Source organism: Leguminivora glycinivorella, chromosome 2 (assembly GCF_023078275.1).
Source record: "Leguminivora glycinivorella isolate SPB_JAAS2020 chromosome 2, LegGlyc_1.1, whole genome shotgun sequence".
NCBI lineage: Eukaryota > Metazoa > Arthropoda > Insecta > Lepidoptera > Tortricidae > Leguminivora > Leguminivora glycinivorella.
In genome coordinates, this window is record NC_062972.1 from 34,311,498 (window position 1) to 34,383,586 (window position 72,089).

Genomic DNA, 72,089 nt, shown 5'->3' on the forward strand with positions numbered 1-72,089 from the left:
TAGTAAGGTCACGTGTCTAACCTTGAATACAGGTGAGTGCATTTCATAATGTTATTTGGTGAATTGTGGATCCTATTTGTGGAAAGTTTGAGAATACCTACACTTGACGAGAATTATTTGAAACGTAGTGATTATAAAATTCCGAAAATCGTAATTATTGTTTGTGCTAAAATTATTTAGTGTCTTTTAATCTTAAAACAGAGATTCTTATTTTGATTTTGTTAGTTTCCAAGAACCGTATTCAGTAATGTTTCGTAGTTTATGAAATTCAACAAGTTATTGCCAGTAATACCCCTAATTGTTCATTGTGTGAAAACAGAAGCTACGCATATGAAATTGTATGTTGCAGTGTGCTACATTCACGTCTACACAACGTGTGGTATCTAAAAGTCGCGTGTACCATCACGCGAGTACCACAGACAATGCACAGCACTGCATTTCCTGATCTGGAGAATGAAAAAGGACAGGTTTCGTTCCAATTGTTTATTATTGAATTTTATTCAGTGTCATGGTTAAGCAGTTTAAAAAAGCCGTTTTATTTAGTAAAGGTTTAAAGACAAACAAACACGTGCTCACACTTGTTTGTCCATTTCAAGTTTTATTTTAATATCAGAGAAAGTTCATAAAATAATAATTGTTAAATCTCATATCTAAGACAATGCCAGTCGTTGTTTATTTGTGAATTTGTTTCCCTTTGAGTTTTTACTTCGGTAAACAATGAAACTGATACCGTGCAAATTATTATTTCAGTAATGGCCAGCTATGAAACGACGTCGCGTCGTGATTTCATCTGATGCTGCAGCAGCGATAGCAGTGGCAACTGAAGCCTTGAGTTTTCGTGCGTGAATTGGTCATCGTGAGGTCTACGAATAAGAACACACCTTTGGACTCTGATACTTTATCTGGTGAGCAGTTCTCATTTTATTGGGATATTGTTGAGATATTTGTTCTGTTTAGATTGTGAATTCTAAACAGAATGAAACTCATCTGTTGCTAATGCTAAAGTAAATTCATTTTTTTTGGTAAACATTAGTTTGCAATCGAAGAATGAAACTCGTTGTTTTCATGGTTAACGTAATTTTTATTTTGTACCATATTGCTATGTGTTGCTTTGGCTCAGACTGCGTACACCATTACAATCATTCGTAAACGTAGGAGTAAAATTCGGATCTATTTTTCCGTTTCTGTGCGGCCACGTGTGGGTGGCGTGCGTTTGGTTTGGTGGTGTAATCGGTCGATGTTGGATGCCGTATGGAGGTAGTCCATATTCATGTGATGAACACCGGGTAGAGGTGGTTCATATGTCGCCGTGTGTCAGCTGTATGACGTGTGTCAAGTTGCCGAATGGATGCAACTGTTAGAGCACTGTAACTCATTACCTTAATTCTGATTTAGTGACATTTTGATCAGTGAGATCAACACGTTGAGTTTCGTTCTACTATTGTTGACTTATTTTGGTACCTACATACAATTTTGAAAAGGTTTTTTTGTCCTTAACTAAAATGATAGGACAAAATATAAAACTGGTAAAGTTGACTTTTTGGTCATGTTTTTAGTTAGTTTCATAATAAAGAAAAAGTGAAAGGCTTTTTTTGATCTTACAATTTTAGTTGCGGATTAGAGTCGTTGTTTTGCGAACCGTGAATTTTAGGTAGTTCTGTGACAGCAAACCAATAGGTTAACATTTAATGGGCTCACGATAGATTGAGGAAAATGCCAGATAGCCACGTACCATTTGATGATTTAGATGTAAAGATAGCGAGTGTAATATTGAGAATGAGGATCTCAGTTCGGCTGGTCAGACCGTACCAGAGGCTTCACCGTAGTCGTAGCCCGTTAGAAGTCGGTATCTGCTGTGTGCAGTCCGTGGGTGCGCGATGCGCGGGGAGCTCTGGCGGAGGTCGGGTCTTGCAGAGACCGTAGAGTCACAGGGTTGACTCGGCGATCCCGTGGGGATGCGCGTAGTGTGTGGTTATGGTATAACCAATAGGCCACGAATGAGATACTTGTTTGGATTTTATGAAATTAAATGTGTTGAAGATTTTATTGTGAAAAAAAGACAACATTTGGTACTCGGTTGTTTTGGCATTGCGTGTAGTATGATTAGTGTGTAATAGATGCTATCCATTTTCTGAAATTTAATGTTTTGAAGATTTTATTGCGAAGAATAACTAAATTGCCACTTAGTTGTATTGGCATCGCGTAGTATGGAATTGCTATTCTAAAGTTTGATTAAGTTGTTAACGTCGATAAAATCATTACTTTGAGTTACTGAGTTTTTTTTACATGTCGTCAGGAGTGACCGAACGGTGTACTTTGCGTGTCTATTATTGTTGCAGAGTAAAACACACGAGGACGTGTGTAAGCGCAGGAAGGCCGTGTCGGAGACAGACCGGATATTGGCACGGATAGTCAATTATAGCGCAGCGCGCGAAGAGTTGCAGCTGGACAGCTGACGTCACAACCAACCAGTTGTCCACCCAACCAGTTGTTGTCCCCACTTCGTGCGCTAGGACGGAGCCGGGATACCTGAGACCCAACACTCTCTGGCGGACCACGCTAGAGACAAGAAGTCTTAGAGCCTCCTCGGAACTGTCCACGCTATAATTGTTCTAAACCAAGTTGTTTACCTATCAGTTATTGTAAAATTGAAAGTGTGTAAAATAAATCGTTGATTACTATCGTCTTCGTCTCAATCCTCGATGACCCAGCAACGCCCCGATGTCTGAAAATGGTGCCAATCCTGACCTGTCCCCGACATATATGTAATGAACTATTCATAAGAGCTTGTAACTAGGCCTACATGAATAAAGATATTTTGAATTTGAATTTGAATTTGTTCCCACCAGAGGGCGTGACTTCGTGAATGAAACTATCTGTAACTGTAAAATGATAATTCGTAGACTTTACTGTTATGGTCTTAAGGTCCATTTATGGTTGGTTGTATGTTGCTATGTCAATCGGGGCACCTAATGAGTTCGTTGGCTCTTGGACCGTTTGTTCGCGGTACAGACTAGTCTAAAGATCTAGATTTGTTGGATACATACAGGGTGGTAAGCTAATACAGGCGAATCTCTTAACGATGGTGAGTATAGGACATAAGAAATGTAATTAGATAACTTTTACTTAAAATTGAAACAACATTTTTATATATTATCTATACAAAATAAGGCTGCCCGCAATGTATGCAAAGACTTTCGCGTTAAATGCTCGTTGACAGTTTTCATTGACTTTCATCGCAACCATGTTTACAGTACATTGCTGCTGGGAAATTTTCAAAAATTCATTATGGGGTGAAAATTAAGAGTAACTCAAAAACACCTCTCAATTAATGATAACACTAAAGAACTCTATGCCTGTTACACGCTGTATAAGTGTTCTCCATGTCTAAGACGTTTGTGTACCGTTGGGTATTTAAACATGATATTTGTGTATCAGACGCTCCAGCGTCACTCGCGTTTTCCCGCCCGCGTCCACACTTGAATATATACATATATTATGTACTTAAAAAAAACTTAACATGCTACCTACATAAAAAAAATCGTCGTTTATCGTCGTTTGAAAGTCAGTTTTGGCCCAACTCACCCCAAATTACGGTAGATATGGAATGTTATTTGCGCGATGATAACCGACAAGTACTTATTAATAAATCTTTAGATACGAGTAAGACTCATCTAAAGATGATAATCAATAAGTTATGATTAATTTTATTTTGATAAGACTTCCGTAAATATGATAACGAATAAGTAATCATTATCATTAATGGGGGAAATCGCATTGAAATATCCGTATTTTGTACGTAGGAAGCCTTTTATGTAACGGTTTTTTCAATACACATATTGAGTTAATGATTATTACAACATGTAGATATGGAACCTCTCCATGTGGTGACTGGTTTAGAATCTCACCAGCTCACCACCTCCTTTCCTCCCGTGGGTGTCGTAGAAATCGACAGTGGGTTATGGGTTTCTCATATACTCCATATTCATAGCTGGGCATTAACTCGTTAATCCGTTAATCGTTAATTAACGAAGTTAACATTTCGATTAACGGATTAACTTTTAAGTAAACTTGAAAAAATGTTAACGGACTCGTTAACTTCCGTTAAATTTCTCCGAGTCCGTTAATCGTTAATCTAGTAGGGCACAGGCGCCATCTGCGCTGCGAAAAACACGTTCTGAACGCTACTATAAAAGCCCGAAGTACGGCAAATCCTATGATTTGCCGGTAAATCCTAGGTTTTACCGATGTCGATTGCTAAAAGTCCGAAATATTACCTAAAAAGTATTCTTCACGTGGATTTGCTTTTACTAACTTTGATTCGGTGAATCCTAAGCTTTACCATGGCGACTGTTGTAGTGATAGGGCAGCAAATTCGAGCCCTATTTACGACCACATTCGCTTCCCTAGCCTCTACCGCCCAAAGTGCCACAACAGTCCCGTCACCGCCAGCATCTCTCCTGACACAGCTCTTGGCAGTAGCTCAGGGATCACTGCCTTCCACGTGCAGCCTAGAGTTCAATAGGTTAGCTGTACTTCGGCCTTTTACAGAAATATAATACGTTATACCTAGTGGATACTGATGCAACTAAATATTTAAAGAAAAGTTCATTTTTTTTCACGTGTTAACGGATTAAAGATTAACTTTAACTTACGTTAAATTTGTCGAAATGTATCGCTTTAACGATTAACGAAGTTAACTTTTTTAGTAACGGATTAGCGATTAACGAAGTTAACTATTTGATTAACGGTGCCCAGCTATGTCCATATTATACAGAGGCCCGACAAAGGTCAAGAATCCCATTAATGCCTAATGACCGTCTCAAGTGTTACCAGACCTTGGTACTGTTAAAAGGCATGCATGTCATCATTATTATTACATAAAATTATGAATTATTATTGTAAAGAGTTTTATTTTTCTGTCTCTTTTCGTCCTTTTTTTTTTATTGTTGTGTGTATGTTATCTGTCGTGGGATCACCCAATGGGCCCTACGGAAGACCAGCGCTGGCTTCCAGCTAGCGTTATGCTGAGTTGGGTCCATTTCGTGATGCGCACTTAATGTTCTGTTCTCTGTTTTTTTGTTTTTTCTTGTGTGTTCTCAAGTGTTACCAGACCTTGGTACTGTTAAAAGGCATGCATGTCATCATTATCATTACATAAAATTATGAATTATTATTGTAAAGAGTTTTATTTTTCTGTCTCTTTTCGTCCTTTTTTTTTATTGTTGTGTGTATGTTATCTGTCGTGGGATCACCCAATGGGCCCTACGGAAGACCAGCGCTGGCTTCCAGCTAGCGTTATGCTGAGTTGAGTCCATTTCGTGATGCGCACTTAATGTTCTGTTCTCTGTTTTTTTGTTTTTTCTTGTGTGTACATGTACGTACGTGTTTGTGAGCGTCATGAATATAATTATGTCTTTTATCTATTATCTAATTATGGTATTAAATGTCAAAGGATATAAATTACAAATGTTATTACTAAAATCCGGAACACTACGCTGCGCTCAAAAACTCAGATAATTGATGTAGCTCGGAAAGCGGCCAAGTTAAAGTGGGACTGGGCTGGCCACGTGTGTCGCATGCCGAATGACTTATGGGCCAAGACTACCACGCAGTGGGAGCCCCTCGAGTCAAATCGAGGATCCGGCAGACCTCGTCGGCGATGGCGGGGCAACTTAGACTCCTTTTTGAGAGACTGGTCAGTTGTCGCACAAAACCGAGAGGAATGGAAAAAGAGGGGGGAGGCCTTTGCCCAGCAGTGGGACACAATAGGCTCATAATAAAATTACTAAAACTTATAATTAAAATATTCGTTATCGTGTAGAAGCATGCATTACATAATATGTCTTAAACTTATTTTTAAACTCGGCATCTGGTACTATACCTAATATTTATAATACTTATGCTCATCACATTGCTAACGAATAGCTAAGTATACATAATGTTACTATTGTAAGCATCACAATTGTTAACATTCTGCAGGTATTAATGCTAAGATTTGGCGGCAAGGAGCTAATGATCCTCGGATTGATTTCACACTATCTAGTCTTATCTCTGAAAATTTTCCTAAACCGTCATAACTATTAACCAATAAAAAGTAATATTACTCAATACAACTATCTAGTTTCCCCATCTTAATCCTCGTGGTCTTGATTCCCCAGATAACGTGTTTCATATATAAATGTCGCCTCGCCTATTTTAATTCTAATTAGTAGGTAGGCATTAGTTCATCATTAGGCCCATCTGTAATATTAGCACTTTGAAAATGTCTTTGTTTTTTAAATGTATACTTGGAGTTGCTTTGCTGGCCGTTTTTGTGGAGGGGCACGATAGTAAGTAATTCAGTTTTATAAAATAGGTACTTATATAGTCGAGAAACGGGATTATTTGCGGAGATTCTTACTTTCAAGTAGAAATATTAAATGAACATAAGGTACCTACGTAACATTGCAAATGCCTACGTGCAATTCGTTTTTATATTTGTTATTGGAATTTGCCTAGGTTCAAGAAAAATAATAAAACCTTGGCAACATTTTGTTACAATAAAAACTTAGACTTCAAAAAAAGGAGGAGGCTGAAAATAAATAATAATAATTTTCCGCCTCCTCTTTTTTTTGAAGTCGGTTAAAAATACTTTTTTTTATTTCTTTGTTCTCTGATTTTAGAGACATAGGGCCCTAAGACTTTCTTATAGCACTTGGATGTCATATCCCCTCCCTCTGGGCGATATATCTTCTGGGCGAGCTCACTCTATCGTACGTACAGTCGAGTTCATAAATATGTGTACATTTTTTCACCTTATTGCATACAGTTAAGGTGAAGAAATGTACACATATTTATGAACTCGACTGTACGTACCGTATCGTATCGTACGTAGCGCGTCTTTGCCTTTGGCTAGTCTGTGGCCAAGAGTAAGCCCATCTATAGAAGCAAATGAATAAGAAATAATGTTGTTTGTTTCCAGAAGTGGTAGTGTGCTACTACGGCACGTGGGCCACCTACCGCTCCGGCGACGGCAAATTCTCCGTCTCCGACATCAACGCCTCGCTCTGCACCCATCTCATTTACACCTTCGTCGGGATCAAGGACGACGGGACTGTCGTCTCGCTCGACCCCTATCTTGATCTGCCCGATAACTATGGTCTTGGTAAGATGCTCATGATGTAACTGAAGGCATTAGTTAGATAATACCAAAGACATAATAGTATATTATGTAACTCCGTATCTATGTATATCTAGTCAGAGACACTGCGTATTTTTATCAGGACCATACAGAACAACACCGATTCTTGTATGTTTTTATAATAGTAATAATCATCCTCCTTGCGTTGTCCCAGCATTTGCCACGGCTCATGGGAGCCTGGGGTCCGCTTTGACAACTAATCCATAGTTTTTACGACTGCCATTTGACCTTCCAACCTGAAGGGTAACTTAGCCTTATTGGAATTTGGAATTAGTCCGGTTTCCTCACGATGTTTTCCTTCACCGAAGTTTTTATAATAGTTCTGAAACATTCTCTCCTACTATTAATATTTATTATTTGTATTTAATCTTGCCTAGATTTACAGAACCCACAACCCCTTATTTGCCAAGTATGGTGCTGAAACTATTGGTTTCATGTGCTCTTCCTACCCCTTTATGGGATACAGGCGTGATTGTATGTATGTAGATCAACAGAACTACTAATCGTAAATTGGCCCATTTATTTTACAGTTCTCTCGAGGTTGATCCAAGCATATAATTCAAACAAAGTACAGTGAATTCCCTGTTCTAGGCACTTTCAAGAAATTCAACGAGTTGAAGCAACAGAACGCCCGGCTGAAGACCATCCTGGCCGTCGGCGGATGGAACGAGGGCTCCGCTAAATACTCCACGGTAAGTATTCTGATGCTTCTCCCGGCTTCGTACTAAAAGTAATTTCGCCCTCCCCCTTCATTTCACCCCTTAGGATGTGAATTTTGAAAAATCATTTCTTAATTAACCTACGTGCACTTCATGATTACACATAGATTTATTATCTATGCATACGGATTAAAAAAAGAACTGATTAATTGAATTCAGCCGCCCGTATCATTCGCGGGGACTGAAATCAGAAGTTACAGACTTAAAAAAAGTGAACCTACGTGCCAAATTTGGAATCCGTATGACTAGCGGTTTCGGCTATGCGTTGTTATGTCAGTCAGGCAGTCAGTCAGTTTCTTCTTGTATGTTTCTCCATAGAAACGTAGTCCTCTTGTCTCCCTAGGTGTTGTCATATCAAAATGAGCACATTTGTACGGAAATTACGTTTCGAAGTGGTCATCCTCTTTCATCTAAAACACGAATACGTTTTTCGTCGATCTTTTTTCGCAATCTCGTAACTTTTATTTCAACAACCAGTTTTCTAAATTTGTCAACAGATGGCAGCCTCCGCTACCCTCCGCAAGACCTTCATCACCACCGCCAGAGACATGGTCTTGACCTACGGCTTCGACGGCTTAGACTTGGACTGGGAGTACCCCAACCAACGGGACAGCACCCACGGAGCTGATGATGTGAACAACTTCTCTTTGTTGCTGAAGGAATTGAGGGAAGAGTTCGATAAATACGGACTGTTGATAAGTGTTGCTGTTGCCGCCTTGGAGACGAGTGCTTCGCTGTCTTACGATATCCCGACTATGGCCAAGTAAGATTTTGTTCACACTGAAATAAAACACCATCGTAATTTTTCGCTTTCATCAGCGCAGCATATATTATGAAACATAATAATGATGTCAATTTTATTATGAGATGGCGAGGAAGTATGGAAGAAACATTATTATCATATTTTACAACACTCCTGATTGTGCCTAGAACAATTTATTATCACACTTATTACTTTAATATGAACACTTAAATAATATCCCTGGAGTTGGTAGTACCTAAACCAACGACATACCACTCAAGGTGCTGCCGATTTGTAAATAACTTATCTTTGCTACTGAAAGAATTAAAGGAAGAATTCGATAACCATGGACTGTTGATTATGATAACTGTAGCTATCCCTGGCAGGCAAGTATGGTCGCGCGATAAAATGATAAAACATCTATTACCTCTACATACTTACAATACTCTACTACAATCGCACTATTTGTAAGTGCGATAGGGACGGTCAGGATGTTTTATCATTTGTCGTGCGACCATACTTGCCTGCCTGCTGTAGCTAAGTAAGATTTACATAAAATCAGTCATTATGAACATTCACTTGCCCTTATCTCATTCACTTGGAGTCGGTGCAGCATGTGTCTTACATACTTCCTTGTCATTTCATCATTTACATAGGAGGAATCTCATTTTCTATCAAGCAGAATCATCTATCAGAGACACTACAAATTTTTTAATTACCCGTTAAATTCATAGTGATGTATATATAGTGAAACCTGGATAAGTGAGACTTCAAGGGACGACATTATCTCACTTAAAGAGGTATTCCCCTTATTCAGGGTCTCAGTTAGACAGGCATAATAAAATGTTTGTCTCATTTACAGAGGGTATCACTAATAGAGGTCAGAATAGAGGGTATGTCAGTTATAGAGGTGATAAATAAGGTGTTTTGCATATAGTTATTATTAGTTGCATACTACTTAAAAGAAAAGGTAAATAAGCCTTGTCTTTAAATAAAATATAAGACTCTAACGTCATTGTGTCTTAAAACTTTTATAGATATATTATGAAAGTATTTTTTTAAATATTTTATGTAATTTGTCGAGATTTTAGTTACTTAAAATAACCAAGAAAACCCTTACACTCATCTGAACACAAAAAGGATCAATCGCGTAATTTAATGATAGGCTAAGAATGATTAAAAATATGGGAGTAGATTTTCAATGAAGTCCAAGTTACAGAGGTTGGCTGAGGACAGAGGAGATTGACTGTATCTCAGATACAGAGGTAAATTCCTATAAAATTATTTACAAACAATTAAGTTCATAAAATATATGTCACCGTAAAATTGTAAAAACCGTTAGTTTATAATTTCACTAGCGAGATTATGAACTAACGAAATATTGTGAACCGTAACGTACAGTTCACAATTTAACGGATTATTTTTACGTTAGATTATAATCTAACGAAGCGAAACCGTCATATTGTAAACTGTCATAGCGTCGGAACGAAGCTAGCGCTCTGATTGGTCGGTTTTATAGTAGATCGTTCTGTGGCCATAGAGTGACTGACACAAATAGACACTGCAATCACAGACGTCAATCAAAAACCTCGTTAAACTTTTATCATCAAAATTCGATATATTGTTTAAGGAAACGGTCGAACTCGCCAAATAAACAAAATTGTCAGTTACTTTGCTTGTTATGTGGCGGCTTAATTGGTATATTTCTTGTGATTTAATATTCAGTTTCCAAAAAAAACACCGTTAGTTTATAATCTTACTAGTGAGATTATAAACTGACGAGTTATGGTGAACCGTGACGTTCACAATTTAACGGATTATTTTTCATTAGATTATAATGTAACGGAGAGAAATCGTCAAATTGTAAACTGTCATATGCGTCAGGAGCTAGCGCTCTGAATGCTCAGTTTTTTGTTAGATCGTTCTGTGCCCATAGAGTACCTAACATAGATCTTATAGACACTACAATCACAGATGTCTATTAATGTAATAAAATAGTATATTTCGTTATAAGTGCGAGAAGTATGTCATCACCTCATTATGTCATCCATTTTATAACTTATGTTTAGTATGACTAAAAGTAAACAATTACATTTATGAAATATCAATGTTTTGAACATTAATCACTTAATAGCAAGTTTATAGTTTTATGCCTTCTTAGTAAAATAGACTAATGTTAAAACAGCTCGGTATGTAGTCGTAAAATGGAACGCATACTTTTTACGCATGAGTGCGTAAAATACAACTTGTCGCAAGCTACACAGACAAAAAACGGGCACTTTTTGAGCAACTATATTAAAATAGTACATTACGATACAAATGCATAAAAAAGGAAGTTCGAAACGAGTGGCGATACTGGCGAAAAATTAAAACACGACCGAAGGGAGTGTTTTAAATCGACACGAGTTACGAATTTCCTTTTCGCACGTGTATCGTACGACGTTTTTCAGTACAGATGAGCCTCCGAAGTTTCGACCTGGCATATAATGAACCACTTCTCGCTCTAGTGCGTAAAAAAAACTCCATCTGTACTGAAAATGTGTATTTCAGTAGACATGATGCAGTTTTATGGCACTAGTGCGAAATGTGGTTAATTATGTGCCCATATCGAAACTTTAAAGGGCCATATGTATAGACTGAAAAACGTCGAACGATACAAGTGCAAAAAAGAGGAAGTTTGAAACGAGTGTCGATAAATCAAAACACGACTGATAGAAGAGTAATGTACTAATAATTGACATCTGTGATTGTAGTGTCCATTTATGTTAGGTACTCTATGTAGGGCCCAGAACGATCTAACAAAAACCAGACCATTCAGGGCACTAGCTCCTGACGCATATTATGACAGTTTACAATTTGACGGTTTCTCTCCGTTAGATTATAATCTAACGAAAAAAAATCCGTTTAATTGTGAACGTTACGGTTCATCATAACTCGTCAGTTTATAATCTCACTAGTAAGATTATAAATAACGGTTTTTTTTTTTTGAAAACTGAATATTAAATCACAAGAAATATACCAATTAAGCCACCACATAACAAGCAAAGTAACTGTAAATTTTGTTTATTTGGCGAGTTCTACCATTTCCTAAAACAATATATCGAATTTTGATGATAACAGTTTAATGAGGTGTTTGATTGACATCTGTGATAGCAGTGTCTATTGGTGTCAGTCACTCTATGGCCACAGAACGATCTACTATAAAACCGACCAATCAGAGCGCTAGCTTCGTTCCGACGCCATGACAGTTTACAATTTGACGGTTTCGCTTCGTTAGATTATAATCTAACGTAAAAATAATCCGTCAAATTGTGAACTGTACGTTACGGTTCACAATATTTCGTTAGTTCATAATCTCGCTAGTGAAATTATAAACTGACGGTTTTTACAATTTTACGGTGACATATACATTTCAAATATAGTCTCAGTAACAAAGGTAAAATACACACTCTGTCTCACTAATAGAGGGAAATGTGACTATAAAATCGAAAAGGCTAATCTCACTTATAGAGGTCTGTTTTGTCTCACTAATAGAGGTAAATCTGTGCGAAAGTGTCGGGACCACACCTTGGGTCTCAACTAAAGAGGTTTCTCACTTATCCAGGTTCCACTTAACCAGGTTTCACTGTACATCATATATATACAGATGCCAAGACTCTAATGATAGTTTACTCTTCTCTATGCCAGTCACTGGCAAAACAGCTATGCTAAAACTGGAGCGTGCCCAACGCGCTGTACTAAAGGTTGCAATGGCTAAACCCTTCAGATATCCGACAACTCAACTGTACGCCGAATGTAGTGTCCTATCAGTTAGGCAACTATACGTCCTCCGCACTATCCTACGTAGACACCGAGATCTTTCTATATCTGCGAAAGCATCCGGCAAGCGGAGTAAGCAAACTGTCTGTCCAGTGGTACTCCAGAGGGGGTGTGTAATGATTGGTATAACTTTTTTTGCTATAGTAACATTTGATATAACAACATTTGGTATATATTCAAAGGATATAATCACTCATTTGACATAATTAACATTTGGTATAACCACAAAATATCTACTTTTATTTTGTATAATCTTTATTTCGTATAACACTTATTTCTAATAACCGTTATATGGTATAACTATCTATTGATATACGACTAGTATAATATAACTAGCAAACAGTATAAAACATTTCATGAATTAATTTTATTCTTTTTTGAAGGGATCACAGCTGGTATAACCTAACCTAACCTACTTTTTAACCCCCGACGCAAAAACGAAGGGGTGTTATAAGTTTGACGTGTCTGTCTGTCTGTCTGTCTGTCTGTCTGTTTGTCTGTGTGTGTGTCTGTCTGTGGCATCGTAGCTCCCAAACGGATGAACCGATTTAGGTTTAGTTTTTTTTGTCTGAAAGCTGAGTTAGTCGGGAGTGTTCTTAGCCATGTTTCATGAAAATCGGTCCACTATGTCGCGGTCGGGGGTTTTTTCAAAATTTTAATTTTGTGGTTAGGTTATCTGATAGTAGTACATATGTTTAAGGGTCACAGTTCTAACCTAACCTAACCTATTTTTCTGGTAGCAGCGCGTTGTGTGTAGGGATCATAGTTCTAACAGACCTATCTAAATACGTTTTTTCCTCCCAAAATGTATTTTCTGTTTTTTCCTTTTTCTGTTCATACATATAGTATCACATATTTTTTTCATCATTCTTTATCCATACCTAATAAGATACTCTGTGTTTTTTTTTTTTTTTTTTTTCACTTTCCTCGGAGGATTCACTGCATCCTGAGTCACAGGCTTAGACCTAGTTCAGGAGACAGAGACTCCTAAGTATTAAAGCTGATACAAACCTAATAACAGTAATAACAAGTAATGTAACTTAGTATAAGTATAAGTTTAGTTTTCATTGTATTAGGTTTCAAGACAATAAATAATTAAAGGAAAAAGACGAAAATACTCCTCCTGAGACTTCAAAAAAGGAGGAGATTCTCAATTCGACTGAATTTTTATTATTATTATTTCAGGCTGTCCTCCAGAAAAACTTGTAATGGGCGTACCTTTCTACGGCAGAACTTTCACCTTGACCGATGCGAATGTCAACGGGGTCGCGGCTCCAGCTAGTGGGGTTGGCTTGGCTGGACAATACACTGCTACGAATGGCTTCATAGGATACAACGAGGTAAGTTTGCCAGACGCAATCAAATCAGATATACGGAGCGCTTAAGTGCGTTTTCACATTATCAGAAGACGTCAGAAGGATTTCAAAGACAAAAATCAAAGATGGCCGCTATCGAATCGGATAATGTGAAAACGCACTAAAGTGCTCAAAATGACCTTAACAATACGGAACTTGTCTGTAGTTAAAATAAAATATTTGATGTCTTGCACAAAAGAAAGCATCAGGTAATTAAATTTTGAACCCAATTTATATTTTATAAGTCGGAGAGAAAGATAAATCAGTTGACCGTGACGACACTCGGCACAATTTCATATTAGCAAATCGTTCTATTAATTCGTTTTCACAGTTCCTAAAAAAAAGCTGATTTTACTAAAAGGCAATAGCATATAGCAGCGTGTTCAGATACTTGGCGACTCTACCTTGATGTCCTATTTATCCTAAAGTAATTAATTATAAGATGCATACATACTTGGCGGGTAATATGCGGACTCCGCAAAACAAGAAACCGTTGCAAGGTTTTGGGTCAGGTACAGCGGGGCAATCACGACTGGGAGGCACATTTCAAGAACTCTATTGTTAACATGTCTTAATTTATGGATTATTAAATAGAGCATCCACTGGTTATATATGGCACGCGTTTTCAAGGGTAGTGAGCTACAAAATTGCACAGAGAAATTATAAATGAATTCATTGATAAATTTGCCATGCATTTTTGCAGCTGATCGTACATATTGAGCTCAAGTTCATAGTGTAAAACTTGGAAAAAATTAGATCTGATGAAAATTTAAACATTTTAAACCATACCTGCCGGCGTATCATGCTTCCAATTTTATCACTTATCCTCGTGGATAAAGCATCCGTCACGCTTTAGCAAGTATGTCAGTGTGAGAGTGACAGATGTCTTATCCTCGCGGATAAGTGATAAAATTAGAAGCATGATACGCCGGCTGGATACAAAAAATAATCATAGAGACAATAGTAGCAGTAGCACTAAGCTAACAGAAGTCCTTAACTCAGCTTCATTCTTTTCAGTTCTGCAATAAACTGAAGACGGAGACCTGGGACGTCCGTTACGATTCCGTAGCCCAAGTGCCATACGCAGTCCAAGGCAAGAACTGGGTCACCTACGATGACCCTAGTTCCTTGGTCAAGAAGGTGGAATATGCCGTGAACCTCGGCGTCGCCGGCGTCATGGTGTGGAGTATTGAAACTGATGACTTCCACGGGAGGTGTGGAGAGGACTTTGCTTTGTTGAGAGCTATTAATACAGCTTTGGCTTAATCAAGTGTAAGTCAATATTGGTATACTATAATATTTTATGTATTTTTATTTTTCTTTAACTGGTTCATTCATGGTATCTCCGCCGCTTGTAAGTGTGTATTGTATATATTACAAACATATTTTTTGATTGCAGCATTAGCGCCATCAGCATTATAAATTCAAGAAGATCCAATAGCCAACCCCGACGATTGCTCCACCTTCTTCACCTGCGGCCAAGGAGACCATGGCCTGGGATCCAGGCTCATGGAGTGTCCAGCAAATCTGGAGATAAGAAGTACATACATACATCCATACATACATATAATCACGTCTACGACACCCACGGGAAAAAAGGGGGTGCTGAAATTCTTAACCCGTCACCACACGGGGATAATAACTACTGCAATTTTAAGTACCTTGTCAAATATTAAGCTTGGAACACAAAAATGGGTCTTTGGAAGTTCCTTTATTTTAATTAAATTTGACCTACATATGAAAAATGTATCAATAAACCACAATTAATCAAAATTCAAGTTGTTTCATTTCAAAAACAATTTCATCTCCGACGTCTAACTTGTAGGTCAGCAATTCCCAGGCAGTTTGTATGAAACCTTCCTTTTTAGGGTTCCGTAGTCAACTAGGAACCCTTATAGTTTCGCCATGTCTGTCTGTCCGTCCGTCCGTCCGTCCGTCCGTCCGCGGATAATCTCAGTAACCGTTAGCACTAGAAAGCTGAAATTTGGTACCAATATGTATATGAATCACGCCGACAAAGTGCAAAAATAAAAAATGGAAAAAAATGTTTTATTAGGGTACCCCCTACATGTAAAGTGGGGGCTGATATTTTTTTTCATTCCAACCCCAACGTGTGATATGTTGTTGGATAGGTATTTAAAAATGAATAAGGGTTTACTAAGATCGTTTTTTGATAATATTTATATTTTCGGAAATAATCGCTCCTAAAGGAAAAAAAAGTGCGTCCCCCCCCTCTAACTTTTGAACCATATGTTTAAAAAATATGAAAAAAATCACAAAAGTAGAACTTTATAAAGACTTTCTAGGAAAATTGTTTTGAACTTGATAGGTTCAGTAGTTTTTGAGAAAAATACGGAAAACTACGGAACCCTACACTGAGCGTGGCCCGACACGCTCTTGGCCGGTTTTTGTTACCAGATTTTTGTACATATTCGGTAACGAAAAAGGAAAGTTTCATACAAACTACATGGAACATTTTGGGAAACCTGGTGGATCTTGCTCAGCATCATGGACACTATCAGCATGGATTTTTGTCAAAATCGGAGACGTGATCCAAATGTACAAACTTTTAGGGGATTACTCGGGCAATATCCTCTCAAAGACCAAAGTTAACAAGGCCACCTTAAAGTGATCAGTTCAGTTACTAATAAAATTAAGCATTTAGGTAGTTATATTTCATTAAATATAACTACCTAAATGCTTTCTGCTAAAAACTTGCTGAACACAAGGTTATAAGGCACTAGAGTTCGTTGAAGTTCATTGTTTAACCTACCTGCCTTGAAACCCTCGCAACGCTAAACAATAAGAAATTTCTATTGTACTCTTTTACTTAAATATGAAAATTGCATTGAGAGCTCAATGAACTAAACTAAGATTCCTGGCTACGCTCGGGGTTCTAAAATTGGAATCTTTCGCTTGCTCGGATGTCAATTTAGCACGTGCGGTTAAACAACTTTGCCCTTTGTAAAAAAATATCTATTAAAATAAAATACAATATGATAATAAACAGACACTACACCTACAGACCTCTATTTAAAGGTAGTCACAACTTTTGAATAATTAAATATTCCAAGTATTCCGACGTTGTGGCTACCTATACGTAATCATACACAGTAGGGTATGGGGTCGATTTAACTCTCAAGATTAAATATGTATCATAAAAGCATAGTATGGACGTTACAAAACGATCGTTTTCTTTTAAGGCGCCGACGGCTTCGTGAGTTCCGTGAGTGCGCTGCGTGCGCAACACCTTTATTCTACCAGTGGTACTACAATTAAATACTTCTGTGGTACACTGGTACCACATGAGTAGGTACAGTCGACTATAAAGAAATGTATCCAATTTTTCACCTTATTGCATTGTAATAAGATGAAAAAGTGGATACATCTCTTATCTTAGTCGACTGTACTACACTCACGCTGTAGGTTTATGACACTTTGTACTAAATCCGTTTGAAAAAAAAATTGATTTGTGACTTCAGGCTGGTATTTTGCTTTATTAAATTTCCTAAGATCTACATTTAAATCTATCCTACAAAAACCGCCTTCAAAAATAAGCGCGTTACAAAACACGGAGAAACTAAAAAGCCAAAAATAATAAACCTTTCAATTCAGATTTCTTATCGTATTGCAATAAGCTAAACATCCAAATTATAAACAAATCAATTATTTTTGTAGTCGGTACCAGACCTGTTCGTCGCCTTGCTATTGCCTGTTTGCCCCACCCAACCATACACAGGCTGGTACCGACTCCAAAAATAATTGATTTGTTTATAATTTGGATGTTTAGCTTATTGCAATACGATAAGAAATCTGAATTGAAAGGTTTATTATTTTTGGCTTTTTAATTTCTCCGTGTTTTGTAACGCGCTTATTTTTGAAGGCGGTTTTATTTTTTGTTAAAAAGTTTATTTATTTGTTGATTTTTAGTGGTTCCTAGTGATATTATATGTATCAGTCCGAATACATGTACAGTAGTGAAAGAATTATCCTTAAACTCCTAACCATTGAGGAGTTGACCTTCCATCATCAGCTCAGCCACATAAAATTATTACCATCAGACGTAAATACTGGTGTACCTTTGAAAAATAGACTAAAAACATTACATGTGCCTATAACATTTGAAGAGTTCCCTCGATTTCCCCAGGATCCCATCATCAGACCCTGACTTGGTGCCAATGGGACCATGTCGGGGTTATACCGGTTCGATCAAAAAAAAAATTTTGAAAATCGGTCCACGATTCTCGGAGATATCGAATAACATACATACAAAAAAAAATAAAAAAAATAAAATAAAAAAAACATTCAGTCGAATTGAGAACCTCCTCCTTTTTTGAAGTCGGTTAAAAATTATAAAATAAAATTAATATATTCGCTACAAGAAGTAAATTTTCACATACCTATAATAATATTGATTTAAATCTAAATTATGATTTAAGCTAAATTATGAGTAACTTTTCACATTACTCATTCGAAAAGGGGACTTTTCTTTCCTGTTAAGAGGGATTTAAAAAGGCTCTTTTCTGTTTATGGACTTAATGATGCCGATGCCGGTATAAAATGTTACTACAATTAATACAGGTGATCAATTAGAAGCAGTTCTTAACAATTAAAGCCCTAAATTATGAATTATGATACATTGGCTTGTCTGTTCGCTGGCCGTGCTTTTGTGTGTATTTTTCACTCGTTGAATGAAATGATTTATGTGTCAACATCGAAGTACAGCAATAAAAAAAAATACCAATAAATAAATATATAAGTAGATATGTAAAATATTTCACATACCCTATACTGTAAAAGGGCCATTTTTTTAAAGTTGTCCACCCCACTTTTTTTGGATTTGGAAATTTTTATGTGATTTCCACTCAGAATCGCGAGCTCTTTCAATCCTAATAGGAGAAAAAAAGTGTCCCAAGGTTTTTTTTCCCATTCTGTTATGGAAATCTGGGGTCATTTTTTTTCTCCTATCAGGATCGAAAGACCTCGAGATTCTGAGTATGAATCGCGTAAAAAATAGGTACCCATGTTACAAAAAAGTGGGGTGGACAACTTAAAAAAAAATGGCCCAAAAATGAAAGCACTACCACGATCGATACACTGTTGCATTGCATGTTCCCCTGTGTTTGCCCGCCGCTTCGCACCTCGCGCGCTAAAAGCACGGAGCTGCCTCATACCTGCGAGAAATCAGAGCACACGTGTACAGAATACCACGCCACTTTCAAAACTGGATGGTTTTGTTACATGGTTAAAAAAAACTTTTTTATTACTTATGTATTTATAAGCTAAGGTTAAAACTCCGTTTTTAACCCCCGACGCAATAACGACGGGGTGTTATAAGTTTGACGCGTCTGTCTGTCTGTCTGTGTGTGTGTGTGTGTGTGTGAGTGTGTTTGTCTGTGGCACCGTAGCTCCCTAATGGATGAACCGATTCAGATTTAGTTTTCTTTTGTTTGACAGCTGAATCGGTCGGGAGTGTTCTTAGCCATGTTTCATGAAAATCGGTCCACTATGTCGCTGTCGAAGGTTTTTTTCAAAATTATTATTTGTTTTGTAGTTATTACCGTCGATATCATAAAGTACATGTCATATAGTGTCAAAGTATGTCGCTTTCGCATTGGCCTCTTTAGCCACCAAAAGCGATATATGTATGTTTCTCAGTCATGGCACCATAAATCGTCTGAAAAAGACGCTAATAGGTACATCACAAAGTGAAATCAACTTAAATATTTTATACCAGTGGTCCATTTCTCAAAACTGAAGGTTACAAGTTACAAGCGGAAGTCTCTTTCCAACTTGTCATATTAGACATTGTCAACTTGTAAACTGTAACTTGTGGCTTCGAGAAATGGGCCCCAGGGGCCCGTTTCTCGAAAGGTAGGTACAAGCCTTGTATTACAAGAATGTTTCCATGACAACCCATACGATTTGACAGTTCGCGCACTTGTAATACAAGGCTTGTACCTTTCGAGAAACGGGCCCCTGGAATTTAAGAATTTTACCACCCCCTTTCCTACCGTGGGTGTCGTAGAAGTCGACTGTCGGTTACGAGTTCCATTGTTATGTCGGTGTGATGCTGATGGGCTAGCAACTTGTCACTGAAATATCAGTAAAGTATAGTAATTTTGTTTTCTTTCAACCTTAATTGCCATGGGTGGCACTGAAACTTGAGCGGTTTCATGTGCTCTGCCTACCCTGTTCAGGAGTACCGGAGTGAGTTTATTGTAACTAAGTATGTACGTTTAATTATGTTTAAAAAATGCAGATTTTTTGTATTTTATAATTTTAAAATATTTTTTTTATTCTATTTGAGTAATGAAAATTAGAAGTACCTATAATATTGCCAATTCCAATATTGGAATGCCTTTGGGCATTAAGTCCACCATTTGTACTTTTTTTTTCAATTGTGCAATAAAGTAAATAAATAATAAATATTGATTTGACGACCGGTCTCAGCTCATTTGGCTCAGTCGGTAGTGACCCTGCCTGCTAAGCCGCGGTCCTGGGTTCGAATCCCGGTAAGGGCATTTATTTGTGTGATGAGCACAGATATTTGTTCCAGAGTCATGGATGTTTTCTATGTATATAAGTATGTATTTATCTATTCTAGTATGTATATCGTCGCTTAGCACCCATAGTACAAGCTTTGCTTACTTTGGGGCTAAAATGATCTGTGTAAGGTGTCCCCAATATTTATTTATTTTATATTTGCGCCGGTATTTCGATCGTTTTTGACCTATAGTCGAGTTGAGGATATCTATATTCCACGTAAAGGCAAGGAATTCTAAGATTTCCAAACTCTTGCGGCATTAGTTCGGCAAGGGTGAGAGAGGTCCAGCTAAGGTGGTGACGTCGTAATGGCGGAGTCGTGTCCGTGGTCCCTCGGGAGATGGCGCTGAGGCGGTAATGAATAGGGGTTGCGATTATTCATCTTAGGTGATGTGTGCTAGCAAATGTCTGAAAAAAAATGCGTAAGTCAGATACTTATATTTTTAGAGAACACATTGACAAAAATATCCTTTTTGTAGGTAACGCTACTATAACTCGCCGCAATTTTCAATGTATCTAAAATCGTCTTTTGTAACAGAGGAATGAAAAACCCTTTCATAAATTTACTCAATTTAATTCTAGATTATTCCAGGACACTTTCTTTAATCATCAGGCACTTTCTAATGTTCATATATGTACACTTACGGTTTTTCTTTCTGCACGACTTTGCATTTGCTTTCTTTACCACTCGTTAATAGAAATAAGTAAAATTATTTAAATATTGACCTAAGATGGCTGAAAATAAAAGTTATAAATGTACATCGTAGATTTTTTTCTTACACAAAATACCTAACATATATAACACAATAGTACAATATTGTTTTATAACTATGTATAATAATAACCACAAAATTTAAATTTTGAAAAAACCCCCGACCGCGACATAGTACACCGATTTTCATGAAATATGGCTACGAACACTCCCGACTAACTCACCCTTCAGACAAAACAAAACTAAATATAAATCGGTTCATCCGTTCGGGAGCTACGATGCCACAGACAGGCACACACACAGACAGACAGACAAACAGACAGACAGACAGACACACACGTCAAACTTATAACACCCAGTCGTTTTTGCGTCGGTGGTTTAAAACCGCGTGAATAAATACATGAACCTCATTCGCTCACAATGAGCAAGCCGTGCAATGTGCCGCCGCTCCCCATCTATTCCTCGGAGACAGCGCACTTCATTTGGCAGACAGACAGACGGACGGACGGACACGGAAACTTCATTAGCAGCGGGGAGGGGATCTGTTTGTGTTCGGGTCTGGGAAATATGGGCTAGGCATCTATTACCTATCTATTTGTACCTCATTTGTAGGTTGCATTTTCCTGGAAACGTTTATTATGTTAATTATGAACTAGGTGTTGCTTTATTTATTTCGTTCGTGTTGATTTATTTTCCAAAATGAATTTTTTTACTGATATCGTTGAATTAATTTAGAATAGTTTATACTTAACATAAAATTAGATCCCCATTACCCACTTTCATTCCTTTTTCCTTTAGAGGTGGAATATCTTGTACACAAAATGTTATATAAGGAGTTACCATATTAGTCACGGATATTTTTACATCTAATAGTACCTAATCCGTTCGAGTATATTAAATATACTCGAACGGATTTTATGTATGAAAGGCACTTTCGCGAAAAATTATTCAAACCTTTCTCGCGAAAATGCCCTGAAACATCATAGGTTTTGCTATGTGTTTTTGGAGAAAACTAGGAAAAAAAATGCAACTTTAAACACCCTGTTAGTGTGATCATTTAATGAAAACTCATTGAACAGGTTTTAGTATCTCTTAACTGCCAGTTACACCTATTTCCGTTGAACCACAATGACATTTTAATACATACAATTGTTGACATGACAGATAGTGTTAAACGTCTTGTGAGGTTAAATGTACATTATTTTTAGACGAAAACTACAATGAAATTGTTTGTTCAGTAAATGAAAACAAAAAAAAATATGAAAAGTTTTTTTTTTTTTTATTTCTAGTGGAAGTTAATTGTTTTGACAATGTTAATTAACGTGCCTTAAAATATCCGTGACTAATTTAGTAACATCTTATATATAACCACTAAATAAAACCTATTCGGCAACGATATAATTATGCATTAGGTATAGGTAGGTATTATCTACATTATTCAACTAACTATTATAAATAATTAGGAGTATATAATATACTCGTACGTTTTCCGCAGATTTTAGAAACCCAAAGTCAAACGCTCGAAATTAAAAAGTCGGCCCCATAGCCCCCATATCACTTGACTCCACATGAACAAGGTTGAAGTATGAAATAACGTTCATATTGCCATCTGCCGTCAACAAAGTGAAAAATAACCAGTAAAACACCATCACATCACCACTCCATTTTACCATTCGTCGCAATAGTTCTGCTATTAACAGCTAGATGGCACTAATCTCAACTGTGCAAGTGTTTGTTCTTTAGGTTTCATGTGAACGAATTTAGTTCTTCTACTTGCCGACAGATGGCACTGTTATTAAAAATACAAGCAACACCTGGTGATAACTTCGATATCGACCAAACTCTACCACAATATTTGTAAACATTTTTTTGATGTAATAAAATGTCCGAAGCGTCTATAAATGATGATTATTCTGAGGGAGGCCTGAAAAGTGGCTCAGTGAAGAGCGAATCTGAAGACAGTTTACTTGAGTAAGTACATAAATATATTATGATGATTGATGAGTACAGAGTTAAGTTTACTTAAAGTATGATGCGCTTACCATGTGGTAATCAGTTCTGATTCATAAAGTTAGTTAGTAATTTCCTAAAGTTCCAATTTTTTGGTACTACAGAATAAAGAGTTATATTTTATGTCTTATTAACACAGGTAAAGGGTGCTCAACCGGAAGATAAAATCGTTATTTTCACCTCTTCGCGAGTGGATATTAGGTGGGGTGGGATCTTATTATATTTTAGACCAAGTTAACTTTGCAATAATTGTGTATCATTAACTGTTGTTAAATCTATGAAAATATGGCTTATAGGTATACTGTCTCACATTATTCAATTAAGTCGGTACGGTACAAAGTATGTTTGATGGATTGTCGACATATTGGTGATCAATTTCAGTGAAGACTCAGAGCCAGGTCTCAGGTCTGCCCTGGCGCGACAACTGCTCGACGCCCTGACGCCGGCCGCGCTGAGCAAGCTACGTCGGACCTTCCGGAAAACCAAGGAAAGTTCACAGGACATTGACAGGTGCCTACATCTTAATAAGGTTTCTACATTTTAGCTGTAGCTAAGCAGCTTCTGCTTTAGGTTTAGTATAGCTGCTGCTAGCTGCGTCACGCCTTCCCGAGAAGTACGGAAAGCACACTGGACATCGTGCCAACTACATGTATTTCTCTGTCTATGTACTCGTACCTTTATGTCGACAGACAAAAAAGTCAGATTAACTCGGAGGGAGGGAAGTCGAGGAGGGGAGATGGCCTTAAGCTATTTTAACCTTTGCAAAATACATGCAATATTTAAAGCTATTTTTAATATTGCATGTATTTGGCAAAGGTTCCAGTTCTAGGGTTAAATGTGAGTAGGGCTGCCATCTCGAATTTCGTAAAACCCGGACAAAGATTCAAAAAACCCGGACATTTGGCGTAAATCGCATTTTTTCCCCGGACGAGTCCGAAAATATTTTTAAAAACCCTAAAAACAGGGCCTTTAATACTGATCCATTTATTTTTTAATTTCACATAATGTGTAATCTGCAATAAACAAAAACAAAAAAATTTTTCTTAAAAAAAAATTGAAGTTGTCTCTTTTTAGGGTTCCGTACCACAAAGGTACAAAAGGAACCCTTATGATATGATGCGACTCTGTCCGTCTGTCACATTACTACTCGTAAATACCTCGAGAACTACTTATGCTATCGATTTGAAAGGTTGTCCATACATAGAATTCCGCGATTTTCGAATTTAACGCGAGCAAGCCACGGGCAGAAGCTAGTTTCTTATAATTTTTTAAAAATAATTTCGGTAAAAAAAATACCGTTTCCCCCTCGCCCCCTTTTCTCCGAAGTTTACCAACGGAAAATTGTGATTCTTTTTTACGAAACATTGGCTGAATAGTACAGGAACAATAAAATCGAGTCTGTATCTTGGAAACTTTTTTAAATTGTCATTTTTTTTTTAAATTCCAACTTTCAATCTTACCGCCCTTGCATATTATACATCCATATCGTATTTCAAAATTATACGAGATTCTACCTAAAACAGTATCTTTCAAATAAAGTGAAAACTGTCGAAATCGGTTAACATTATAAAGAACTAGCTTTTGCCCGCGACTTACCTCGCGTAAAATTCGAAAATTGCGGTATGCTCCATACAAATTCTCAACCCCTTTTTAGGGAAGTGGAGGGGCTAGTAAGAGACAAAAAGTAGCCTATGTCACTCTCCATCGCTTCAACTATCTCCACTTAAAAAATCACGTCATTTCGTCGCCCCGTTTTGCCGTGAAAGACCGACAAACAAACAGACACACACACTTTCCCATTTAAAATATTAGTATGGATTGTCCCTGAAAAATCATCATACTATACAGGTCGCTCAATTTAGTTAAAGAATTCACCGAGATATGGAGCTATACTATACACAATAATGCTCATTAGTACTTATATTTAGTTTATTATTATTAGGAGCCTGCTGTGTCCCACTGCTGGGCAAAGGCCTCCCCCCTCTTTTTCCATTCGTCTCTGTTAAGTGCTATGTCTGACCAACCACTCAAAAATGAGTCGAGGTTATCTCGCCATCGCCGATGTGGTCTGCCGGATCCCCGGTTTGACTCGTGGGGCTCCCACTTCGTGGTTATCTATATTTAGTAATTATAGTTAATATGAGATGGGATTTTTTTTTAACTATTGAAAGTTTGTACGAATACGTAACCCTCGGTGGGCGAGTCTGAGTCGCACTTAGCCGGTTTTTTATTATGTTAATACTTAAATTCAATGAGGTGCTTTCTTACATGAAAAGTGTCCGGGTTTTCCCCGGACACTTCTTGACACCCCGCCCGGACGGCCCCCGGACGGCCTCCAAACTAGGACAAATCCGGGGAAACCCGGACGGATGGCAGCCCTAAATGTGAGTGAACCTAAAATAACATATTCGTTTCTTTTGCAGACGCGTGGAAGAGGTGATGCGGTTGGCAGCGGCGGAGGAAGGCATCGAGTTCGCCCCCCCCGCCCCCCACACCTCGCTCGCGCTGTCCCTCGACCGGGAGGGCTTTGTAAAGGCTATCAACAATATATTCGGTAATTCATCAATCTCATCGATCGGGGTTCATTTCGAAAACCATACAATACAGGTGCAGGGTGCAGCTGCAGTCACGCGCTCTGTTTGTTGAGCCACTTAAATTTACAGATCATGATAAGCTATATATTTTTCTTGTGTTGTATTATTTCCTGGTACATTAAAGTGTACTACTACTACTACTACTACTACTACTAAATCCATGGATTTGCAAATGGTATTTGCAAAATTTGGAAATTAGGCTTTCCGTAGCATATTACTTAGTATTGATGAACCAATTTAGCTAATAGGAACCTGAATGCCTCAACCTCATCTCAGGGAACATGACTGTATAAACTAAGTAGAAAATGATAAAAGAGTATTCTTTGCAATTCCAGGCCAGCATAGATACGAGCCTCATGCCAACGCCTTATTCAATGCTCTGGACGGCTGGGGCGCCGGGCGCGTGTGGTGGCGGCAGTTGCTCGCCCGGCTCCTGCTCACGGCGCCGCCTCGGTGGACGCCACTGAAAGATGTCGCTGTCAAGACACTGCAACACTGCAAGGTACCTCCACACTTCTTCTTTGTTGCGTTAAACATGACTCGAATGCAAGTGTTTAAAAGATAATATGGGTAGTATGTAATGGATGATGGATATTGGATACAATCCCAAATCTTTTAATACGAGTATAAAGGTGGTTTCCAAAGGGCGTGAATGGGCAGAGCGGAGAGGGAATTGAAATTTTTATGGCAAATTTTCAATTAGTACGTCAATCACGCCGACAAAGTGGTAAAATAAAATGTCTTATTAGGGTACCCCCCCTACACGTAAAGTGGGGAGTGATTTTTTATCCTTCCAATCCTAACGTGTAATATATTTTTGGATAGGTATTTAAAAATGAATACGGGTTTCCGAAATAATTTTTTAATATTGTAAATATTTTCGGAAGTAATCGCTCCAAAAGTTAAAAAAATGTGTCCTCCCCCCTCTAACTTTTGAACCATAAGTTTAAAAAATATGAAAATATTCACAAAAGTAGAACTTTATAAAGACTTTCTAGAAAAATTGTTTTGAACTTGGTAGGTTGAATAGTTTTAGAGAAAAATACGGGAAACTACGGAACCCTACACTGAGCGTGGCCCGACACGCTCTTGGCCGTTTTTTTTTAGGATTGTTAGGCCACTCACTCTGTTTATGGTGCAACTGTTAGGGACCGGCCACACTTAAGAGACGCATGTCCTGAGGTGCGCGCCACGCCACCGCCACGCCGCCTGGGGCGCGTCTTACGTCCTTCCTATACAAAATGTACTGAGGAGACGTTTTTTGAATTAAATTCAGGTGGCGTGGCGGAGACGTCCGTTGCGCGCCCCGAGACACGCGACGCTTAAGTGGGAACGCTGCCTTACATAGCTTGTATCTTTTTTTATCAGAATGGGAATCACTGTAATCCTGTATAATGATTTCAGCGCGAGACGATTGTTAAGATGGTGACGATCGAGACGAGCTCGTCGTTCTGCTACGCGGCGGTGTCGCGAGGCGGCCGCGTCGGCCTCTACGACGGCCGACTCAAGCTGTTGCACTCCTATGAGGTAATTCTTATGAACAAGTACATTATTTACTTAGGCCTAAGACTACTGAATAAAAGGCTTCTCTGGAGGAGGAAAGAATCTCCATGGTTTCTCGACAGAGAGTTTATTTTAACTCCCGACGCAAAAAAGACGGGGTGTTATAAGTCTGACGTGTCTGTCTGTCTGTCTGTTTGTGTATCTGTCTGTGGCATCGTAGCTCCCGAACAAATGAACCGATATAGATTTCGTTTTTTTTTGGTTTGAAAGCTGAATTAGTCGGGAGTGTTTTTAGCTATGTTTTATGGAAAAAAAAATGTTGACAGGTGTTCTACGATCGAACCGGAGTACGCAAACGCGTCAAAAACTGCTGGATCACCGACGCTATCTACATGAGCGTAAGTCTACCATTAAAATATTTCCGACGATCTTTAATGAAATGTTTTACAGCTAAACTTAAATCTACATCGGGTCAACTTGATTAGTTTCCTTCCTTAGCTTTTTTTTAATCAGGAAGTTCTTCCCGAACCTAAACTCTTGCGTTGATTTCGTTTCGTTTTCTTATCAATCGTCTAATATACAGGATTCTCTCAGCTTCCTGCTCGCCGCGTCTGACCGCAGCCTTGCTGTTTACGATGCATCTACTCTTGCGCACGCTCTCCGCTACTGTATCACTGGATTACCGCATATCCCTACGGTAAGACACGTCAACGTTATCAACTTATCACCAACTCAATATACCTATTTGAGGATATCAGACATATACCTATTCAGGGAGTGAGGTCGTTATGGGGTATGGGTGGGTCACAATCAAATTCGCAATTCAAGTATACTGGGGGCCGATTTTTGAATCTCACGGCGTTCGAATTCAGAAAATTGTCACTGAAAATAGTAGGCAATTCACCGTTTTCAACCGGTATTTTAGTGACAGTGAGACTCAAAAATCGGCCCCAGTATGATAAATACTTCTAAGTCTACTGCTGGCCAAATCGCGATCTCAGCCAGCAGGTCAGACAGGCATGATGTTTCTTTACTGAAAAGCAAACAAATTAATAATAATAATGTGGTTATACTCTTCCATCTTCTGCTTTTTCTTTGTTGCGAAACTTTAAAATATGTTTTAAAAGTGATTCACATTTTATTTTACAGTGTGTTGCGTACTTACCATCCTCGTTGTCGGCCTACGCTGAGCTGGCTCTGGGCACAGCGCGCGGAGACATCGTGCGCGTGCGCTTCCGACACGCGCTGCCCGCAGCTGAGACCACCACCGTCTACTTCTGGAGGGTACACATGATTATCACATCTGACCATCTTCGTTGTCGTCCTACGCTGAGCTAGCTCTGGGCATGGCGCGCGGTGACATCGTACGTGTGAGATTTAGGCACGCGCTGCCCGCCGCTGAGACCACCATCGTCTACTTCTGGACATGATTATCACGTCTGACCATTTAGCAAGGTGACCAGTCAGCTGTAGAGAACCCTGAATATTGCTTAGGAGTTGGTTTGAAAATGTAACTAGCAAATTTGATTGCTGAGTAGAAGATCGCTATCAGGTCAGCAGTCAGATACTGCTCATAATTTGAAGAATCTTACACAAAGTACATATTAATAATAATGACCACTTTCAAATCAAATTCAAATCCCAAAATTTCACCTTTATAAAAATATTTCTAGAGGGTAGATCATAGTGATATTGTAGGATTTTAAAGTGGTCGTCTGTAATAATACTTTGAGTCAGATTCTTCAGACCTGTTTTCACGATAGCAGTGCCTGACTGCTGTAGTAAGATAATATTACTCTTATCTTAATGGTTTCCCAGGAGTTGTCGTCCCCTCCACACACCAGCTACATCAGCATCACCACCTGGCGGCGGGCGCACGCGCGCGCCGTGCGTCGCGTCGGCTTCTGCGGAAACGTTGTGTGGTCCTGCTCGCACGACGGGGATGTGAGCGTGAGGGCACGACACATGCCGGGGAAGCTGGACGACTACGTGTTCAAAGTACAGAGGGTAAACGATCCCTCTTTAGTCTTGACTAAACTGCTGAGAATAAATGTCGATTTAATCTTGCAGGATTTAACGAAACAATCTTGCAGCTTCATAGTCGATATTCGTTTTACATATCATCCATCGTCCAATCGTGTGTTCTTGTCCTGAGTTGTTTGTTTATTTAGGTTATCACACCTTATTATACATATAATACCATGGTTTTCTGTCAGGGTGTGAGCTGCTTCCACGTGGTGCCAGCCTTGCACATGCTGGCAACAGGCAGTGCTGACGGCGCAGTCCGCCTATGGGATATCACGCAGGTACAGTCATGATCTCCTCTTATTATTTCCCATTAGTACTAAAGTTGAGTGGCTGTAAAGGTTTCGAAGCTATTACTGGCATAAATAAACCGAACTGTTTCCTGAAAGAAACCGAACAATTTGAGAAAAGGAATTTTGTTTCGTACCGTATATGTATATGAAGTTTCATGTTGTGTTTTCAGTCGAGTCCATTCGCGAAGTTGCCGGCACCGGCGCGCGCAGCCGTGCTCGACGTCAAGGTCATCGCGGACATGGAGGTGGTCATCGCCTTCTGTAACAACTGTGTACGTTACCTTCTTGCGTAGATATTAAAATCAGATAATGCCGTGCGACTGTCCTTCTTTGCTATGTTTCAAATACGATCAGTTATACATAATTATTTAGCCATCTCGCAAGTAATCACTCAACTTACTTCAGTCTTTTTGCCGGAAAGAAAAGTGTTGTAGTATGAATATGAACCTATAGGTACATATATTCCCCGTCCAGTTTATTTAGACTCTTCTCTTTAGGTTTAGGTTTAAAGATCTTTATTTATCTCAAAAGAATACAGAACATATTCACTTACATGAGAATTGGTACTATTTTATCATGCAACTATAAAAATATTCGATGAGCGCACATTATATTCTTATTTACAAAATACACTTATTCTAAAACTTAAACTAAGCTTATTTTTTTTTTGTGTAAGGTAGGTATAAATACATTAATATTTTTGTAGGTAATAATTACAGTGGATGCGAGCGAAGAGCGAACATGCTTTGCATCGGTCCGAAACCGGTGTATAGAAACAGAGATAACGACGGGAGAGATAAAGATATTTACAACGGATCTAAAGAGCATGGAGGTGACAAAGCGCTTGTGTGAATAACGAGTACGCTCAATATAATGACATTTAGTAATGATGCTGGCGGGCACCCTAGGTTAGGGGTTATTTTTTTATGTAATGTTTTTTATATTGCTTTATAGGCGTTTTTGTGTTTTACTTTGTATTCATATCATAAATAACGCAACCCAAAAAGTAAACTGAATAAAGGTTAATAGTGGAGGTGGAAAAAAATAAGTTAGTTGAAGAGGAACGATGTCACAAAATCAAGTTTATTTATTAGTTTTTATCTATACCTGTTTCTTTAGTTTTTTTTTTCTTGATGAAATAGATTCATTATATATGTATGTATATAATATTAGTTATATTTACTTTTGGATTACGATATTATACTATATTATTATGGTTTGTTAGGTTAGAATTAGTCATTTTTATTGATGGTTTATGTGGTGTTTTAGCAACCTTTTAAAAGTTATAGTAGATTTAGCGTCTTTTATGCTTTTTGGCAATTTATTATATAGGTTTGCACCATCGTACAGCAAACTCTTTTTACCATAACTTGTTCGTGGAGCACGAAGAATCAAATCATTGGCGTTTCTTAATTTCATTCTTTGCACTTTATGTTTTTTTGTAAAGGAAACTTTTATATGTAAATCCCTCTGTATGATTTTTCTTAAAAGCATACAAGTAGAGTAAGTATACGATTTTTTGACATTCATGGTTTTTGTTTTTTTATAAACATTTTCGGTTGGTGTTAAACGATCATAATTGAATAATACCTTTATTAGTTTATTTTGTGCTCTCTGCAATGCGTTTATTTGAGTGATCGTTGCGCTACCCCATACTTAAATGAGATAGTCGATGTGTGGTTTCACAAGAGAGTTATAAATCATGTGACGTGCTTTGTCTGGGAGACATTTCGATATACCTCGTAGTGCTCCAGTAAGGGAAATAATCTTTTTTTTTTATTTTTTCAATGTGAGGTGTCCAGGTGATTTGTTTATCCAATATTAGCCCTAAATATTTTTCACTTTCGGTTTTATTTAATTGTTGATTGTTTATGGTCAGGGGTTTGTGATGGGATATTTTTTTGTTTTTAGCTGTAAATATAATGTAATTAGTTTTTGCAACCATTTATTAAGAATATTTAGGTCCGTCTGGGCGTCTGTAATAATATCTTGAATGGAGTTTCCGAAGTAAAAGAGACTAGTATCATCCGCATACAGAGTTACCTCCCCTTTAAGACCAATTTCGCAAATATTGTTTATATAAACAAGAAAAAGTAGTGGCCCTAAAATTGACCCCTGGGGGACACCACAAGTGACGGGCAGAGGTTTGCTTTCGTATTCACCGATTTTAACTATTTGTTTGCGTTCAGAGAGATATGACTCAAAAAATTTAAGAGCAACGCCACTGATGCCAGCATCTCTTAACTTATTCAGGAGTATTGTGTGACTGACCGTGTCAAAGGCTTTTTGCAAGTCAATAAAGACACCTAGTCCTATTTGTTTTTGGTCTATACTAATTTTGATTTTGGTTACTAGATCAACGGATCTTTCCACATTATATCCTCCTGTGATATTAAAATTATTCATAATCCTTTCCAGTGGCTCCACATCTGGGACCTAAACGAGGAAACTCTTCTGCAGACAATAAAGATCAAGTTCCCATTCCTCGGGGTCCTAGGGAAGAAGGTGGAATTCGGAGCCTACTGCATCCACCCTGGTAACGATGCGATCTTTTCTACACATTTAACGTAATTTAAAACTCATTTCCTTATAATTTACTCCGTGCTGTTATTCTCCTGTTAAGTGATTACTTATCAGTTGTTTTCTGCTGAAGTAAAATTATCTGAGAATCTCCCAAAAAGTTACATAAAGGAAACAATAAAAACTTTACTAAAACAAAAATCTGTCTTCCACAAGCACCGTCGATATTTCTAAACCCATATACGACCGCATACCTCCAAGAAATACAGTAATTTATTTTAAATTCGATTCAACAGGGCCAGCTTTGAAAAAGACCATCACAACAGAGTCGCCAAGCACCTCCCGAGGGTCTAGCGTGACGCGCAGCAGCTCAGGAGGCCTGCAACTTTTGGAGGAAGAGGAAGAAGAAATCCAGGACACTAGAGACCTGTAAGAATAGGATAGGTGAATTGAAGTCGCTTTTTATTCTCTGATTCCGAAAGTTACTACTTGACAATATAAGTTTTCTCACTTATTACTTCCAGAGAGTACTCCCTGTCTCACCGCGCCGCAATACTAGTGACCTGCTGTGACTGCGTTTGCACTATCCCTCTAGCAGAGCCCGCCGAGCCCCGCCCTCCTCCAGGAGACACACTGCAAGCCCGTCGCCCGCACGCGTGGGACGTCCCCTTGCCCTCCACAGGTCTGCGAGATATTCCTTGCCCCACTGCGCCGCTATACTAGTGAGGTGCTGCGACTGCGTCTGCACTGTCCCTCTCTCAGAGCCAGCCGAGTCAGAGCTTGCCATCCACAGGTCCAGACCAAATAATCTATCACGTTTGAAGCTTATGGTTAAGTAGTTATCACTCTATCGCTTTTTCGTATTGGTGCGACAAAGCCAGTTGCATTTCATTCACTTCACCACAGAGCATTAACGGTTGTCATTTTGACTTGGCTAGCAGGAGATATTTGTTCCCGCTTCAGATGTCCCTTCATTGTTAAAGATTACAATTTATAATAAGCTTCTCATCAATGTGTTTATTTCCAGCACCGTCCACTCCTCGGCGCCACTCTCTGCGTCCTTCACAATCTCTTCAGCCTTTATACACGCCACGATTAAGAACGCCAAGGCCACCAGGGGCCCACACACCACGCTCACGGACTCCTCGGTCCTCAGGGGTCCTTAGGCCCCTTGAGGACCACACACCACGGTCGCGATCGCGGACGCCATTCGACAAACTCCCGGAATTGCCAGTTAAGTTGCCGGTTGAAGATCTGGATCTGGAAAAATTGTTGGAGAATGCAGGTGTGATAACTTTAACTTTATTTGTGGTCACAGAAATCTATAAATAGCTTATGGTGTATTAATTTTTTAAAATAGTGTTAAATTAACCCGGTTTTAATTTAAAGTGATGGACTGTATCTATTAACAGTAAAAACATTTGCAATGTATAGTTGGCGACAAAGCCCTTCCCCTCGCCACTTTCTAGTCTAGGGCATCGCCGGGATTATTTTTTCTAATATGTAGGTAGTTCTTCGTACGCCTGATGTCGTTACAGAACACTTTCGATATACAGGTGCATAAGTAGTATTTATGAAATGTAGATTAGTTAAGTAGTTTGTACATTTTCCGCAAATATCATTTTGGTATTGCCTTTAGCCGTGACACATTCGGTGTCCTTAAAAAAGATTCAAATAAAATAGAACTCTTCTTACATTGTTTTAATGATTCCAGGATTACAGGGTATCCTGGAGAAAGATTTCGTGTTGATGAAAGGACTAAAACACGATTTGAACATGAAATTAGCTGAAATGGAAGCCAATAGAGAAACTGTAAGTAAAGAAACCAGTTTGCAACAGAAGTGTCATCCCATATTTCGCTGCCTTTAATTTGAATCTGAATAATGATGGTCTATAAGACTGCAGGGAATAATCTATGCTATTCTAGTGCCAGCAAACCTCTTAAAACTTATAACGTTTAAGGGCGTTATATGTAGAGGTAGATAATGAAAGAGAAGATATATATTTACAAGTTTATTTACACGTGAGAAGAGAAGATAGAAATAAAAGTCAGAGGGACGTGGGAAAGAAACTGAGCTGAAGGGTAGGAAATTCCGCGAAACAAAGCCTTAAGGTTTCACTTCCCTGAGCAGATGTTAGTTGATAGTAGGCCGGGGACGATGCGTCGAACGTAGGTTGTCCCGGGCTTGTCTGAAGAAGGAACAGCGTGAAGAGGAAGAATAGTTGCAGGAAGATCTTGTAGGGCAGCGTTCCGGACTCGAGCGGCGAGTAGAAGGTGAATGCCTCGAGTCCGGAGAGGAAGGGTAGCAGCCTCGAATCCAGAGGAAGAGCCCCGAACCGGGAAAACGTATAGCACACAAACTATATATGTAGTGTAGATAAAAGAGTTTAGTGAAAAAATATAGGTAGAAATTTAGATAGAAAACGTAACAGATCTGGACTCAAGGCCCACCGGTGATATTCTGCTATTTTCCAGAAACATCTCGAGAACGAATAAAAATTTTGAAAAATTTTGGCCAGCACCAAACGTAAAATATAAAAAAGGTTGGAGTAAAAAGAAACCGTTACAAACTGTATGGTCAACAGATGGCGTGCGCTGTGGCGGCCGGAGCTCCGTACCTCGCGTTGCGCACCTACGAGATGGAGCCACTAGCACCTGTCGATGAAATGACAGACGCGTATGCACGCGCGATGAGGTTACTCTTACTTATTATAATATATGTAGTCATTTAGTCATTTATTGATTGCCATCATAGTGTAGTACAGATCTTAACAACTAGTACATTCAGAGTCATTTATGGGCCCTGGCAGGGCATTGCAATGTCATACATTATGTTATTGAATTTTTAACTATATACCTGTGGTAAACCTATAGTAAAACCAAAATAATGATACCGAACTGAAAATTTGTAAAGCCACGATAAGACCAAAAAAACCTAGTTTTTTGGCAACACAAAATCTAACAATTTACCTTCTTTCATCATATATTTAAATTTTGGCTTCAAGTTTCTGGATTAAAATTATCTTCATTGTCATATTTTTTTTTCAGGTTGTTTCCTACCTCGAGCACGGTGGGTACGCCGACCGGTAGCACAGGTTCGACTCCCCGTCGAGGCCGCAGCCGCACCAGCACCAATGTCTGAAGAACCTTATCCACCTTAAAAAATGTTGTGTCACACGTCTATATACTTATCTTTACTTATGCATTTTTATAGGTCCATAAGTACAATACAAAACATACACGCGCTGTTGGGTTGAGCATAAAAAAGTGTTTGAGATTTTTACATAATTATGCGAGTAGGGGAAGGTTGCTATCATTGGACCACTTAACTTCGCTGCTCTATAATTCATAGATTTTATGTCAAAAATTAAAACTACTTTGAGAAGATTTAATTCTAGACATCTATTTATGAAATACCTTATTCACAATAAAAAAACAATATAATCAATTTAGAGAAAATTCGTGAAAAGGTTTTCATAAGCTGTTGCCTTCTTTGGACCAGAGTCACCTTCATTGGACTACAAAGTCGCCACCAATGGACTTAGGAAATTCAGACCAATGGCCCGATCAAGGAAACTTATGGAAATCGACAAAAAATATTTTTTGAATGAAATATTTTTTATGCAAATTTTATAATTAAAAAATTATATTCTTTTCATAGGTATGTACTAGTTTTTTCTTACATATTGTCTATTTGCGCATGGGTGATTAAAAATAATTCTAAAAAAAAGTTGCCATGATTGGACCGGTCCGATGATAGAACCCACAGGTGGTGCATTGATAGCAACTAGGTACCACATCATAAATAAAAATATTAAAAAATAGAGAAAACAAATGCCTGGAAACTGTTGTTTTAAATTTGCTCATTAATAAATATTTAAGCATTATACGTCAACACAAAAAATCAATTGTCAATGTATTTATACTTTCGTGATTTTATTCCTTCGCGTAATTTAACTTTAACAGCGCTCGAAACACACTTGGACGCGTCACTCTTTTCCGGGAAGCGAGGCGCGACTGAGGTTACGAGGTGGCCCAAAGTGAGGCCTAAGGTCACCTTGTACCTTACTGGATTCCATCTAGCACGATTAGATTTAGAAATATTTAATTGGACCACAATCAAAATTAAAAACATTTTTAAATTTAATAAAAACTGTGATGTACATAATATAAACACTAGAAATAAGCATAAGCTTGCAGTGCCCTTCACTCGGCTCCATAAAATTAAAAAATCATTCATGGGTAATTGTGTAAGATTTTATAACAAACTTCCTAATGCCATCACTGAACTGTCTTTTAACCTAAATAACCACATATTGCCCTAAGGTTGCTTTCGACGGGAGAGTGTTAGCATACAACCCACAACCTAAGTACCTTGGTGTCACACTCGACCGCTCGCTCGGCTGACATACCGTAGTCACCTGACCTGAGTAAGTTGAATAAAAAACTGGTAACCCGAAACAACATCTTACACAAACTTACTGGCACGTCTTGGGGAGCTGGCGCGGATGTACTACCGTACAACTGGACTTTAGTCTAGTATATTCAGCAGGAGAATATTTATTTATTTATTTAAACTTTATTGCACAAATTATCAATAAAAAAGTACAAATCGCGGACTTAACGCCTTAAGGCATTCTCTACCAGTCAACCATTGGGCAAAACAGAGATAGTTAGTTTGGTGCACAATATTATAGAGCCAGTATGAGATTGTAATTATTAAATACAAGTCGATACCTACTATTATAAAATAAACATACACAAATACAATAAATAAACCTACATATATATTAGTATAATACAAATATATAAATTGAATATATAAATAAAAAGTGCTTACGCAACTTGCTTTCCGCTTCTTGCTTTCTTGCTTGCGCTCCGGTGTGGCTAAATAGTGCCCATATACATAAAATCGATGTCCAATTGCATAAAACTATGCGCTGCATATCCGGCACGATACAGTCGATCCCTTTGCAGTGGCTGCCCACTTTAAGCCATATACCTCCCCCGCATCTTAGAAGGCAGCAAGCATTACTTAATGAAGCATGTGAAATAACTAGAAACCCAAACCTGCCCTTATGGAAAATGATTTCGATGTTAAAGCAAGATGGAAGGACGAATGGAAGGCAAATCCACCTAGAGCAGACGTTGCAACCTATGATCCCACGCAGAAGCCAGTTGGGTTCTCGGCCCCCAGGCGGGAATGGTGCCAGTTGAACAGGCTTAGAACGGAACATGGGCTTTGCGGAAACTACATGTTTAAGTGTGGCTGGACTCTGGAGAAACTCTCCGACATGTGACTGCGGAGCCTCTGCCCAGATAATACATCACATAATTCATGACTGCCCAAAGAGGAAATACACTGGCCACTCCCTGGACTTGCTCAGCCCTGATGTGAACGCATCCCGTTGGGTGAAGAAGCTAGATATAAAATTGTAGTCCTTAAGTTGATAATAGTTTGTTAGTAAGCGACCAGTTTATAGCCATACGATTAAATAAATAAACTGTCTTTTAATCGATTTAAACATTATGTAAAGCGTATATTACTGATCTCTAAAGCCTACTATAGCACACAAGACTAAAGTAAAATTCATAATCCTACGGACTAAATTGACAAATGACTGACAGGTAAAATGATTGATTTAAACTTTCACGATTATTACACATCATTATTTTTAAAATCGGGACTTAATCGCGTATAACTACATTATCCAAAGTTGCAGGAAGCCTAAGATCACCTAAGGACGTTATACCGTTTCAATCACCTGGCGTTTATAAAATTGATTGCAGTTGTGGTAGCTCCTACATTGGAGAAACTAAGCGCACCATAGAAGAAAGGGTAAAGGAGCACATCGCGGCTGTGAAAAATCGTCAGGTCAACAAGTCTGCCGTGGCTGAACATTTGTTAGAGTCAGGGCCAAACCACTGGATCGAACTACATGACCCTAAAGTCCTTTCCACGGAACGCCATTTCTACAGTAGAAAAGTGCGTGAAGCCATTGAAATCAAAAAACATCGCAATTTCAATCGGGACGAAGGTTTTAGGATCTCATCCACATGGAATCCTGTCATTAATAAGTGTAAGCCGAAAATAATATCGACAGTCGTTAAATCGAATATCGTCAGTGTTGTATGTCGACAGAGTAACATCCCTAGTGCGCAAACAGTTCAAGTTGATAATCAAAACCAAGTGCGGGTAGTTCGAAAAACTCGCGCGGCTGTCAGAAGGTGTTGATGTCATTTCAAGCCAGTCTTCTCCGAGACCACGGGGACAACGCCGTCCTTGAAACGTTGGAGGTCAGTTTAATATGTAGTTATACGCGATTAAGTCCCGATTTTAAAAATAATGAGGTAAAATGATACCAGGAACAGCAAAATTAAAATAGGGAAGGGTATATGTCGATAACAATATATCGACAAGTTGTAAAGTACATACAACAGACAAGTTTAAATCAAGAATAAGTATAATTATGAGTTTCAAATGAGAGGTACACATTTTGGTTTGTTCTATGTATCTTCGAGGTAGTGGATGAATACCATGCATTTTTACCCACTAGTTTTAAAACATAAAAAGGTTTCCGAGCCTGTAGGTAAAAAATAAAATACCATGTCCGACGATAATAAATTATCTGTCACGCTATGGCAAGTATATCATAAATATCTATATAATTTTCGAATAATATTATTGCTGCTTCGAAATAAAAAAAATATCTCTAATTAGCGGTCTACAGACCTTTTGATCTGTCGAAATCACAGAAAAAGTTGGTATATTGATTAGCCGATCAAATTGCCAATTTCATTGTCCCGTTTGGGTGCACCTTAAATTCTTAAATCTACGATGTAATAATAATTTTAATATCGATAAGAACGACACTGGCCCAACTGTGGCAACATTCCTTCACACTTGTCAATTTGGTCCGTAGGTTTATGTATGAATGATGAAACACCGTGGGATACAAGTGTTGCTGAAAACAATTAATTATATAGGTTATTAATGATGATATTGATAATTCAATGTATTTTTATACAATTTTTTTTTGACATTTAGAATTTATTCTAGAAGTTTTTAGACTAGTATTTTTTTTATAAAATTTAGATTGATATCATTTTATTAATTCAATGTAGTTTTAAAACAATATTGTTTATTGCACCAATAAATAGCTCTGATATTTAGAATAAGATGAATATTGTACATTGTTGACAATTTAAAAGTGCTTATTGTAAGCCTATTTGAATAAAGAATATTTTGATTGATTGATTGATTGAAAGCGCTGGTCCCATGATCGCAACCTTCCCCTACCTAAATTAAAACAAAATAAACATAAAACTAATAACATCTTAAAATAATTTGTATATAAGTGCATATTAAATACATAGTGAGGGGCCCCATAAAGTTAGCCGTTCATCTATATTTTATTTGCGTACTTCAGTGACTGATAATTATCTAAAAGTGCTGTGATAAACTTATGCCCCATTGTTCGAATCAGATTGTTATATTTTTATGTTTTGTACAATTTATTATCATAAAACAATTGTAAAATAACCGGTGATCATTAAAAATAATAGATCGATTCATCTAATTAGGTGTGATATGATAATATCATATCAACCACTCCTTCTTGTTATGATAAGAAGCGATTCATTGAACTTGTGACATGTGTGATAGCGATGAGATCCCACGGCGGGATAACAAGTACATGTTTATAATTCAATTCATTATAACGTCGTTAATTATTGGAAAGAAATGCGAGTGTATACATTTTTGTGGATGTAAATGATGAGAATGATTTACTTATCAATGTTTTGGTAGAATATTTTTGTAGATAACACGTGTATTGATCGACAGGTCAATGGTATGAAATCCGGGAGGTCCGAGAGGAAGAGATTTCAATTATATCACATTAAGTAGTTATAGGTATGTATGCATGCAGGTCTAATGAGTGCAAAAGAACATTTCAAAAGTTGTCAAAGTTTGTTATTGCTGAAAACAGAGGCCACTCTTAGTTAACTAAGTCCCGAAATTCTCAAAACTCGGCAAAGGCCGATTTTCCACCTCCGCCACTGCTGTCGCCTTTTCCACTGTTGAATAATAGTTGAATGTATGGAAAGCCCGTCTTTAATTTAAAATAAAATTCACACAAATGAGTAGGTACACTTAATTTAGTAGTGGATTACGAAATTAAACAATATTTCTATTTTGCATTTCCTTTTCAGCACTCTAAATTGTTTATACCCACCAATTTTAGTAAAAACGAGTATTTTGAATAAAAAAGTATTTACGCACTACCCATCTCTACACGTGACACTTTGAAGCCTATTATAACTATGGAGTTTAGAAATATAAGGAAAGAAAGCTTTAAGTATCAGAAGTGCACATATAAAAGAAAAGATAAGTGGCGCTGCAATAGCAGGGAGATAAGGGTTTGACAATCTCTTAGCCTTATCGGTAGTGACCCCGCCTACGGAGCAAGAGGTCCCGGGTTCAAATCCTGATGAGATCTTTTTTATTTTTTTCTACTAATATTTTTCTTCATTTTTTTTTATTTTTTTAATGTCCAAAAATATTTTGTTTTGTTACTTCTTTTCGAAATTTCATTCGCAAGACTTACAACATTACCTAAGAATCCTAACATGGGGCAAACAATGTTAAAGGGCTTAAATTAACATTTGTCTGAATAAAACAATAAATAAACACAAATAAAAATACACAAAAAGAAAATTAATGTATAAAAAAAAAGCAAAAAGATCGCTGTCAGAATCGAACCCGAGAACATCTGCGTACGAAGTCAGCGCACTACCACGGGACTACGTCTTGACTTGCTCAGTCTGACGAAATCAGCCTAGAGAAAAGAACGTCTAATGTCATGTCACATCGCTGATCATTGAGCGAGACATGCGCTCCAAGCGGAGAGATTTGTAACTGCAATTACAAGGCCTCAGCCGGTCATTTTTGCGATTGTTGTACTTCGACAGATGTTCCTCCTTTATACTTATATACCTACTCCCTGATTATAACGAACGTAATTTGACAACTTTTATACCATGTTTGAGAAAAAAGAATATAAACTAAAGTTAAGTAGAAGTCACTTGACAGTCGCTTAAAAACCTAGAAAAAAAGTATTATCCGAAGTTGAGAACCTCTCGTAGCGCTCTCGTAGCTTTTTAGATAATAAATGTCCATTAAATGCGTATCATCCAAGAAAAAGTAAACATTTTTTATCTGGGCGACGTCAATAATTATCAACTAGCCACATTTAAAGGATGAGCGTTGTCGCGAAAACTGCTCCAGTAATTAATAATTAATTATATTAGCATAATATAAACGAAGTATTATTTAGATACTTAACGCAAGCTTTATTTACCTTATTTTTTAAATCCTACCCAATAGAAGAGTGTGTAGCTAAACAGCTAAAAAGATTTTCATAATCCGTTTTAACCAAGACTTTGGTGGTTCTATTTTGGTCAAAGCTTTTCAAAATGATTGTGCCATCGAAGCTGTTCCGAAGCCACAAGATGGCGCGACGGGTGCTGCGGCCCGCGCGGGCGCTCTCGCAGGAGACCGGGGACTTCTTCAAGTTCTACAGCGACGAGGGGCCGAGCGCGGAGCACCGGCCGCTGACGGAGGCCGACTACGGACGGTTCATCAGCCGCAGGGCTGCGAGGAGGGAGCCGGCGCTCACCAGGCAAATCAGTGAGTAGAGTACTGCCCAGTTAAAGTGAAAATGGGTAACCACTTTACCATGGTAAATACTTCGTGTAGATTTGTAAATTTGCACTTCTATAAGTTGCAGTGTGATGATTATGATGAAACTGATGAACTTACTAAAAGGTCTTCGGGTTGGTCTGAACTGAAGGTTCAAAGAGAGTCAAGAAGGAAATGTTTTCCAAATTTTTGTAATCTATCATTTAAAACAGTTCAATATCAACTATTGTGATATTTTACGTAGTCTCTCTTATTTGTTAGGTCAAGATGATACAATTATGATAGTTATCATATTTGCAATCTACTCATAAGCCCTTGATATCCCGCATGACATGTTTACAATAATAATATGGTTTTCTTTGTACCGCCGACTTTATGAAGTTCCTTAATCCACCGTTTTCACGCTTGTCATCTTATCTCATATGTATAAATAATTGTAAACCAAAAAAATACTGTATCCATCGATGTAACAGTTTTACCATTTCCGACATTACAATATTAAATCAACGAAAATAGATTTCTAGAAAAGTTTTCGACATAACTGATTATGATCACGGTTTAGTAATTTGCTGTCAACAACCCCGAGACCGTCAATAACAGATATCAGGGGGTCAGTTTGCTTACCGGAGCTACATGACATGAGTTAGTCAAATGGTTGAGAAACTATTGAGGAAAAAGTACAATCGCTATCGCTAATTTACGACGGAATATACATAGGTTCTACAGGTGTGACAGGTAACACACAAAGTATGTACATTTCACAAACAACGAAGACACTTTGCACGTGGTGTGCGAAAAGAAATGCTACATTGTAAACGAAATATTTACTTGTCATGTTTAACTAGTTATAATATAAGGCTGACGTAACTTAAAAAACAATAACTACTTTAGTGATAACAACATTCTTAGAAACACACTGTTTATGATTACTATTGTTACCTATCGTCTTCTAGTTAATTCGGCAGAGTCCATGTTTTCATCAGATACTTTTTTTTTCTTTTCGTTTCATTTTCATTTTCGCTTTCCTTCATTCGTGTTAGAACTAGTTATAGGGTTCATTTAGTTCTAATTCATCATCATATTTAACTGGATTTTCAGTTGATATTTTGATGTTGTTCTTTTTGACCTTATTTGCGATTTATGCACTAGATTATTTACAAACATTATGTTGTCCGGTCGTAAAAGCGGGATAGTCTGAGCAGCAAAAAGCAAAACATTCGTTTTCCTCATTGCTGGTTTGATAACCCCAGCCCAGCGCGATGATGCGCATTAAAATCATGTTAGTAAAATACGAGTAATTAACTACAACATCGTTAAGTACTGAAATGACGCAAAGCTCAAAGCTCGATGCAAACGGCGCAGCAATCGTTTTCCTCAAATTCACATGTGAACTTTCTAAATTCCAAATTTAGATTTGGTAATCTAAGTATAAAAGATTTATATTGGCCTAGCGATTCCAACATGTGGCAAAAATCATTTAAATAGTGTTTTTCATTCATGTTATTCATATTATAATCTAAAGACAAGTGAAACACGTTCAAATATAGTGACATATCTAACATAATATCAGAATGTTACGAAAATACCGAGGTATCTGAAAAATATATGGCTCTCGTGGTAGATGTTTTTGTAATATTGCAGATGTCATTCTGTATATCATTAACATAACCAATTATGGTTACATCATAGAGGTTTATCGAAGTTGATATAATATAAACAATTGTAGTGTTTATGTTGGTGCATTATCACAGCACAAGGCGTTATGGCCTTGCTCCCATCAAGGAGAAAGTAAGAGAAATATCATAATATTTACTTTTGCGAATTATAATAACGTCATGGACACGTAATTGCATTTATGCAATAGATAATAACTGACACATACAACATTTTAACTACTGGTTGCCAAATGTAGAGCTTTGAATAAAACACTGTCATCACTAAATATCAGATAAAGAAAAAGAACTCCGAAAACTGAAAAGCAATAAAAAAAATTAAGACACATACGGGTCGAACGCGATAAAATAACATTATTACCTTTTACCCAACGTTTCGGCCAGGTTGCACTAGCCGTGGTCGCGGAAGACTAACGTCCCAGCGAAATGTTAATAGAGATGTAAACAACACCAAACTACCCGATATTCGTTTTTATAAATGTTCGGGGTAGACAAATAAAATTGATCCACCCGTATTTGTTTAATGTTTATTGTCCACCGCTCGACACACAACACTCACAGTATCCGCGCACTGGTCCGAAGATAGATCTCTTGGTTTCAACATCTGAATCACTGGGTCCCCGTATAGACGATAACTTGTACCCGTCCTCTCTAGGTATTGAAATTTTTAGGATGTTTTTTAATTCAGTCTTCAGCGACCACGGCTAGTGCAACCTGGCCGAAACGTTGGGTGAAAGGTAATAATGTTATTTTATCGCGTTTGACCCGTATGTGTCTTAAAAAATGTGTACAAAACGCGAGAGCTTGAAGTGTTATAATAAAAAAAAAACATTTGAAAGGTTCTCTCCGTCGTTTTAATATCTGATACTATCTAATTTTATGTACACTAATGTCCAAGTTCTTTGTAAAAAAACCGGAATACTTGATCAACTCCAATTTTACATGTTTTCAAATAAAAAGCTAAATAAGTACTTAAGTAAGTAAGTAAGAAAAAAGCATCTAACTAGTTTACGTTCCTTCGTAATTTTTGTCTTTGTAGTCATAAAAACACAAAAAAATATTATTATAAAAAAAATACACGTGCCTTATATATCTCCTTCAAGTCCAAAGAATTATGATGACTCGAAGAAAATCATAAAAGGGTTATGAACCGGCTTTAAGGTATATCAACCAATACTGATAGCACCCGAGGCGAACCAGCGGAACCAGTGCACACTGGTTTACGAACCACGTTAACATTCATCCGGCGCAATAACAACATTATCTGACGGCGTGCCTTTATCGGAATAAATGAATCAACTCAGCAATGTCATAGGACTAAAAACAGTAATTTTCATGATTTGAACTAGTTCATGATCTGATAAAAAAATCTACGATTAAAAAATTGCGATTTTGCGCATAAAAAATCTGGAAATCGGGTTGAATCTAGCTCCAGTAGTAGATTAGTTATTAACAGTAGGTATAGGTATTATACAGATACTTTGTTGATTTGTGGCTCGTTCACAAAAGACAGGTGATAATCAAGGGCTTCTAGACTTCACTGTGACGAATGTACTCAGCGTTCTGATTCTTCGCCTCAATTTCAATGTATCATCATAGGCTTTTTCCTTCACGTTTGCAGCAAGCCTAGCGTATGGCGTCGGTCGCCAGATGATCTCCCTGGCCGAGGGCATGCCCAACGAGGAGGTGTTCCCGTTCACCAGACTGGAGCTGGGCTCCACCGCCGGAGCGCTGCACATGGAGGGGAAGGAACTGGCCACTGCGCTGCAGTACGTCCCGTCACAAGGGTGAGCGTTTCTCTATATCATCCTCCCTCGACAGTGAAAACAAGAAGTTTTTGTTTAGAAACCATGGCATGGAAGCGTTCATCCATTGGTGTTGAGTTTAGTTCCAAGGCCAAGTTTCGTAGGTACATAGAGATGCTGCAGAAGGATCTAATCAAGGATTTACAAGGATTAGCTTATTACATCTGAATGAGATTCTAAGTTTAGATTTAGACTGATGTATGAGGGTTGTAACATTTTTCTGCTTGATTTTATCTTTTTGTCAAATGCAAAGGTGATACTACATCTACACCACATCATCATACCATCTTTTTTCAATTCCCAGTCTCCCAGCCCTCCTGAGCGAGCTGCGCGCCTTCCAGCAAGACCTGCACCGCCCCCCACCCCTCCCCCGCGACGTGCTCGTCACCAACGGGGCCCAGCATGGCATCTACCAGGCCATCGACATGCTGCTGGATGAAGGAGACCCTATACTGCTTGCCGAGTATGCCTACACTGGAGTCCATGCTGCTGTTAGTATAAAACATGTTTATTAACTTCCAGCAGGTACAGTACAGTACCCTCGTCCGGACGAACTGGCCACTAACGGGGAAGTGGCAGTGGAGCCCAGCATGCAATCTATGACGCTAATGATCAGCTTTTAAATTAAAGAGAACCTATACTGCTCGCTGAATATGCTTACCACGGGTAAGTAATACGAGATATAAGAACGTATCGTATATTACTTATAACATATACGCTCACTTTGTATAAGCTTGTTCAGCATAACGTTCACAGGATATAATGCTCAAAATCGATAATAGCAAATCATCTAATTTCGAATTGGATAATGTTTATTCTATATAATATCAGTGTATATAAATATTAATGTATATAACGTTCGGGATGCCTAATATTTAAAACACATATTAATCAATTATTCTAACATCAAAAGGTGTAATGTTCATAATATCTAAGATCTATGTTTATAACGTTTGGAATACCTTGTATTAATAACATATATTTTTCAATTAATCTAACATCAAAAGGCGTAATGTTCATCATATCTAAGATTTGAAATGTTTAATAACCTAACCTAACCCACCTTCTTAGCAACAGTTTTGTGTGGTGGTCGCAATTCTAACCTAACCTAAACCTATTTTCTTATCAACAGTTTTGGGTGGGGGTCGCAGTTCTAACCTAACCTAAACCTACTTTCTTAGCAACAGTTTTGTGTGGGGGTCGCAGATCTAACCTAACCTAAACCTACTTTCTTAGCAACAGTTTTTTGTGGGGGTCACAGTTCTAACCGAACCTAAACTTACTTTCTTAGCAACAGTTTTGTGTGGGGGTCGCAATTCTAACCTAACCTAAACCTACTTTCTTAGCAACAGTTTTGTGTGGGGGTCGCAGTTCTAACCTAACCTAAACCTACTTTCTTGGCAACAGTTTTGTGTGGGGGTCGCAATTCTAACCTAACCTAAACCTATTTTCTTATCAACAGTTTTGTGTGGGGGTCGCAGTTCTAACCTAACCTAAACCTACTTTCTTAGCAACAGTTTTGTGCGGGAGGTCGCAGTTCTAACCTAACCTACTTTCTTATAACTTGACATAATTATATTAAAAAAAATATTTATATGGAGAACGGTATGGTATATAAACTGAAACAAGCTAATATAATCGTTATATTAAGTAATGTTATTTATGGTGGACGGTATACATAGTGTATGGTATATAAATTGCAATTAGCTAATGTAGACGTTATATTAAGAAATGTTATGCATGGTGAACGGTATACGTAGTGTATGGTATATAAACTGAAATTAACTAATGTAAACGTTACATTAAAAAACGTTATGTAAAACTAATATTATGGCAATTCAGCGTTATTTCTTACAAAAGTATTGATTTTGGTGTTATATCTAACGTTAATTATTGCTGCTGAATGTTAGTAACATGAAATTATATATATTAAAGTTATATCTCGTGGGACGCACCCGCTTACCACTGCTGATACGAGTAGAACATGTTCTGAAAGGTCCTTTTCAGCGGGATTTCTATCGTTATTTTGTACACACTAATCTAAGGTTGAATACTCGTATGAATGAAAAGTGCTTTTCTGAAGGGTTAACATTTCAACAAATTCTTCAATTTCCAGCTCAGGCCGTACAGCCCCGAGATCATCACCATCCCGGAAGACGAGCTCGGGCTCATCCCCGACACGCTGGAGGCGGTCCTGGGCGAGCGCCTGGCGCGCGGGCTGCCCATGCCGCGGCTGCTGTACCTCGTGCCCAACGGCAACAACCCCACCGGCGCCACCATACCGGCCCACAGGCGCCGCCACATCTACGACCTCGCCTGCAGATACGACTTCCTCATCCTGGAGGATGATCCGTACATGTTCCTCAATTATGATGATGAGGTACATTCAGTTTAATATTCTATTCCTTGGCTGCCCAATTTTAGACCAATCTTTCGATGAATACGTTAATGACAAAATTCAAAATTATAGATCTGAAATTCGGACCGTCTTTTAAACATCAACATGCACACTACCTACTCCATTATACGACACTGCCTATTTGTGCCCAAATTTACGTACGTTCTCCGCTGCAGTCACCTTTGGAAGCATCCTAGTTTACTTCTCAAATTAGACTCGCTAATTGAGGACACTCTGTCATCTGTTTTTAATATTCGTTTCGAAGAAAGGTCTTGGACCCAGGCTACTCTGCCAGTTCGGCACGGTGGCCTGGGTATCCGCAAAATTTCTAGTGTTTCGCTCCCAGCTTTCTTATCCTCGGTGCACAATGCTCAAAGCTTGACTGAGAGCATTTTAACTCCTTCTCTCGGCACCATAGAGGCAGCCCATTGCACCGAGGCCAAGAACGTCTGGCTACTAACCTGTGGCAACACAGATCCGCCTGCCAATCTCTGCTCGCAGAAGCAGTGGGACGAGCCGCTCTGCCGTCTAGTACGGAATAGTCTTGTTGATACGTCAACTAGCGCGGCAGAGCGAGCTCGTCTTCTTGCTACTGCGGAGTGGGAGTCGGGCCTGTGGTTGCAGGCAGTACCCTCACCATCCATAGGCACCTTACTTGACAACTCCACCTTCCGACTGGCGACATGTTTGCGTCTAGGGATTACAACTAACGTCCCCCATCGCTGTCGCTGTGGTACCATGGTGGATAGCCATGGGCATCATGGGCTCTCCTGTGGCAGAAGCGCCGGCCGCATACCCCGACATGCCAGCATCAACGATATCATCCGAAGGGCCTTTGTGAGTGTCCAAGTCCCAGCCATCCTTGAGCCAGTCGGTCTGGCAAGGGACGATGGCAAGAGGCCCGACGGTATGACTCTGGTGCCTTGGAAGTTGGGACGGCCTCTGGTGTGGGATGCCACGTGTGTTGACACACTTGCGCCGTCCCATCTTCAGGGCACCAGCGGTGGTGCCGGTCATGCGGCGTCTGTGGCCGAAGACCTCAAACGCCGCAAATATGCCACCCTTGGCAGCAGTTACATTTTTGCGGCGTTTGGTGTGGAAACACTGGGGCCATGGGGGCCAAGCGCGCGTCAGCTATACAAAGAGTTAGCGGCGCGCCTAATTGACGTCACAGGTGACCAGAGGGCTGGCCAATATTTTGCTCAACGTATAAGCATTGCCATCCAACGTGGCAATGCGGCCAGCCTTCTGGGCACACTGCCCGGTGGCAGCGACTTGGGTGAGGTTTTTTATTTATAAGTTATTTTAATTAAATCTAATTTATTTTATTTATTCCTTATTTCTAAGTTTATTTATAGTTGTTTATATTGTTTGTTTTTCATTGAATAAAAAAATATTCTAAAGATAAAATTAGGAATGCCTCTTTTACAGTTACATTTAGAGCTACGTTCTTAGCTAAGTTTCTTCAGAAGTTTACATGAGCGACCTTACCATCATGAAGAATTATCCAGACACCAAAGGACGTGTATACGAATTTATTTGTCTTTTTGTCTTGAGGTATTTTTCTTCGGATGTACATTCTCGTACTATCGCTCCATAACTTACATTATTGTTTGGAATTCACTACCATGTCTAATTGTATATTTTTATTCTGTCAACAGCAACACCCATCGTTCCTGTCTCTGGATACGGCAGGACGGGTTGTGCGTCTCGACTCGCTATCTAAGGTGGTCAGCTCAGGCTTGCGAGGAGGCTGGATGACGGCTCCGAGGCCACTGCTGGAGCGAGCCGAGCTACACATGCAAGGGGAGATCCTACACAGCTGCACGTTGGCTCAGGTAGTAAAAAATCAACTTATAGAAATTTATTTGCTTTTAGGTGAAAGGTGAAAAGTTTCACAATTTTTTTTATCCTCTTCGCCGTGTCCAGCGACGGCTACTTCTCCGGTTGTTGATCTGAAGCATGGAACTCTGATGTGGCTTGCGAAACGAAACTTGATTTTGAAAATGCGAGTACAGGGTGCGCAATGTACTTGGCCGGCTAGGTTGTAAGTATTGTAGATATACGATGACATCGATCCGGCTAGATTGTAAGTATTGTAGATATACGATGGCATCGATAGTGTCTTACGGAAATGGTGCTTAGGACCCAGCTTTTCTAAACGCTGCTGTTCGTATTGACACGACATGCTACAAGATTAATATATTCCCAAATCCTAAAATCTAAACTATACTTAGTTCACATCATACCTAAGTGGTTCATCTTTTAAAGTAAGAATAAAATATAATCAAGCATATTTATTTAGCCATCGAGGCAAGAAATTGTGTACATTCACACCCCCTCGAGTCTCGTAATCAGTGCAGTCTCCCGGCGTCACGTGGCCGATGCCCTTGTTCGTCACCCTGACTTTGGCTTCAACAACATTTGCTCAGCTTGTCACAATCAAGATAATTGATACGGAGTGGCGTTGAAATAATATCTTGTTAGTTTGTAATTAAACTAATATTTAGATTTAGAATAAGACCGAAGAAGATAAACATCGTATATCTACGAATTATTAATAAATTTACGTTTCCTGTTGATAGTAACACCAATCAACAGGAAACGTAAATTTATTAATAATTCGTAGATATACGATGTTTATCTTCTTCGGTCTTATAGCCTAATAATGTAAGTGCCCCACAATGTTAGACAAAACAATATCATCATTCACTTGCCCTTTTCCCATTATTTGGGGTCGGCGCAGCACATCTTCCATTCCTCTCTATCAGCCGTCATTTCGATACTAATACCTTTCACTTCCATATCATTATATTCCACTATCCTTATCCATCCACCTTCATATTTAGATACCACTCGTTTTATAACATTGCATTGCTTATAAATGTACATTTCCAGTGCCTGGTGCACCGCGTGTTGTCCAACCGCTCTTGGCTGGCCGACCACCTGCAGCGCGCGCGCGCCCTCTACCGGCGGCGGCGGGACGCGTTGTTGGAGGCGATCGGTCCGCTAGAGCCCCTCGCCGAGTGGCAGACGCCACCTGGCGGCTTGTTCCTGTGGTTGCGAGTGAGGGGGGTGGAGTGTGTTTATAATATGGTGAGTTCTTGGTTCTTGGAGAATTTATTTATTTTTAGTGACTATTGCCTAAGAAATCCGCACGTCTTTTGCTATGGAATTGATTTAAAATAAATAAATAAAACATGAGTACCGTATAACACCACAGTACATTAGGTACACATGTTTTTGGTTGCATGATGTAGCAAATGTAGCAACTAACTCAAGTATTTCAAATTGCTGGCACATAAATAAGTGATCACTGTGTGGGTTCCTAATTGGTAGATTAGAACTGAAACCCACAAGTAATTTTATGACACTTTATTTAATAATTAATTACAGAGTCCGATCTTCAAACACTAACATAGTTTATGATTAATAGAGATCACACGCGTACGCGTCGGTTGGACGAAACTCGCGAGTAGGTCGAGCGAAGCGACGAGTGGCGTGACCGCGCGTTAGGAACGTCTGGCTCGAACTGGGCGGGCGCAGGTGCGCCCGCGGCGTGTGCTGTCAATTCCCGGAAATTAGGGATTGACGAAAGGTTCGCTCGGCTGAGCCGCAATGGTAGTGATGGGACCGTGTTGGGTTGGAGCTCGCCTCAGTACTCCCCCCCCAGAGAAAAGGTAAATTACATTTTGTTTATAAATTTAGTTTATCAGGAAATCTTACTGTTCTACCTGTCCTGGTTGTAGCAGTGCTTGGCTGTGGTTTCATGGCAGATACAGGTGGTGGCTTAGCATTAGCAAGGGCTGGTTTGTGGATAGTTACAGGAACCGGTCGACTAGAGATATGTGCTGGTGCAGAGTCGTCAGCGTCGATGAAAGCAGGTTTTACATTGTTGATGGAAACTACACGGGGTGAGCCATTGACGGTAATGGTAAGGGTTTTTTCCTGTCTGTCAGTGATTTTAAAAGGTCCTTCGTACGGATTCTGTAGGCCTGTCTTGTTAAACCTTCTGACGAAAACATGTGTTGCTGAATCCAACTCCTTGTAGACGAATATTGATGTTTTTGCGTGGCAAGATGTTCTAATTGGCGCTAATCGACGAAATGCTGATTTGAGTGAAGACGCGAATGTTGATTGAAGTTGATCTGTGGATTTTTCGGGCGATAGGAATTCTCCAGGTAGTCTAATATTCTGGCCGAAAACCATTTCGGCTGGAGTAGCGTCTATATCTTCTTTGTAGGCCGCTCGGAGACCCATCATAACAACTGGTAAATCATCTGTCCATGATGGGTTGTTATGACACCTTAGGGCTGATTTAAGCTGTCGGTGCAGACGTTCGACTAAACCGTTTGCAATTGGGTGGTAAGGAGTGGTATGTATATGTTGGAAGCCGCATAATCGAGACAGAGATGAAAACAGTTCAGATTGAAATTGTCTGCCTTGATCTGAAGTTATCCGAAGTGGTATGCCATAGCGGCATATCCATCCGGAAAATAACTTTCGTGCAACGGTTTCTGCTTCTATGTTTTTCAGTGGGTACGCTTCTGGTAGTCTTGAGAATCGATCCACTACTGTAAGCAGGTATCTGTATTCCCGCGAATAGGGCAGGGGTCCCACCAAGTCGACGTGTATGTGTTCGAATCTGGTGTTCGGTGGTGCAAAAGATCCAGGTGCGGCAGTAACATGGCGGCTGATCTTTGATGCTTGGCAGGCGAGGCAAGAACGTGACCACGTAGCGCAGTCTTTCCTGATTCCGGGCCACGCATATCTATCGGTGATTAGCTTCGTTGTTCCTTTAATTCCCGGGTGTGCTAAGTTGTGCAGCGAAGCGAACACCTTTCGTCGGAGTGGCATTGGAATGTACGGCCTTGCTACGGTAGTCGAGGTGTCGCAGTAGATCGGTGTGTTAGTATCAGGGAAAACAATCTTCTTGAATAAAAGGCTTGTATTATTGTGTTCCAGGAGTTGTTGTAGCTCTGTGTCGGAAGCTTGAGCATTAGCAAGTTCATGGTAACTTACTGGTTGACTAATGGCCTCGACTCTCGACAGAGCATCAGCGACTATATTATCATTGCCACTGATGTGCTTGATATCTGTTGTAAATTGGCTGATGAACTCTAAATGGCGGAATTGACGAGGACTGCACTTTTCAGGTTTCTGTTGGAACGCAAATGTCAATGGACGATGGTCAGTGAAGATGGTGAAATGTCTTCCTTCTAACCAGTGCCTGAAGTGATGAATTGCCTGATAGACAGCGAGCAGTTCTTTATCATATGCGCTGTACTTAGTTTGGGCTGAAGTAAGTTTTTTTGAAAAAAATGCAATTGGTTCCCAGCCGTTGTTTCCTTTTTGATGAAGGGCAGCCCCCGTGGCAGTATCTGATGCATCCGTGTAAAGAGAAAGCTCACTGTTTTGCTTTGGGTGTGTGAGTCTCGTAGCTTGTGCAAGACTTTGTCTACAAAGTTCGAATGCAGAATCGGCCTCCGAAGACCAATGCACAGGCTCATGCCCTTGACGCCGTCTTTGAGCAGATTATTGAGCGGTGCTTGCATTTCAGCTGCATTTTTGATGAAACGTCGGTAGAAATTTAGAACTCCTAAAAATCTGCGAAGTGATTTAACTGTTGCTGGCTTCGGATATTGCTGAATGGCTTCGATCATTGACGAAGGAGGTTCTATACCAGAAGCTGACACCTTGTAACCCAGAAATTCAATTTCGGTTTGGCCAAATAAACATTTGGAGATGTTTATAATGACTCCATAGTCTTCAAGTTTTTGAAAAAAGGGCTTTTAGATGTTCCCGGTGTTGGGATTCATCAGGTGAGGCTACTAATATGTCGTCAAGGTATGGAAAGGTGAATGGTAGGTCTCTGGTGATCTCATCTATGAAGCGCTGGAAGGTTTGGGCTGCGTTTCGGAGACCGAATGGCATTTTTAGGAACTCGAAGAGGCCAAAAGGTGTAATTACTGCTGTCTTCTGGATATCTTCTTCGTGTACGGGTAGATGGTAAAATGCGTTGACCAGATCGACCTTGCTAAAGATGGTAGAGCCTTGAAGAGACATTCCAAAGTCTTCGATGTGACGCAGAGGGTAGCGGTCCGGTAGAGTGCGGGCGTTAAGTGCTCTATAATCCCCGCAAGGGCGCCACCCTCCCGACTTTTTAGCCACCATATGTAGTGGGGAAGCCCAAGGACTGTCGCTGGGTCTTATTATGCCTTGCTGGAGTAGCTCGTCGAACTTCTTTTTAGCGACTTCTAACTTCTCAGGTGGAAGACGTCTTGCTCTACAGGCAAATGGGGGACCTGGAGTAGTTTTGATGTGGTGCTGAACCTTATGTTTAAAGTTATTAATGTTGCAGGTTGGTTTTGTAATGGATGGAAATTCTGCTAAAAGCTGGTGATATACTGTTGTGCCTAATATGACTTTGACGGATGGGGAGTCATCTATAATGACAGGCCTACCTGGAGTAGTCATGCCAGTAGTAGAATCTATTAAGCATCGCTTTTTAAGGTCAACGAGGAGACCGTAATGTGCAAGGAGGTCAGCGCCGATGATAGGTCTACTTACATCAGCGATGATAAATGACCAGGTGTAGTCGCGTCGAAGTCCGATATTGAGGTTGATTTTCATTACTCCGTATGTTTTTATCGGTGTATGATTGGCAGCATATAGTTCATAAGACGATGGAGAGCGTCGCCGTTCAAGTAACGTATACGGATAGACACATACATCTGAACCTGTATCCACAAGGTAGTCTTTCTTCGTTGTCCGGTCCATGATATAAAGGCGGTTGGAGTAGATTTTTGTTATGTTGGTAGGGTTACTTACCGCCGCTAGCAACCCTACTGCTGGTTTTCCTTAACAAATTTACACGGCTGCTCGCACCTGCGTGCATTAGCACCAAAATTGGTATGATACCAACATAGATCGTTGCTAGCGTAGCGAGCGCGGGACCTGGATCTGCTTCTATTACGCGGCAAAGAACGGTAAGAGTTACGCTGTGTTTGTCCAATGGCAGCCACCATTCGTGTAAGTTCATTGATTTGCATTTGCATATTTTGCATATCAAAAGGTTGGTTCGCAGGAAAAGCGCCTGCGGAGCTCTGATTGTATGTAGCAGCATTTGCAGAGTTTGTGTTCGCGATGCAATTGCATTGTGTTGATGTCGGCATCGGCGAGTTGACTTGTTGTACTAGATGATGGTGGTTATTCGGTGATATGCCGTATAACCTGTCCGCTAAGTCGCCGAGGTCGTCCAAGGTCATTGTTGAGGGTTGGGAAATTAAATTCCCTTGTATATGTGTAGGTAGCCTGCTTATCCATATTGTTTTTATCATTTGGTCAGATCCTGCACCCTTAGCCAATGCTTTTAAATGACGTAAAAAAGAAGAAGGTTTCCTGCTCCCAATTTCCTCTTTGTCTAAAAGTCTATGTATTTTTTCTTCGCTGGATTCCGAAAATCGAGCTATAAGTGTATTTTTAAGTTTTGTATAAGGTTCATTTTTAGGCGGGCATGTAATAATGTCTTCCGCCTCTGTGGCAGTTTTGGGGTCAAGCTGTGCTATTGCGTAGTAGAATTTTGTAAGTTCTTTTGTTATATTGTTTACATGAAACTGCGCTTCTATTATACCGAACCATACGGTGGGGTGGTCGGGGTAAAAAGGCGGAACTCTGATCCCAACACGACTCACCTCGTAACCCATTGGCGGCTGCAGCAGTGAAGGATTGGCAGCTGCAGCGGCGGCAGCACCAGCACCGAGGTTCACGTCGTTTGTACCGGCAGGGGCCGGGGCAGCAGCAGCGGCAGCGGCGGCGGCAGCGGCAGCGGCAGCGGCGGCGGCGCCGGCGCCTTCGGGGGCGTTGTTATGATCATTTACTCCGTTTTCCATGTTAATAAACGCCTTTCTTCGGTGTAGGCGTAAAGATAATTGTTAAAACAATGTTTAATTACTGTCTGGGATTGGCGTAAGCGGACACAACACGAAAAGTTCACTTAAATCTCGTAAAGTTTATTGTTCACAGGGTCACCAATGTGGGTTCCTAATTGGTAGATTAGAACTGAAACCCACAAGTAATTTTATGACACTTTATTTAATAATTAATTACAGAGTCCGATCTTCAAACACTAACATAGTTTATGATTAATAGAGATCACACGCGTACGCGTCGGTTGGACGAAACTCGCGAGTAGGTCGAGCGAAGCGACGAGTGGCGTGACCGCGCGTTAGGAACGTCTGGCTCGAACTGGGCGGGCGCAGGTGCGCCCGCGGCGTGTGCTGTCAATTCCCGGAAATTAGGGATTGACGAAAGGTTCGCTCGGCTGAGCCGCAATGGTAGTGATGGGACCGTGTTGGGCTGGAGCTCGCCTCAACTGTAATGACTGCATATTGTTGTTCTAGGTATTTGAAACTGCTTTTAAACGTGGCTTGATGCTGATCCCAGGCCAAGCCTTCCAATACGACACCACCATCCCCTCGAAACACTTGCGATTGACCTTCAGCAAAATAGCCGTCAAAGACATGCCCGTCGCCGCGCGCCATCTAGCGAACATCATCAGAGAAGAGCAGCAGCGCAGTTTGCAGAAACAGCCGCAGAGGATCGCTACTCAACGCTAGAGGGCGCTAATATTAATTTAGGTTAAGTTATTTAATGCTGGTCAATGATGATGGTTGTAATTAAACTAATAAAGTTTTATAATCATTACTTTACTGTATAGTGTAACGGAACGATATACCTTTATTTATATAGCTTTAGTTATCTTAATTTTGTGATGTCCGGACTCCGACATAATTTAAAAATCTCATAAAGCAATAGAGTAAAAGGTTCAAGAAATCAAGTTCATTGATTCCTTGAAAGTTGCTTTTCAAAACTGTGAAATTGTAATGACTTTTTAAAAACATCGCTGCACGCTGCAGTTACAGTTTATTGACGCTCGTTTCCTGGAATATTTCATTACTCATGTAAAATTTTATTTTGTGAAATTATTTTTCTTCAAAGCTGGTTGTGTAGTCGTAATTACAAAAATACCAAATTGTTTTTCATAGACAACCGTTTCAGTAAACTTTAAACTTAAACCTATTCTCACGTTGATTATCTTTTGGATTATATTTATTTATTTATTTAATCGACCTTAAAGCAGAATGAATTTACCCAAGATTGAAACTAACTAAGCGACACATTAATGTTATGTTATGAAACTTATGAATTACACATTTGGGTGTGAAATAAAAGCACTTTGTAACGAACAAGAGAGAACGCCGTGTACACTGTCAATAGATGGCGGAAAAGTGCTGAAAAGATTTTATATTTATTTAATAATTAATTTATTTTAAAAATAATAAATAATCAATACTGTAAATAATTTAAATAATAAATTAATAAATAAGTTAAATAAATATTTTTGTTACATTTAATAGTAATACATTTTTTTCCCTTGAACAGCAAGTTCAACTCAACAAAGTAAAGTTAGATTGGCCAATAGGTACAGTCGCGTTAATTTACGTTCACATTTTTCATTCGCGTTTTACGTTAGTATATGTCAATATGTCACCGAACACTTTCCCTACTTGTCTTGATGAATGAGATGCTTTTCAGTTTTGGAAGATATCTTATAAGTAGAAAATTTCAGTTTGGCAAATCTTCCAATTAAGTTTAATTTGAATACATTTTGAATATGACAATACGTAAGTTTCCAGCACTAGGTCAATATTCCGGGGATGAAGTAAGAATCAAAGTATGTATCAGTAATATACTTTGATTCTTACCTCATCCCTAAGTAACTAACTAGCTCTAACATGTACCTAATCACTTACCTACATAGTATAGTTAGTAAGGAGTGTCCTGGTTTAATTAGGTAAGTAAGTACTTTTCTGGCTCATTAATTTAATTTTTGAACAGTTCAGATCAAATTCATAGCCGTTAATCAGAATCAGAACACGCTTCCAGGCCAGTCTGTAAACAGTCACGATATTGAAAGCCCATCGGCTCATTAAGCACCAGCAGCATCACGCCAGGAAGTAAACAGTTCCCGGCGTAATCTCGTTCCGGGACCGTCAACATTCCGCGCCAATCGGCGAATAATCATGCAGCAATTAAAACTGCTTATTTCCTTAATTGTCGGCAATCGGGAGCTTAAAGAGCTTTTTAACACACCATCGAAAACTACCCTTAAGTTGGTGGACTACAGCTCAAAACGCATTGACGATTGGTGAGATAAACTGGCTGATTTTCAAAGGATTCCCTGCTATTTGAAAATCAACCTTTTCTGATAACTTTTTAGGGTGTGTTTGGGTTTGCGTTGGTTGGATGAAACGCTTTAAATGGGAAATTGTAAACTAACTCGTCGGCGGAATAAAACAACTCTTTGCTCAGATAATGAGAAGAGCGAGCAGCTTCGCGGAGGTGCTACCTCTTTTCTTTTCTGCTCGGTGCTTAGGTATATTGAAGATGCATGCTTGCTTGTGCATGTGCGTAAGAAGTCTTTATTATTCTCAGATATTTCATACAATTGGCCTCTGAAGCATGATTATCGCATGTAATGCATGTGAAATGGAGAGCTGTTTGGAAAGGTCGTATCAAAACCAGCTGCATACCATTACAAGTAAAATCTGAAGCGTGCTCTTTAGTCTTCTTGATGTAACGATACTTTCCAAAAACTCCGAGTTCTGGTAGTAAAAAATGAGGTTATAGAGTACATACACTCAACTACAGCTTATTAGGTACCCCTACAATATACGAAGCGTAATAGGAAGACAAGTAATCTATAGAAATTTCTCTTCTAAGAAACGCTCTATTACCTACTTGACACTTTTTTCCCAATACAAAATACGCCGTGTTGATTACAAACAAAGCTTTACCGCCAAAAAAAACGGTTAATCTTCAAAAACGCCTAAAAATCGACGCGCGCGCAACAATGCCACTCCAGATTTGCGCAAACAAACAAAAACTGTTCAGTGTTCAAAATAACACCTCTAAATAATACCCTAAACATGCTCGTACTGCTACCAAACAAAGTACCAAGAAAAAACGGTACGTAAAATTGAGATATTACAAGCTCTTCTCCGGAAATCAATGCTGAATTTAAGTTTGTTTTGGTTATACTTTGGCGGTTTTGCACAAAAGCATTAGTTTCATTTATTACACGTATTATAGGTACTGCTTTTTATAAAACCAAGTAAAATCTTCATCGATAGCTCACATATTTATATTTGGAACCTTAGTAGTGGAATTATAAGGATGATGAATACATTTAAGTAGTTTTATGAAATTGAAAATAAGTTTGTTTCCCAGATATTTAGTTTCTTTGTGCAAGGGTGTTGAGCTTTGCACGTGTGACGGAAAGCAGATAACTTACTCAAAGATACAATGGGATTAAACTTCACACAAAATATTGCAAAATAAGCCGGTAATGAGTAGCAAATTTTGTAATCTTTAAAATGTAATTAGACTGAAGTGTCCACTGTGTCAAAACTATGAAAATTTTTTTAGTTTTATTTTACAAACCATATCCACAGCTATATTTTGTTTTAAATTAAACAATAGAACAAAAATCTTTCATTTGTTAGAAACTGCATCGAAAGTCGATTTCCTGCGATTTTAGTTAAACTGTTAATGCAATCGAGAGCTGCGCGCGAGTGGAAATGGAAAACTTAACGCGGTTAGCGGCGGGTGCCCGCCACGAGCGGGTGCGGGAGCGCCACGAGCGGCAGCGGGCACGCACCTCATTTAAAAACGAAGTCCTTATCTTATCTTATCTTAGATGTGCGGGGGCCCTTACTGATACACTTCGACCCATCGGGATCTTTTGTGCAATCACCCCCTACGATCCTCAGATCCTTCAGCTATTCAGGAGCTTCTCGACCATCTCCACGTATAGGATGATGAGGCTAAAGTTAACTTAACCTGCTCCAAAGTTCTTCACTCTTTGTCTGGCGAGGGCGTGACATTCACACATTAGATGTTTGACGGTCTCTTCCTCTTCACCACACATACTTTAGGCCCAAATTCTTTAGCCCCGTAAAACGAAGTGCTAGTACAACATCACAATAATAAAGAAGTTATGACTATGACATATTCAAAATGTCGCATTATATGCGAGTCATATCTACTCGTATGATGTACAAAATTACAAATAAATAAGTTAAGCCTTAAATGCATGGTGATGTATATATGCATCATATATTTGATGGCCTATGACTCAATATGTAGCTATCCAAAATCACATTTATAGCTTAATTATTATTCAGTATTTATTATTATTTAATAAATAATTAAATAAATCAAATAATATAATGATTTACTATTTATTATTTAAGAATAAAGATGAAGTGGCGGAAAAGTGTGAAAAAACAGGATGATGGCTATATTTAGTATGTGATTTAGGCAGATTTTTTCGGAGTTAGTAATTAGTTTATGTTTAAACGTTTCACAAATAGTGTACCTTTCTAATAGTAGTAAAACTTTACAAATAAAACTTACCAATAATTATATATTTTATATAAATAAATTTTAGCCTATTTAACTTCTAACGCTGATTTAGTATTAAAATCGGTATTAAATATTTTTTTTATTATTTTTCCAAGAGTCAGAAAACCATTGTCTATCACATATATTAATATCTCGTTAAAAGAAAAATTCATGCACTTAAGGGTTAAAATACAAAGTTCAGTGTGGCGTCAAGCATCAAAAAATTATCCCTTTGATCGGTAGCGGCAAAATACTTGCGATCATTCTTAAACAAAACGCATCTCTACAATAAGAATTACAGTTCAAAATCGAATGAGTAGAAAAAAACGTCAGAATGATTAAAGGGTTAAGCAGCATGCACGTCAATAACGCCACATCGACGTTCGTCGATCACACGCACTTGTATCTCACATAGCGAGAGCTTGCCAAATATCGCTCGTTAGAAACGATCGAAGACACAATATTTTCAGTGCTTTTCGTTCGTGCCTTAAAGAAGGTGCACTTGCTAGTTCCAGTCATTTAGCGTTTCTTTTCTTCATAGACCAGTAGGTAGGTGCTGTACAGTACTTGCGTAGGTACATAAACGCTCCAGGATACAATTCGCTCCACGTTCGTCACTTGTGCCCCAAGGAAGCTGCCTGCACTCGTTCGTTCCTGTCATTTAGCGTTTGTCTGCGTCGCTAATTATCGCCTGGAAAGCATCCGATTATTCGAGCCGTGTCTACAGGAATGTTATCATCATCATACTAGGCTAAACACCAAGGATAAGGGCAAGGATACTGCTATCTACGAAAGATTTGTTTATACTTTTAGGTGATTAACACATATCCACGTGTGTAGGACAGTGCTGTATGCCTAATAAATATGAATCATCGATCTTAGTTTGTTTAAGATTCATGACATTTGAATGGTACTGCCTCCTTTCAAGAGTTCCTTGCGATCAGACCGCTAGTCGGTGCATCACTCCATATTTCATCAATTTTAAGCTTACATTGTAGCTTTTAATACGTCACACGGCAGCGCAGACGCCCTGGCTCTCCCCGGGATGCCCGCGCCGCTGCGCGCGCACAATATTCCTCGGCTCATGCTCTCGCGCACGCATCATGGCGCCCATTATTAATGCCGTAATTCGCGTAATCGTATAAATAAGGCATTATCTGTAATACTCGCTCAATATGTGTGAACTTCTGAACGGATTTCACACTCTGGATATTACTGGCTCATTGTTATTAAATCCTTTTTTATCTACGCTCATAAGTTCATAACATAAGTAACGAAAAACGGATTATTTTGTATGATGAGACCTGTCTTTGAGAGATGGAAAGTTTTGTATGGGTAATATGTACTTCAAATTGTTAAAATATAAAGGAATGTGCTTGGGAAACATTTGCGACAAACTGATAAATAAATGAATACAGACATACTACTTACATGTGTTTTAATCTGTATCAAGACATAAGTATTATAGGTCAAATACTTACGTAAATACAAATGCTCCAAAATATCTGAACACTTGTGATGTGGGACGTTGAATGAAACAACTATCTCGGAGTATAGAGTTATATTTCCTCAAATAACCTAAGTGACAGCTTATATAGTAGACGAATACACGTGTGTGGGTGAGGTTTAGTACACACACTACACACTCTTTTAGAATTGAACAGTTAAGAATGGACATTTCTCCTCTTCCTGTTATAAACTCATTTTAGGTAATAATGTAAGTACTTACCTAAATAATCGTCCTTAAATTACGTAGCTATCAAACAAAAATCACTTTATTTAAAACGGCGTCGATTAATCGAATCCACGACACAATTTCGCCTTAAAAATAACCTTAACCGAATTACATACCTATTAAAATTAATTGTCAAAAATATTCGGGAACTTTGTAATTGCTCGTGAAATTGGAAAACGAAAAGAGTTTCTGGGGAAATGTAATTTGTCTTTGAGAGGATTTTTCATTACTTTCATTAGATAACTCGTTAGGGAGCGAGCGGGGGGCGGGGCGGGGCGGGGTGACCCTTCGGGGTCAGCGTGCGTTTGAGGACCGCGAGGACTTCATTTGTAATTATAATTAGTAATTATTTCCATGTGACATACGTGAATTATATCTCACTTTAAAGGCATAGAAACAAGTTTAATTTAAGTGTGTAACCGCTTCCAATATTTTTTTATACGATAGGAGGCAAACGAGCAAACAGATCGCCTGATGGTAAGCGATCATTGCCGCCCATGGACACATATTCATAATGTGTCTAGTCTAGTATAAAAAATATACTACTCGTATAAAATACTAAGAGTACTGTTTACGGTTTTTATTAATTTAAATATAACAAAGATGATAATATAGTAATGTGAAAAAACCAAGTGACGAAGCCACTTAACCGTATATTCAGTTCAATTCAATTTATTTATTATTTCAGACAACAAATGGCCCATAATGATTTATTGAACATTTTAAAGCTAATAATTGTTAGTATAACATACAACAGAAAGTAGACAACGCAGCAATACAGCAATAGGTACACATTACAGCAATAATACACTCACCTAGTGGCGGTCATGACACACTCAAAATGCCGCGCTATAGGTGAGTCACATCGGCTGGCTATAGTAGCCAGGATATGACATACTCGTAGAAGAGCCTTGATATTCCCGACTTCTGGGAGAAACTCTGGTGAAGTGTTTTATCTAAAAATTCGAAACTCAGCCAAACATGAGCTTAGATATATGATACTAAAAATATTTATAGTTAAAAGCAGGGGTTTCCGTTCAGTATTTGCCAATTTTTTGAATTTGCTGGCAATATTGTGGTGTCACGTATAGTCTCTAAGAGACGACTAAGAAATTCTGTTTGTGGGCCGACCATCAGCAGCCAACGTCGACTAAATCTGGTATTATACCTCCGCTATTAAGAATCACATAGCCTCTACCAAGCAACTAAGAAGTCTAAGAACTTATACTATCGGCAACCTCCGTGACTAAAGCTTGTGTTAGACAGCCGCTAACGCCTAATTATTTTTTAAATCGGGACTTAATCGCGTATGATACATATTAAACTGACCTACAACGTTTCAGGGACGGCGTTGTCCCCGTGGTCTCGGAGAAGACTGGCTTGAATGACATCAACACCTTCTGACAGCCGCGCGAGTTTTTCGAACTACCCGCACTCGGTTTTGATTATCAACTTGAACTGTTTGCGCACTAGCCGCTAACGCCATCTAGTTAAGGCTAATAAGGCTCGGGTCGCGCCAATTCACCGCTGACACGGACGGGATACACCTTAATGTTTCCTGATAGGGATGCCCGCAACTATCGATAAACTTCGATATTAGTTTAATAATAAATTGCCAGATATCGTGAATTTTTATATGAGAAGGAAAGATAAAGATAGCATTCTTACGTGAAACAAATACGTGCAATAACCGGGCTATGTCATCATCATAAATTCATAATTAAATTTATCGTGAAAGTTTATTTAGGTACTTCGTCAAAGGTAGCACTCAGTTGTCAACTGCAATCGAATGCATTCTAGCAATCTATTGCGATATTACAGCGGTAGCGTTGATGTTGCCATTGTGTAGCTTTCAATTTTATTGATAAAATGAGTGAGTACTACCAACCATGATAGCAAAAAATCATTTCATTTGAGAATTGCAAATGTGATATAAACTATCTAAACATTTTTAATTATTTTGCGTTGATATGACTCCTTAACTACCTACATAGTTTGCAGTCCGTTTCGTTTGTACGTATAATTTCTTTCGCACTCCATAAAACGTTGATATCTGACGGACTCTCTCCTAAGCGTAAGTTCTTGATGGACTTAAATAATATTTTTTACGATATTTTGTAAATGTAACGGTTTTTTCCAGAGTTAAATAATTGCAAATCCTGTGACGGTGACATCTTTAATGCTTATGTGTAACGTGTAACGTGTGAACAAATGCTCGAGTATAAGTAGTTTATAGTATTTTTATCGATATATCGATAGTGGGTGTCTCCGCGCGGGGCGCGGCGGGGGAGCGAAATTGGAGGAAAACTTTCGTAAGGGGAAATGAAATGGGATTGATAAAAATTGGAACCAAGCCGCGGCAGGGCCGCACTCGGCACTCGAACAATATTGGCACAGAAATTCATTTAAAAATGATATGTAACCTTTTTTGCTTGTAGGTATATTAAATAAAATACAAAACAATAGAAAAGCAAAAAATCAAAAGGACCAAAAACTCTTCCTTCAATGTTACTGTTAAGTCTGTCAAGAAATTAAACGACAACTAACTTGGCGCGTAAACAACATGGCCAATTTCACTATCTGTAGTTTTTTTTGTCCCCCAAATATAGGAGAGCTTCAGAGGAAGTGAGAGAGGAAATATGCGACGCAACACTACGCACCCCGATGTCATTAAGCAATTCGTGTTTTTCTCTAGTTTTGTTCTTACTAGCTTACACCTGCAATTAACTGTTGCTCTTTGAAGGAAAAATTGTAAAAAAATTTCCTGTGGCTTTGCAATTAAAATCGTAACGTAACGTAATCGTAATTTTGATAACAGTGTATGTTCAAATTGCCATGTGTGTCTCAGAAAAAAATTCAGTATATTTGCAATCTACTTACATAATTTTATAAACGCGGTACAGACGCCTTGATTGGCTATTCAACATTTGTTTTTATTTTAATATTTGATATATGTTTTATAAATTATTAGGGGCTAATTTACATGTAAAAATAACCAAGCAGGTAAACGTTTATACAACACCACCCAATCCGTCCCTGCGCCATCCGAGGGCACGAAATTCACTTAGCTTCGTTTGTCGAAGCTTTTCGCCCCTTGAAACTTTTCAATAGCCCAGAATCGAATTCCCCCTCCCCTCCCCACCTAGAGGCAGGGGGAGGGGGGGGGGGGGGTCGCACCTGCGATGTGTGTTGATCAGTTATTGTTCTAAAAAGGCTGTTATACGTGCGTTATTGGTTTATGGGGTTTTTATTAGGGATGCTGTGAGTGTGACGTCACGGTGTTTAATGGTTACTTTTTGTCGGTAATTTGATTTGTGTGCGGAAGGATTTTGTTTTAGTAGCGCAGTTTGTAGCAGTTTTATATAACGCGGTGAAAATCGAGTATACGGCCCGTCTAGGAAGCGGTAGTCGTAGCTTATGGTTTATAATTGTTGTTGTTTATTGTTGTTGTGAGTTGCAGGAATTTTATATGGCAGAGAATATTATCATATTTCGAATAGTGTTTCATTTATTTATATTTATATGCAATGCAATATGCCACTTGAGAACTAAGTAGTTGAGGTGAGGGTGCCCTATGTGGTCACGATTTTTTTTTTATGGGATAGGGGGCAAACGAGCAGACAGGTCGCCTGATGGTAAGCGATCACCGCCGCTCATGGACATCCGAAACACCAGAGGTGTTGGAGGTGCGTTGCCGGCCTTTAAGATGGGTGTACGCTCTTTTCTTGAAGATTTGAAGGTCGTATCGGTCCGGAAATACCGCAGGCGACAATTCATTCCACAGTTTAGCTGTGCGGGGCAGGAAGTTTCTGGAGAAACGCACAGTTGAGGACTGCCAGCCATCTAAATGATGACGATGGAAATGTTGTCGCGTAGGGCGACACTACTTACGTATTACACAGAACGTCGAAAATTTACCAATAATTCAGAAAAAATTATAACTTTGAACATAATGCGGACATGGACGTGAAAAAATTACCCGACTACACTTCACCTATACAGGTTACTTTACGGATTTAAAAAAAATATCAAACCCATTTTTAGTACTCAATGCCAATATCAATAACCTTACACACACATAATAGGTACGTACCGATGACGACTGATGGTACCTGGTCTACATAATAATTTATTAAACCTTTAATATTTCGAAATAAACTTATTACTTATTACATTTAAGTACAACACACTAACGTATTACATTTGTCCCAAAATCTACGCATCACCAGAAAAACTTGTATTTCAAGTGTTTATCCAAACACGGGCGCGCACAATGGGCATTTCATTCACAATGCGGACAAAAACCTAATGGTCACTTCGAGAAACTTAAGACGCTTGAAATCCGACACAAACCCGCCCCGTGGTCAATCGGTAGCTCTCGCGAAAAAAAATTTTTTTTTGGTTTTTGTGTAAGGATTATTTGCTTGAGTAAAATGCGTATTATTTGGAGGCGTTCGCGGTAAGCCCTCAGGGCCCTTGAGAGGTAATGAAGCCGAGAGCAGAGGTGCTAATAATGGTAAAAGTCTATTGTTAACTTGTAAAGCTTTTTGCGTTGCTAAACTTATTTGGGATTATGGTTTTTCAATGCAGTTCTGGAGCATACAGATATTATTTAACACAAATATATCTTATTCATTCCAGAATGGTAAAAAAAACATAAATAAGTATAGGTACATATTATAATTTTAGTTTTATTAACATTATACTTTATTTCTTAGTTGAGAAAATACCTAAGTAGGAATAATATGTATTACAATATTATTCTAGCCAGTCATGTAGGTAAACAATCACAGAATTAGATTTGGACAATACATGTTAGAATTTCGTTGCTACGTATAAAAAATAAAAATAATCTTTTCCCCTCACTAGCTCGGAAACACGTGTTTTGTCCTTCAATACCAGCGGGTAAAAACGCATTTTATCCACTAGTGGGTAAAGTAATTTGACCTTGAATAAAGTCAAATTAACTGCTTTAAAATTGATAAAAGTAGGTGAATCTAGTAATAAAGATGATTTACCACCTGTGGAACTACTGGAAGCAGTGATAAACGCATTTTTTGCGTTGTAGTTTCCTCGTTATAGTGAGGGGAAAAGTTTTGTGTTACACTCGGGTGCAAATGTATTTTACTTCTCGTGTGTTTAAAAACTCGCAAGTTCAGGATTCTATTCTCGAACCACTCGCTTCGCTCGTGGTTCAACTATAGAATCCTTTCACTTGCTCGTTTTTCAATTCCACACTCGGCGTTAAAATACAACTTTGCCGCCTTGTATAACAAATAACTATTACAAGGGAATTTCTCATCAGTGATGTTAGATAGTCAAAGTAACGCGAGAGCCAAAAATATATTATTACAAACAACCTATAAACCACATTTACCCGACTGCGCCGCACTGCGGTTTGTTGTTACCGAATTCTATTGTAATACCGATGCCAAGCGCAACCTACACTTTGTAATCTATTTCTCCAAATCACAACCACGTCAAACAAAGCTTTGTGCACCGCGGATATCTCATAATCATTACTTTCGGCAAACTAAGTATCGGATACAGCCAGATCTTTTCGGATACAGATCATACAGACATATTGTCAATAGATCTTTGTGCGTTGCGCAAGCTTTGAGCCGCCGCTTTGTGCCGCCGATTCAAAGGTAACTCGACACCTTAAGGAACTTATCGACTGTGAAATAAAGTGTATCTGTAATTTAATATGTTTTCAGGTTGTGTAATGAAGCTTTTAGCCGGCCAGGTGGACTCTGGTGACCTGAATTTGTCCAGGCTTGAGACATGTACAGCCAACTTTATATGCGGGTAGGCAATGTGTTACATAGACCAATGATACAATAGCGATGAAATTACACCAAGTCATAAAAATAAAAACTTTTGTGGGTCCAGAACTCCAGATTTAATGAAATAAACCTTACCTTTATATAATATAACTAGCTTTTTCCCGAGGCTTTGCCCGCGTACTAAAAGTAATCTTATTCAAACTTTGAACTTTGGACCCCCATTTCACCCCCTTAGAATGTGAATTTAGAAAAATCCTTTCTTAGTGCTCTACACCGTATTTCGAATCTCTAGGACCAGCGGTTTCGGTTATGCGTTGATGTGTCAACCAGTCAGTCAGTCAGTCAGTTTCTTCTTTTATATATGTGTTTAGATTGATAAGTCATTTGCAATTTTTTTACCTGAAAATTTCACAAATTGTGACATAAATAATGACTTATTTACCTCTGAATCAAAATTATGTTCACTCCTTGTAGCCAGTATAAATTAAATATGCATTTGACAAGTCTATGCTAAAATAAATACATTTTTATATGCCCTAAAGCTTTTAACGAAAACAAGCATTCAATCGAGTTACAAAATACTTGTTACAGTTTTAAATAATGGCCAAATATAATTGTCATCTCGTTAAAACTCGTTGCATTGTCCCCTCGAAGGGAATTAGGCGCAATTAAAAAAAGAAAATTACAATTTCATTCGTCGCTGAAGCAACATATTGGGTGAACGCCTCAAACAAATGTCACATAATCCTGCTGACTACGTTTCTAACAGGACAGACGATTTTGAACTAAGAGCTGGTTGAGATAAGTCTAGTTGATACGCAATGTTGTGATGGTAACAATGTCATTGTGTGTTTTTTGTATTGTGTTTTTATTGTGTTACAGCGTTTATTCGCCGCTAACGAGTCTGCAGGGAGCCGAGCGAGCGAGAGGCGGCGTGCGAGCAGGATGGCACACAATATGATTTGTTTTGTTACGTTTGTGGTTTGCGTTGAATGACATTTTTTGTGCAGCCTGCGCGGGGCCGACGCACTGTGCATGTGTTACCGGTAAGTGTATTATTACGGTAATAATGGCCGATGTGCTCGAATGTTTGTTGACGAGATTTTCAAAGTACTTTCTATGTATTGCCATCGGGATTAACGTGAATGGAATCTTGTTACTAATGGAATTGCATAATATTTACTATGACATTCAGTAAAAGGTCACACATAGATAACACTTTAAATTACAACTTTTGACGTGGTAACTCCATAAACATTTGAATATTCGCTAAAGGGCATTAACATAAAATATTCTCATGAACATTATTTACAAGCTGTGAACTTAGTTAGCCAATAGATAGTCAACCTCCTGGTTGATATGAAATATAGTTAAGTTTTATCCGTGTCAGCAACAACATTTTAGGAAAGAGGCAAAAATGTCTCTATTAATTTATAGTTAACCTATTAAGTCAGATGACAAAAGGTTAATGCGAACGACATGAAAACCTTTTAAGAAATCTATTCAATGTAATTAAACAAAAACGTAACAATAAAGAAACCTATCTTGATTAAAAACGCTTGTTTCACGCATAAATGCCCTCGAATGGCGTCCCCGCACGGAGTCTATTAAGCATTAAGCAGTCTTTACATTAAACGCTGATCCGTGCGCCGCTCCAGTGTGCGAGCGAGACACGACTACACACGCTCGCACAGTCAGTTTTGTAACCGTATTAGGTCGTTATCTGTCGGTTGTTCGGCAATTTGCGAGGCGATAAGCATCGAGTCGCCCCTAGTCCAATGTGTATTTAATTTGCCGATTGAGTGGTGTTTGGTGTAATAATGTTACAGTTTTGGTGCATGATTCAGATGTAGTTCAAAATTAGTGTTGTTTATTAATATGGCTTTCTGGTTTCGTCCCTTGACCGGCAATAAAAATTTTACGGCATGTAGTCAATTTTGAACTATCGTGTTTTTATCGTTATTTTAAATCAAAATGATAAATAAATAACATGAAGTGGTATATAAATTTGCGAATTACTGACTTTATATTTTATTCCGAAGTTATAGGCATATCTCCGGAGTATTATTATGCAACTAAAGGGTGTAAAAAAAACTTAAAAAAAACCTATTGCCTGTAATTGTGAGTTGGACGAAAAATTTAATTGATTGTAAAGATGAACTAACCATCAATTATATACAGTTAAAAATGTATCGCATATTTCATTCACTACAAAAACTTAATTTAAATGTTAGATGGCATCAGTTCTCAGCGGGCATAACTAGTTTATTTAAAGTATAATGCGTTAGGAGTAATTGAAATTCGCAAGGACCCCTTTCGGTTGAAAGTCGCGACATGGCCGGAGGACACGATCACAATAACAGCTAGGGCCGGGTTCGAACCGCCACCCGCGGTGACACAGACTAGCAAATTACAAGCTGCGATTTTAAATATAGGTTTCAGTTATATTAAATTTAACGTAGCTAAACTAGCTAATTTGGCATATGAGCTACGCTATAGGTGTCGTAGATAAAGCGATGTGGTTATGTATGTATATATTAATTTAATATCACAAAGTTGATTAAACTTTTCTACTGAAGACTGGTATTTATTCAAAAGGATGTGATTGTGAGTGAAACATTTTATCACCGAAAAATAACAATCAGGAAAATATTAGGAACAAAAGTCTTTGTGTCCAACTCATAGTGCATACATGACCACTGTGCAATTGTGCATCCCATTCGAAATTATCTAATCATATATCAAACAATCATAGTACATATTATGTTAAGAGTAAGCTCTATAAAGTTCATTTATCAAAATTAAGCATGTAAGTGAATCTTACAAAGATTTATTTTTAACATTTACATATAATGTAAATGCACACAGCAGCTAGCTTATCTTATGGGCAACAGAGACGCGTAATGTTCATGATTCATATTGGATCTAAGATTTGCTCGTTTTGTCAGTACAAAATCTGTACTAAATACAAAACCCAAATACAACAGATTATACAGCAACATTATAATTAGCAACATGAGACTGCTGAAACCCCCGGCCCCCCGCTGCGCGCGCGCCGCGTCGCAGGCGCAGTAATCACAGTATCGGCTGCTACGATCATGATCGATATGATCGAGAGCATGCGATCAAAGCGCGAGTTTTAATATAAAATATTTATGATTTGATTCTATGACCTATTTAATTTTTTGCGCCAGTAAGTAATTTGAAATAAGTTAGAAATGCATGTGTTGAAACTAAAAATTCTACACATACACCATTAGCTTTTTACATTTTTTATGAGGTTGCTAGTATTGCTACCTAATATTTTAGGTGTTTATTTTCGTAAAGTCGGCAGAATAATTCTATTTACGACTATTACGTTCTCGTAAGTTCCTAATTTTCCCTCATGACTGAGGGTTCTGGAAGTCGGTGTAAGTGCTTACATTTGTAAGTGGCAATTTAATATCAAAGAATATAAATGTGACATTGTTGTCGCTACAAGCACATCAGCGCGACGCATCACATTCACGCAGCTCCAGCAACAGCCCTAATGGGCCGCTAACTGATGTAAAACGGAAAAATTGCGCGCCAAGCCAAATCACCGCCGTTTTTTAATAATTGTTTTATGCTCTAACAAATGAGTTTGAAATTGGATCTGGCTCGAAGCGCTTACAAAAATGGATGCTTAATGCATTTAGGGGGAGCGGGACGGAGATACGGGGCAGAAAGGGAGGGGGCGGCGTTGTTTTTGTTTCTTTTCGGCTGCGAGCGCAATTGTTGTTGTATTGACTTGTCAAGGGTTGTTACAATGACGTTTCAAATCGATTGTGCCATCAACTTTGTCTCGGTTAATATCTTTATCTGTGTCAAATGCGTAGATACTTAGATACATTTTTAGTATTATTTCTAGTTTTCTCCAGCACTAGCGCGATATTACATGTATAAGATATATATTATTATGTTTAGGTATTTCTCAACTTAAGTAGATAATTTTCTCTTGATCTTCGGTTTTTTCGTAATGGTTGGTTGATGGTATCATATACCACAATATAGCTCACATCTAGAAAAAAATATGGATGGTAATGTGTGACTACAAAAGTGGAGATAAATGTGCCTAGACGTAAAAGCGAACCGCCGAATGCAAAACTAAAAATGAAGTGTCGTCTCAATTCGCGATAATCATAAACATCCATCAATTCAAAATTCAGATGAGGCAAGTATAATTTAAAAATGTTTCATAAGACGGGTAACATCTCTGGAGGGCTGGCATCCTATTAGCTGACAATAACGAAGAAAGCTTAAACAATGATGATAACGTTATTTGTTGTGATAACGTCGTTTATTCCGCGCCGCGGTAATGAGCGCCGAGATGAAGCAAGAGGCGGACTTAATGCAATTTGTGTCGCTGGACACCACGGTGGGTTGAATGGGGCAACGATTGGACAAAAATATGAAATGAAATAATAATTCAATATATGAACACGAACGCGTGTAAAAATATGATGCGGGGAGATGAAAGT

General features: G+C 38.7%; 3 protein-coding genes across 3 annotated transcripts; all 3 read left to right on the plus strand.

Moving 5' to 3' along the window:
- The first annotated feature begins 6,215 nt into the window (after nucleotides 1-6,215).
- Nucleotides 6,216-15,591, plus strand: LOC125239568 (probable chitinase 2). The gene is made up of 8 exons (XM_048147210.1): nucleotides 6,216-6,332; nucleotides 6,965-7,147; nucleotides 7,775-7,875; nucleotides 8,400-8,665; nucleotides 12,291-12,439; nucleotides 13,649-13,803; nucleotides 14,836-15,090; nucleotides 15,218-15,591. The coding sequence occupies exons 1-7, from the start codon at nucleotides 6,266-6,268 to the stop codon at nucleotides 15,082-15,084; spliced, it is 1,170 nt and encodes a 389-aa protein (XP_048003167.1). The 5' UTR covers nucleotides 6,216-6,265; the 3' UTR covers nucleotides 15,085-15,090; nucleotides 15,218-15,591.
- A 7,358-nt stretch (nucleotides 15,592-22,949) lies between these two features.
- LOC125239578 lies at nucleotides 22,950-33,890 on the plus strand. Its single transcript, XM_048147212.1, has 16 exons — nucleotides 22,950-23,047; nucleotides 23,468-23,596; nucleotides 25,510-25,640; nucleotides 26,016-26,182; nucleotides 27,085-27,207; nucleotides 27,510-27,581; nucleotides 27,767-27,880; nucleotides 28,333-28,467; nucleotides 29,002-29,190; nucleotides 29,400-29,489; nucleotides 29,672-29,773; nucleotides 31,920-32,037; nucleotides 32,318-32,450; nucleotides 32,546-32,703; nucleotides 33,049-33,306; nucleotides 33,736-33,890. The coding sequence occupies exons 1-16, from the start codon at nucleotides 22,959-22,961 to the stop codon at nucleotides 33,888-33,890; spliced, it is 2,163 nt and encodes a 720-aa protein (XP_048003169.1). The 5' UTR covers nucleotides 22,950-22,958.
- A 7,393-nt stretch (nucleotides 33,891-41,283) lies between these two features.
- On the plus strand, nucleotides 41,284-56,999 carry LOC125237870 (kynurenine/alpha-aminoadipate aminotransferase, mitochondrial). The gene is made up of 7 exons (XM_048145101.1): nucleotides 41,284-41,713; nucleotides 45,020-45,185; nucleotides 45,508-45,694; nucleotides 47,320-47,583; nucleotides 49,263-49,439; nucleotides 50,500-50,697; nucleotides 56,004-56,999. The coding sequence occupies exons 1-7, from the start codon at nucleotides 41,500-41,502 to the stop codon at nucleotides 56,217-56,219; spliced, it is 1,422 nt and encodes a 473-aa protein (XP_048001058.1). The 5' UTR covers nucleotides 41,284-41,499; the 3' UTR covers nucleotides 56,220-56,999.
- Nucleotides 57,000-72,089: the final 15,090 nt, after the last annotated feature.

What these genes read in the sequence shown, in the direction of transcription:
- LOC125237870 (XM_048145101.1), top strand. Translation starts at nt 41,500, where the DNA reads ATGATTGTGCCATCGAAGCTGTTCCGAAGCCACAAGATGGCGCGACGG. An exon ending in CAGTACGTCCCGTCACAAGG is followed by an intron (nt 45,186 to 45,507) that starts GTGAGCGTTTCT and finishes TTCAATTCCCAG; the next exon opens with TCTCCCAGCCCTCCTGAGCG. An exon ending in ACAGCTGCACGTTGGCTCAG is followed by an intron (nt 49,440 to 50,499) that starts GTAGTAAAAAAT and finishes GTACATTTCCAG; the next exon opens with TGCCTGGTGCACCGCGTGTT.
- LOC125239568 (XM_048147210.1), top strand. Translation starts at nt 6,266, where the DNA reads ATGTCTTTGTTTTTTAAATGTATACTTGGAGTTGCTTTGCTGGCCGTT. An exon ending in GCCCGATAACTATGGTCTTG is followed by an intron (nt 7,148 to 7,774) that starts GTAAGATGCTCA and finishes TCCCTGTTCTAG; the next exon opens with GCACTTTCAAGAAATTCAAC. An exon ending in AACTCAACTGTACGCCGAAT is followed by an intron (nt 12,440 to 13,648) that starts GTAGTGTCCTAT and finishes TTATTATTTCAG; the next exon opens with GCTGTCCTCCAGAAAAACTT.
- LOC125239578 (XM_048147212.1), top strand. Translation starts at nt 22,959, where the DNA reads ATGTCCGAAGCGTCTATAAATGATGATTATTCTGAGGGAGGCCTGAAA. An exon ending in GCCTATGGGATATCACGCAG is followed by an intron (nt 29,490 to 29,671) that starts GTACAGTCATGA and finishes TTGTGTTTTCAG; the next exon opens with TCGAGTCCATTCGCGAAGTT. An exon ending in TCGCCTTCTGTAACAACTGT is followed by an intron (nt 29,774 to 31,919) that starts GTACGTTACCTT and finishes AATCCTTTCCAG; the next exon opens with TGGCTCCACATCTGGGACCT.